General features: G+C 44.6%; 1 protein-coding gene across 1 annotated transcript; it reads right to left on the bottom strand.

Moving 5' to 3' along the window:
• Positions 1–50,913: 50,913 nt before the first annotated feature.
• On the bottom strand, positions 50,914–70,339 carry GDF6 (growth differentiation factor 6). Its single transcript, XM_045454158.1, has 2 exons — positions 68,841–70,339; positions 50,914–54,051 (listed from the first exon to the last, which is right to left on the bottom strand). Exons 1-2 carry the CDS (start codon positions 69,262–69,264, stop codon positions 53,087–53,089), a joined length of 1,389 nt encoding a protein of 462 aa, XP_045310114.1. The 5' UTR covers positions 69,265–70,339; the 3' UTR covers positions 50,914–53,086.
• Between the last annotated feature and the right edge of the window lie 1,750 nt (positions 70,340–72,089).

The following is a 72,089-nucleotide window of genomic DNA, read 5'->3' as shown; positions in this document are numbered from 1 at the left end:
GTCTTTCTATGGCTCTTCTTAAATGAGCTGTACACCAAGGACGTGTTTTTTACTCCTTTGGCAGCTTTCAACTCTGTCTGAACGTAAGAATTACATGTGGAACTTTGAAAAGAAATATGTGCCAAGCCCAGCCCTTGGAATTTCTGATTCAGTATGTCTGGGGTGGAGAGCAGCCATTCAATTTTTTTAAAGCTCCCAGGTGATTCTGTATACACAGAATGTTATCTTCCTCAATGTTAACACAGTCATGTTATCTTCCTCAACTGATGATGGAGTTAAGTCCTGATAAACCCATTATAAATTGAAAATATCATAAGTTGAGAAATGCATTCAATACACCTAATCTACCAAACATCACAGCTTAGCGTAGCCTACCTTAAATGTGCTGAAAACATTTACATTAGCCTACAGCTGGGCAAAACCATCTGTCACAAAACCTATTTTATGATAAAGTGTTGACTCTCTCATATAATTTATTGAATGGTGAGAGTGAAAAATAGAATGGTTGTGAGTGTATCAGTTGTTTACTCTCATGATCGCCTGGCTGACCAGGAGCTGTGGCTGCCACTGCCCAGTATCATGAGAGAGGATGGTACCATATATTGGTAGCTCAGAAAAAGATCCAAATTCAAAGTTCGAAGTACAACTTCTACTGAATGTGCACCACTTTGGTGGTATCGTAAAGTCAAAAAAATCACAAGTCAAACCATTGTGAGTTTGGTACCATCTGTACATCTTAGATGAAAACCACTATTCTGTTCTTTCTCTTCCTGAAAAATCTCATCAATAAATAAATAAATAAATCAGTCAATGAAGGAATGATAGCTTCAAATATTAATATTTAGTATTGATATTTAAATTATTTAATTTAAATTAATTGATATTAATATGCTGATGACATTCCTGTCAGATAAATTACAACTTTTCCCCAGATATAAATTTAGCATTCTAATATGTCCTTCGGTAATTTTCTGGTGCCACAAAGCTGAGCCTCAGCTCCAGCTTTAAGTACATTATTGGTTTCCAATAAATAATTATTGAATGACTAGTGGAGTCATGTTATATCTAGCCTTCACATCTCTCATAACCTCTAGCTTGATGTTTCCAACTGCCTGCTAGACGATGAACATGCATCTCAAACTGAATTGGTCTAAAACTGAATTCATTGTCTTTCATGCAAAAATTGAGTTTCTGGCATTATCATTATCTCAGTCTCTAGGACTTGAAACTCCAGTATCCTCTTTGTCTCTATGTTTATGCAAATAGTCGATCTGAACAATTGCCAAATCCTTCCAACCCTTTTAACAGTGTTTTCATCAAGGATATAGAATACCTAAGTGTCAGATATGCTACATCCAAGTGCTAGATGCAGCAAGTTGTCCTTTATTTTGAAGGGGATATCTTAGCATGTTCTAGAACATTGGACCTCTGAAGGTTTCACTGGTAGGGGTAGGCCCTTGAATTCTCTAGGGTTTACCTCTTACCTTCTGGAACCCATGTATCTTATCAATAATATACTTGCCACTTCTTAATCATCTGGTTTGATTAGCATGTTGTCAGCAGTGGAATATATCAATGTTATGTTCTGAAGGTCTAGATGGCCCAGGTTTCTTTCAATTATATTGTGACAGAAGATAGGATAGTTACCATAGCCCTGGGTAAGACTATGAATGTGTCATGTTGTCCACTCCACGTGAATGACACCTGTTTTCAGTCCTCCTTTCCAATATGAGTGGGGAAAAATTATTTCCCAGATCACTAGATCAGTTGCTTCATACCATGTAACTGTGGAAAAGTCAATCTACTTTAGCAAAGATACCACATGTAGAAAAACAGCCTTGATGGGGACTTCCAATTGTTTGGGCATGTGGGAATCTATCATCTTCCCTGATCATCTGGTTTTTGTAAGGGTTAGACTGATTGAATTAAATGCAGACATAATAGGGACCACCACCCTTACATATGTCAGAACTTGAAAGATGAAAGTACTCTCCTGATTCCCCTGGGAGGCAATATAGTTTCTGATTTACTATCTTGGCTGGAGGGTGTGAGCAGTTTCATGGTCTTCCACTTGGTTTTCTCCACTACAAGAGTTCTTACCCCAGAAGCCAAGGAACTAATGTGTAGGTTGTGCCAAATACTAAGTTTGTCCAGGTGTTTTCATGGTCCCAGTAGACCCATTGTGAACCAGATCTAGGCCAGGACCCCACTTATTACTGAGCCCTTGTGTGTCCTTACTCTAATAGCAGGCTATCATGACACTTTGGGTCCCCACGTACCAAGTCAGTCAGGACTTGAAATGTCTGGCTATTTCCCTTTTCCCAGTATACGGTTACAGCATCCATGACAGAAGGAAAGTTCTTCATGGAAGATTTCCAGCTAATAAAGCACCATTTTGTAGCCTCTTAATGAAAGAATGAATGCAGGCAACAATTTAAAACAATTAATTAGGGGCACCTGGGTGGCTCAGTTGGTTAAGAACCCGACTCTTGATTTCAGCTCAGGTCATGATGAGATCAAGCCCTGTGTCGGGTTCTGCTCTGACAGCATGGAGCCTGCTTGGGATTCTCTCTCTCCTTCTTTCTCAGCCCCTCCCCTGCTTGCGTTTCCTCTCTCTCAAATAAATAGACATTAAAAAAAAAAAATTTTTAATAAAACAATTAATTGGGGCGCCTGGGTGGCGCAGTCGGTTAAGCGTCCGACTTCAGCCAGGTCATGATCTTGCGGTCGGGGAGTTCGAGCCCCGCGTCAGGCTCTGGGCTGATGGCTCAGAGCCTGGAGCCTGTTTCTGATTCTGTGTCTCCCTCTCTCTCTGCCCCTCCCCCGTTCATGCTCTGTCTCTCTCTGTCCCAAAAATAAATAAACGTTGAAAAAAAAAAATTAAAAAAAATAAAAAAAAAATAAAACAATTAATAAAATGGATGATGGTGAATGTTATAATGAATGGATACAGCTGACACAAACCCATTGCCCAATCTTACTACCACTAAAAGAAAACAACTGCACATTATGTGCCTCCTGACAGAATAGGACTACCTTTTGGTCTCGCCTAAATAAAATGAACATGAATCTAATTAATCCTAGACCTAACTACCAGTTTATAGGAAAATAAAAGAAATAAAATAATAAATTAAAGGATACCAAAAGTAAGCAACCAGTCAAATTTAGAATGTGAGACATTCTATAGGCCAAACGACCCAGATCTTTCAACAAATAAACAACATGGGGGGTGAGGGGGGTCGAGAAAAGAGGGTGGACTGGTATAGAAGAAATAAGACATGGGACATAACTAAATGCAAAGTATGGACCTTGTTTGGATCCTTATTGAATGAATCAACTGTAAAATGACATTTCTGAGACAAGGAAATTTTAAAAGAAATTGTGTATTTAGAGAACATTGTTAATTGTGTTAGATATAATGCTGATATTGTGGTTAAGTTAAAAAAAAGAGCATTTTGATAAAATAATATGGGACTTGTTTTAAAATGTATAAGCAAACTACGGCTAATGTATGCTTTTCATTCATCAGCTACGTTGTCCTACATTCCTGTTTCCTCCCTTTATGAAATATCAGCTAATGTGGCAAAATGTAGCACAATGTGACAAAACATAACTAGAAAAAGTTCCATTGACTATAATAGGAAGCATTCTGCTTTGGGAAGAATTATATTACTTTTGGAAGAGACACATGGTGTCACTTTTGGATGAGACGGTCGGTTTAAGCGACAGGTATCCCGGACAAATCCATGGTCCAATTCAGCAAGCTGAGAGCACTCAGAAAGCAAATCACTTCCATGGCAGTGTCAGTGAGCCAGCATGAACTCAAATGTCTCCCAAGATTTGAATGATGCTCATGTGAGCAGATATGCCTGCCTGTCGTTTTGGATTTTTTGAAAACCTAGTGGTTGTGAGTCAGTTTTGCACAGTATGGCAGGTCTCTCCTGAAGAGAGTTTCATGCACATATCTTGCAAACCAACACAGGATATAGAAACCAAAATTCCCAGAAATGGAGAATGTCTTTGGATATCACTCCATCTCAAAATATCTGAATTTCCTCCAAATGATAATGTGAAACTTTCATGTGATATGATCTATTAAAAACCAAGACCTCAAAAGTCAAACTAATGTGCAAGTATTTAAAACAGCCACTAACAAAATGTCTCCGTGCATACCTATATAATTAATCTAAACTTTGTGACCCACAGAGCATCCACAGATTGGAGGCTGTCCCAGGTTAAGCCACTGTACAAAAGGACCTTTTAAAGATCCAAACAAGTATAGACTAAATACAACTATAGGTCAGAATCACCCATTTCATATAAATATATTTCTGTTTACACACCTATTTTATCCCAGTCATATTGTTGTGCTTTATGCATTTGCCTATCAAGTATTTTTTGAATGAATGAATGTTCAGGGTATTGTATTAGTTCAGACTTTCTCAGTATCTGGTGATTTATAAAGAAAAACTCAAACTGGCTCACGAGTTAAGAAAAAAAAAAAGATAGAAGTGGGGATTTATTTCCTTGGGTAACTAAAAAAATTTCAGGGCTAGTCTGGTTTCAGGCCCTGATGAATCAAGTAATACAAACAATGTCATCAGGATGTGGTTTCTTTCCATCTCTGATGGTGGCTTTCCTCTGGAAGTCTCTATTTCCAAGTGTGCTCTGTCCATGGCTACCAGCAGTCCAGAAATACATGCTCCTCCCCATTATCCCAGCAGAACAAAGTAATACACTGAAGTATTGGAGTTCACTCTGACTAAATAGACTTGCAACCTGTTCTCATCTCTCCACCAATCAATCACTAAGAGGAGAGAATTTGGTGCTCTGGTTCACTAGCCCAAGCCAATTATAGAGATGGAAGGCACTTGGTTCTCTGATTGGCCAGCCTGTGTCTTGTGCCTACTCCTGGATTGTAGAGTGCACCCCTACCAGAATCATGTGACAGAGGAGAAGAAGTGTATATCCCCCCAAAGAAACTGGCATGTTGTTACTTAGAGTGAGGAGGAAAAAATACAAAGCATCAAATTTATTTTTTGTTGCATACATAGTTTCATCATTTTGCTATGGAGGAAAAAGCTGCTGTTAATATTAAGTTACTCTGCTTCCCCATCATCTAAGGTGATTGCGTATGACTGAAGAGTTAGGGCACAAGGCAGTGACAGCACACTTAAGGAAGTTGGCCCCTGAAAGCACAGGGCAAATCATTTTCACTGCCTGAGGTACAAAAAAATGTTCTCTGGGTCCTAGTTAGGTGTAAACCCAATCCTGCTGCCTCCCCCTCCTGCTTGGAAGCACAAACCTAAAACATCCTAATACAGAGGAGAAAGCAAACAAGGCACCATAGGAGTCTCACTGAAAGTAACAAACTTTCAGGAACTTAAGACTTTGAATGAGTGGCCTCTTCAAAGCTGTCATAGTGAGTGGCAACCTGACCCCAGCAGACCTGCCATCAGGAACGCCTTTTAAAGTTGCCTTCAGGATCCATTTTCAAATCTTGTGGACCGTAGGGACCTTGTCCATCTCGTTGACTATGGGAGCCCCAGAAATAGGCACAATGCCTGGCGTATATTGAGTGTTCAATACTTCAGAATGAATAAATAAGAAACTTCAAATTTCCTTAGACTGACTTTTTTAAAAAATGTTCATTTATTTATTTTGAGAGAGCAAGCGAGCAGGGGAAGGGCAGAGAAAGAGGCAGACTCCCAAGCAGAGTTCGTGCTGTCAGCACAGAGCTCAATGAGGGGCTTGATCTCAGGAACCACGAGATCATGACCTGAGCCATTATCAAGAGTTGGACATATAACCAACTAAGCCATCCAGGTGCCCCTCCTTAGATTGACTTTTAATTGTGACACCACCCTCACTGCACAAGGACATAGCTTTAAGTAGCTTTTGTCTGTTTGCATCATAGTAACAGGAGAAATGGTCCTGAATTTTAATAAGGGTATCTGACATACTGTACATTGTGTAGTGTTTCTAGTATGCTAACACATATATTCTCATTCAGAATGACTCTCAGCTGAGGACTGGACATTAATGTTATGACATGGAAACAACAGAGGCTTCTGGAAGTTAGGTGCCAAGGACACATGGCTACTTAAGTGGTCCAGCCAAGATCAAGAGCCATTCCTGCTCTGTCACATGCTCTCTGATCCTCACATTACTATAATCTATCTGTGTGACCTACAACAAATCTCTAAAAAGTGGGTCCATCTCTAAAACAGTTGAATCAGTTACAGTGATTTTCAAATATTTTGTAGCAGCAAAATCCATTTTTCAAACAAAATATTAACCAGAACCCCAATTAAAAATAAGCAAATAATGGGGCACCTGGGTGGCTCAGTCAGTTGAGCATCTGACTTCAGCTCAGGTCATAATTCCCCAGTTCATGGGTTCAAGCCCCACGTCGGGCTCTGTGCTGACAGCTCAGAGCCTGGAGCCTGCTTCAGATTCTGTGTGTGTGTGTGTGTGTGTGTGTGTGTGTGTGTGTGTCTGCCCCTCCCCCAGTCACACTCTGTCATTCTTTTTCAAAACTAAATAAACATTAAAAAAAAAAAATTTTAGGGGCCCCTGGGTGGCTCAGTCAGTTGGGTGGCCGACTTCAGCTCAGGTCATGATCTCACGGTCTGTGCGTTCGAGCCCCACATCAGGCTCTGTGTTGACAGCTCAGAGCCTGGAGCCTGCTTCAGATTCTGTGTCTCCCTTTCTCTCTGCCCCTTCCCTGATTGCTCTCTCTCTGTCTCAAAAAATAATAAACAGTAAAATTTTTTTTTAATTTTTTTAAATAAAATAAGCAAATAAATACAAAAAGACACAAATAAGTATGGGTCTTCTGGAGGAGGAGAGAGTGTGCCTGGAGTTCTGAGGCTCCTCTGCTAAGTTCTACAACTACTGAACAAAACTGGATGATCCTTAAGTTTCTTTCCAGCTCCTGGTGGAAAACAAAGAGAAGGAAGAGAGATTTATTATGATGGAAAATATTAATGACCATTAGTAGCCAGTACTAATGACCCTTTCCTCTGGGTTTTTGATAATGTCCCATGGATTCCAAAAACTCTGCAAACTGATAAGTTTATCAAACTTGTCTGCACAACAGAATCACTTGAGTATTTATAAATAGTGATGCCCACTATTGGTCCACTAATGGTCTATATCGGACCCATTAGATGTGAATATGCAGGGGATGGAGCCAGGGTGTTTGTGTGTGTGTGTGTGTGTGTGTGTGTGTGTGTGTGTGTGTTAAGTGCCCCAAGTGATTCTATTCTGCCTCAGGGATTGAGAACCCCTGCCTTAAGCTTGACATGAGAATCCCTCCTACTATCTCTAACTCCTTCTTCTCAGCCTGATTTCTCAACACTCTCTAGGCCATCCAGCTGAGCCAACTGTCTTGTTGATCCTTCAAATGGCTTGTTGAATCATAGTGATGGGTGACTCTCTCCCTATGTGTCTAATAAAATCTGGTGATGCCTCTTGGAGCAGGAAAGTCTTGAATTAAGGGATGAAGGACAGAAGTGAACATAAAGGGGCAGATTTTCCATACATGGAGCTCAGCATGAGTGAAGGTTGAGAATGCCTAGCTAATGCACGAGATCACAAAATAACTGTGGGAAAGGAGACAGACCTAAATGAGAGGAACAATGGAGGCAGATTGTTCTTCAAAGTACTGGATAAAATGATACAATGAGCACTGAAAATCAGGGAAGTAAAAGAAAAAGACTCCAACAGAAAATGAAGTGAAAATAAACCAGTCTTTAAAGTATATTCCTTCCTGTATAGGCACCTGTTTCATCCCAACTACGCACATTAAACCAAACTGTGAACTCCCCCAGTCCTGTGACCCTCAGTCAAATGCCAACCCAGGCCCCCAAAATCCTTACCGGTTTTAAAAGAGAACAAACTCATCTCATTATTTTTGATATGGGTAGAGTCAGTGTGTATATTCAACTTAAATGCAGTCACCCAACAAATACATCCAGAGGGCCTGTATTCAGTGCTGAGTACAATGTTAGGTCTGATGATTCAGAGCTGAGGAGAACATGGCATCTTCCCTAGGGCAGGGTCAGATTAAATGGGAGAGAGTGACTCATAAACAGTGACGATTGCATGAGAAGGGACCTTATAGGGGGTTCCAAGGAAGCTCAAAAGAAGAGGCCCCTAAAGCTGCTGAGTTGCCCTTCAAAGACTTCGAAAGGGAAGACTGAGCAGGAATTTTTTCAGAGATGAAGAACATTCCAGGTTCAAGGAATCACACAGGCAAAGGCATCCAGGCAGGACAAATCAGAGCCTTTATGAGCATCTGAGGGACTGCTGAAGGGCTGGGAGTCAGGGGACAAATTCTGGAGGGCCTCTGTGACTTTTAAAGAGCTGGGACTTTATCCTATAGATAATGACTCAGGAAGTGTGATGTGATTTACCTTTTTCTTTTTTTTTTTTTAACTATAGGAACTAGATTGGAATGAGTAAGAATGGAACCAGGGAAACTAGTTTGGGTATGTTGAGCCATGTAGTAGACACTACTTGAGATCTCCCACACACAATTTCCTTTCCTTCCTACATCCATATGACAGCTACTCAGCCCCCTTGCAAATGAAAACAGAAGACATGCTGTAAGTCACTTTCAAAATGAGGCCTTTAAGAGCTGCCCGCCACCTGAGCATTCTTGCAATGATCTTGGTAGGTCCCAGTTGAGAAGGCGCTGTCACAATATGGAGGAAGCTTAAATCCTGAGGAAAACCCTCCAGTATCTCCCAACCTGCCCTTGCACACAACATTAGCATTTACATGAAGAAAAAATAAACTTTTGTGCTAATATTAAGTAAAAGACTTCATTCTTACCACCAAGAACCTTGTCTATTAGGAAGATGGGAAAGATTCCAATGGGTCAATCAGAGAATAATACAAGCCAATACAGAGCTGAGGATGAAATGAGATGGATAGGTTGTCATGTGAGGAGTAGTCTGGAAGGCTTCATGGAACAGGTAGACTCTGTAAGAGCCTTGAGGAATATCAAGTAGAACTTGAAGAGTTCACAGAGGTCATTGGGCAAGTGGTTGAAAGGAACATCACAAATATGCGTGCTTTAATCGGGAAACGCTTGACTTCTCCTGGTGCAGGAATCTGTAAAAGGATGGTGATAGCTCAAGTTCCATCTGATTGTTTTTCCAAGTGAGGAAGATCGAGCCTGGTTTGTTTTTTTAACAAACCATATTTTTAGTGGAGTCCATTATGAATCTTACATTTTTCAAGCTGTCTCAAAGCTTATTTTATGTTGACATATTTCAAAGCTTGCAAAATTCTTGCTCAGGCCGAGATGGGGAGTTCAAAATGAAAGGAAAGTGCATAGACAAGAGCATTACTTCATAACCCATTTACGAAGAGAAAACTTGAGAGAGAAATGATCACTTGTGAAATCCCTCACGTTATCATCCTGCTATTTTAAAGCACTCCTGTTTATAGTAGGCCCTACTTGGTGAGAATTCATTGCAGACCAGGTGGCCACCTCCTGCTCAGTCCCCTTCTCAGAGTCTACTTCAAAACAAGTCATCCATTCTTACTGCTCCTCGGCAGATCCGGAACCATGATACACAGGGAGTCCTTAGGATTCCTTTATCCCCGTGACCTATGGCCTCACGAACTACAGGCAAAAATACCTACTCCTCAACTTGGCACAAGATGTGGCTCTTTTAATATACTTCACCTTCTAATACCTGATCCCAATTGATTTGTCGGATGATTCATTCAACAAATGTTCAGTGACCGAATACCATATACAAAGCATGCTGCAAAGAGCCAAGGGACAGATAAAGGTGAAGAAAATGTGGCTCTTATCTTCAAAGAACCCAGGCTTCTCTCTTCTCTTGGCTTCGTGGTTAGGCCCAGAGGTTGCTCCACATAGTTTTTCAGATAAATTGGGGTTTTGCTGCTACTATAGGAAATCAAATCCTGCCTCTTGACTAGTTATTTCCTGGGCAAAAACCAGACTAAAGTGTTGGCCACAGCCAAGTCACCACACTCTCTTCCAGCCAGAGTTGGAGTGCCAGTTGTGGGACCTCTCAGAGACCCAGAGGCCTACTCTGAATATCATACCATCTCACTGGGTGTGAAATCCATTTGGTCAGCCTGGATTTTCATACAAAAGTAACTCAAGAGAGGGGTCCCTGGGTGGCTCAGTCAGTTAAGCGTCTGACTTCAGCTCAGGTCATGATCTCACGCTTCGTGAGTTCAAACCCCTCATGTGGCTCTGTGCTGTCAGCATGAAGTCTGCTTCGGATCCTCTGAACCCCCTCTCTCTTTGCCCCATCCCCACTCACTCATGCTCTCTTTCTCTCTCAAAAATAAACATTAAAAAAAAAAAGTAACTCAAGAGAGAAGCTGTTCTCTCATGGCTGGCCTGATGGAGGAGATTTTACCAAACCATCAACCAAGTTCATTAACAAAATTCATAACTAGGCTCGGTGGCCCAGACAGAACTTACACAAAAGGAGTTCTGGGGTATTCAGAGGGAAGAAAAGGTCCTCCCCCAAATCTGATAAGCAATGGTCTTAACTTAATAATCAGGAACAGCAAGAGCAATAACCCATTTCTATCCCTCCATTCAGCTTCCAAATACACCTGACTCTGATATTAACAGGAAGAGAGGGTGAGGTTGAACTCAATAGTAGGAACATGCTACTAGTTAAAAGCATCAGCTAAGCAAATAAAAATATTGACAATCTTATCACATGAAAACATGGGATTTTACTTTAAGTTTTATTTAAATTCCAGTTAACATACAATGTGATATTAGTTTCAGGTGTACAATGTAGTGATTTCAACAATTCCATGCATCACTCAGTGTTCATCACAGCAAGTGCCCTCCTTAGTCCCCATCACTTATTTCCCCCATCCCCTCACCCACCTTCCCTCTGGTGACCATCAGTTCGTTGTCTGTAGTTAAGAGTCTGTTTCTTAGCTTGCCTCTCTCTGTTTTTCCCTTTGCTCATTTGTTTTGTTTCTTAAATTCCACATAGGCATGAAATCGTATGATATTTGTCTTTCTATGACTGACTTATTTCACTTAACATAATACTATCTAGTTCCGTCCATGTTGTTACAAATGGCAGGATTTCGTTCTTTTTTATGGCTGAGTAATATTCCTCTGTGTGTGTGTGTGTGTGTGTGTGTGTGTGTGTGTGTGTGTGTGTAGATATATATGCCACATCTTCTTTACCCACTCATCAGTTGATGAACACTTGAGCTATTGTAGATAATGCTTCTATAAACATTGGGTTGCGTGTATCCCTTTGAATTAGTATTTTCATACTCTTTGGATAAATACCTAGTGGCGCAACTGCAGGATTGTAGGATAGCTCTATTTTTAACTTTTGGAGGAACCTCCCTACTGTTTTCCAGAGTGGCTGCACCAGTTTGCATTATGGGCTTTTATTTTCAGCTATTACTTTTTTGAGTTCCATAAATCCATACATAATTATTAACATGACAGCAAAACACATTAATTCCACACACGCCCAAAAGTTGGCTATTGCAGCTAAGGGACTAAAAGGTTATTAGTGATACCTTTATCCAGAGACTTCTCTCTTGGCTTTTCTAATACATTTTATATTGTGGCTGGTGTGTTTTATGTAGTATCTCTGGCTTATTTGTAGGCATTGTTTTCAAAAGTGGAAAACACTTGTTTTGTTTGTCAACTGCCTTGCAACAACAACACCCTGTTATTCTGGGTCATTTGATTGAACTGGCATCAACCTGTTTTAAAACATCACGGTGTTAAATAAACTTGACCTGTGGCACCAAAGCATGCCTTCCTCTCCGGCTGTGTCATGCTGCTGAAACATATTTGCACCTATGTCATACCCTAACTTCTCCAGAAGAGCAAAAGTAAACCTCTTTATGAAAAGTAATTAGGACCTTCTCCTCACCTACCAAACTCTGAGACTCTTCGCTCTTTTTGAAGGCAAAACTCTTGCTCCAAAATAAAGCATTCTTATTTACTAGTCCCTGGGCAAAGTATTTTCCCTGGAATTAGCCGCCAGAGGTGAGATTCCACCAATTCGACTGGACTCCTCTGATGTACGATGGGGTAGTGTTAAAAACTGAGCCATCTCCAAGAATTCTAAGAATCAGGCAAAGATTTATTTATGCACAAACATGCTTACTGCAACATTCTTCATGATTGGAAAGGGAAAGAAAAGAAAAACAAAATGCCCAATATTTGGAAATGATTGAGTAAATTATGGTATAATCCTGTGATGAAATATTATACATCCTTTAAAATTATGTTAATAGTTCAGCTGGCAGGGGGAAATGAGAATTATATAACAATAAATCAATCAGGATGCAAAGTATGTGTAAAGTAGAGAATAACAACTACTCAAAGAAATAGGTGAGGGGCGTCTGGGTGGCTCAGTTGGTTGGACCTCCGGCTCTTGATTTTGGCTCAGGTCATGATCTCATGGTTTGTAAGATCTAGCCCTGCATAGGGCTCTGTACTGATAGCGTGGGGCTTGCTTGGGATTCATTGTCTCCCTCTGTCTCTGCCCCTCCCCTACTCGCACATTCTCTCTCTCTCTCTCTCTCTCTCTCTCTCTCTCTCTCTCTCCCTCTCTCAAATAAATAAACCTTAAAAAAGGAGAAATAGGTGAAAATGTTATCTATCATTGTGACGGGTTGGCGAGGGGAGTGGAGATTGGAAGTTGAGAGTGATGACCCTATTCTATATTCTGTATATTTTCCAACATTTCCACAATTTTACTAATTACCTCCATGCTTGGTTGTTGCTGTCTCATATATACTAAAACAAAGGAAAAGGGCCAGCCATCCCTGAAACACAAGCTACTTATCACCATGACCGATTTCTAACTGATTTTAAGATGTTTTTATGATCCTGGAATTTCATAGTAACTTATGTGTTAGGAAAGATTGAGTTTGGGGAGGGGGGGATTTAAAGACACAAAGTACTTTAACTTCCATTTTAAAATACATGGAGAGTTGGAGGAGAAAGATCTAAACAGCAAATGGCACCAAGAAGAAATAGGCATCAGAGTTATAAAGGCACCGCAGCATAGCTTTGTGTGAGGTCAGGAGCAAAGAGGCAAGTTCTGAATTCACAACTAACACCTATGTGTCTAAGGGAGGAATACATGAAATGCATAAGCTTCACTTACACCCACCCAGTTGTAAAGACTTTTTTTTTTTTCCTTTTTTGGTTACCCAATTTCAAGATCTCCAAATGTTGGTCCTCCTTACTCAATGCTTAAAGCAATCAAATAAACCTTGGGGGAAGAAAAAGCCCGTACTATAAATAACCCCTCCTGCCTCTCCCCTATTTAGGTGGGCAAATCAACACCATCTAGCAGAGAAAATGAGCCTTGCCAGGCCTCTTTAGCTAAGGCAATGAGAAAGCTGGGAAAAGAATCACACAACTGAGTTCCAACCTTGTTCAAAATACGCCAAGTTATGTGAGAATTACCGAAAAGCAGAAAGAATGAATGAAGAGGAGTAGATAATGATTTAAAGAGAAATGCTGTGTTCTTAAATTTGGGGCATCTCTGGGCTGTTAGGTTATTTTTTCAAGGGTAAAAAAAAAGAAAGAAAAACACAGCAAAGAGCCCCTTGTGGTTACAAAAATCACATAGCTATGTTATGAGGACCAATAAAACTATTAGCTATTGGCCCAAAGCCAAGAATCCATTAATGACAGACTGGTATCTATCCAGGAATGTAAAATGTTTTACTAAATAAACACTAGAGCAGGAAACAGTCAACTTCTGTCATTATGTAAAACTTAAGTGTGATTCTATTCTGAGTGGAACAGCAAACAGGCCAGTTCAAAAGGGATTGTTGGGGGTGGGGGTGGGGGGGGAGAAGAAGAAAAAGAAGCAGCAGCTCTCTGGTACCAGGAAGAAGCAACAAAATTTCAAATAGTCTACAATGTAACTTACAATACCTGCTATATAAAGGGTAATACTGGTTAGAGAATACCAGTAGAGGCATTTAAAAACGAAATGAAAGAAGGAGCTTGTTTAGAAGGAAGTAGAGTTAGCCACCCGGGATAATGGTTAGTAATTAAACTGTAATGACTGATTTTTACAGCTTTTCAAGGCTATACAAACACAAGATTAAGGCTAATTGAAATATGAGATTAAAATAACGATTACTATTTGTCACTTGAGGCTAACTACCACTTTCTCACACATATTTACATATTTCTCCAGTGTAGTGAAATGTTGTGAAAAATTACCAACAAATATAGAACAAATTGCCTGAAAGCATAGAATTTCCAATAATAAATTAAAACAGAATAATGCCTCACCACTCCTAGAACACTTAGGACCTTGTATGCATCCTGGAACATTTAGGATTTTTCATGTGAACTTTATCTGCTTTCTTGTAGACTATAGGGAATAGTTTTCAATCTGATTATGTTTGAATCAGAATTGGCTTTCATCGGGACTTAAAACGTTATCTAACTAAAAGAATCAAGAAAGGAGATCTACACGGTTATACAAAATTAAGTGTCATTCAAACATTTTAAGACACACAAGGGTAGCACCAGACAAGACATTTTGACTAAAACAATCACATTTAACTAAATACCCAGCTTGATATTGCTTCCTAACATACCCTTCCTATCTGCTGACATGAATCTGTTGTGTAACTTCTTACCCTCTGGATGTCTTTCATACTTGGGAAGCCAAAATAAATATTAAAAAAAAAAAAAAAAAAAAAAGACAAGACTCAAATTATATTCCTGAAAGTAACTCAGACAGTCGATGATGAACCAGCTCAGACTTCTCTATTTGCAAGATAAGACCATTTTCAGGATATAGTTTTTCACCCTTCGCTGTCAGATGAAAGCAAGGTCATATGGTAGGGCTCAGGAAAAAAGAAATGTGAATTTAGATACAGCTTTCAAATCTAAGGATATGAAATAGAATCAGAACACAGGGTACCAGCTACTGCTACAACCCGACAGCCAAGTATGAGCCCCATTAAGGACCTAGGAATTTAAGGGGTAGCTCTTCAGTATGCCAGGGTCAAGTTAGTGAAGTTAGACCCTTGATCTTTTAAATATCGTTACCACCTGTTGATAACACAGAGGTAGGAAAATCTCTGTGTCAGGACACCAACAAAAGTTGCCATGGCAACAGCACTCATTCAAACACCTCTGCAACACTGTATTTCTATTATAAAGCCCAGTTTTAATGTTCTTTTTTTCTAAAGAAGACACAAAAGAAATACTGTAGCAAAGCTCACTTTTGAAATACACCTACTAAAAATGCTTTTCTAGTGCAGTAATAGTTCAGACAACTACTTTAATTAACAGGAAAAATAAATTCTGAATTAGTGAAAAGTCTGAAATGATAGAATGTTAAAATAAAATCTGTTTATTTCAAATACATAAACTGCTTGCTATAGTAAATAATCTGTTAGAAATTAGAGAATCTCTGGGCGCCTGGATGGCTCGGTTGGTTAAGCATTCCACTCTTGATTTTGGCTTAGGTCATGATCTCAGGATTGTGAGATTGAATCCCACACCAGTCTCCACACTGAGCGTTGGAGCCTGCTTAAGATTCTCTCTCTCTCCCTCTATTGCTCATGCTCACTTGCTCTTTCAATTTCTCTCGAAATAACAAAAAAACAAAAAAAAAAGGAAATTAGAGAATCTCTACTATCTTAAAGAAAATCTTCTATTTCTCTAGATACTGTTGATGTTTTACTACAACCAACATTTAAAGAATGTATTAACTCACAAAACCATAAATCTGCATCAAAAATATGTTTTAAAACATCCACAGACCCAGAGGTGCCTAGCTAGCTCAGTCAGTGGATCGTGCCACTTATGATCTCCGGGTTGTAAATTTGAGCCCCACGTTGGGTGTAGAGATTACTTAAAAATAAAACCTTTTTAAATAAACAAACAAACAAGCAAATAAAACATAGAACCAATATCTTAATTTTTAACATCTACTGACTTATGCAAACTTGTGACTATTGTCCAGAGTAATATCCCCGAGGAAATACAATACCCATAAATTGAATTCAATTACCACGTTAGCCAAAACAGAAGGGGATATATTTTTACAATGTTTAACAACAACAAAACTTTGTTATGCAAAAAATTAAAGGAACCTATCAAGATTTGACTGTACTATGCTAATGTTCTCAAAAGAGTTTGTTCTCTTCCATCTGGTTTACACAATTATTTGCTTAGCAAACCCCTCATTCCACAGCAAGGGCATATTGTCAGTTCAGGATGAATTATCAGTCAAAATTAGGAAACTCTTAATTAACAGGTTTTTACCATTTTTGTGACTCTCTGCCCACAACCTGTGTTATCATACCTATTGCTGATAACAGTCATACCTGATTTGACCCCAAAGTTTTAAGAAAAACATTTCACCTAGTCCTGTAACATCAGTTTGACAATAATTTTTAAAAAGATACTTCCATAGCTTGAATCAGTGAGGGTGAGCTTTTAAAAAATAAACCCAGGAGTGGAGGAGACTTTTTTGGCAACAATACAACATTGACAGTAATTACTAAAAGAGGAAAGATTAGGCAAAATCTGGAAAACCTCAGAACAAAAGTATCCAAGATCAGGAGTGGAAACAGCTTTACTATTTGAAACAGCAACAAAAATAAAAATAAAAATAAAAATGAAATAAAATAAAATATAAAATAGACTACATGTTATAGATAAAGCTTGGTAACCCAAATGCATAGAATCTTTTACATTCTGTAATATTTGCGATTGAATTATTGGATAAAAAACAAATGTTAAGTAATTAAGCAATTAGTTCGTTATATATACCAAGAAGCCACTAAAAAATAACATTATCTGAAAGGACTACAATACGCAGATTTTTAAAAATTATGCAAACTAAAATATACATGAAACATTTATATTAATGGCAATGTCCTTCTCAGGTCTTGGCATTGCTATGGATATGGGTGTGTGCATGTGTACACATGCACACGTGAGCAGAAGCACATGCACGTGCACACCAACAACTGGCCACAAGTATTCCACAAACAGATAGATGCTTAGGGTAGGAAACATGAAGGTGGAAAAGTGATAAAGTCCTTATGACTCTCTTAAATGAAGTTAAGACCTATTAGGTCAAACCCTGCTGGGTACATAAACTGCTCCCTGGTGTAAATTAGAAACTTTTGGAGATGCATTAACTTTTTTAAGCCCCTAAGGTACTGTTTGGTAAATTACTGTTCCACTGAACTAAATGTTACCCTAGGGGCCTGAAAGAGTTAATGCACCTTCAAAATGAACAATTTACTCTCTTCTCACCAGTAGGATATCACACACCTGCACACCTGTGTGTCTCACGGGCCAAGTGCTTCAATAAAATGTATTTATTCATTCATCCATCCGTTCATTCGTTCATTCATCCACTCACTCAATAACTGTTCATTGAGCTCCTGTGCAAACTTGGCAATGTTCTAGGCTCTAGGTATATAGCAGTGAGAAGACAAAAAAAGGCCAGGCGGACTTTCACGAAGTTGACATTCTGGTAGGGAAAGAGCAACACTAAACAAGTAAAGAAATAGGACACATCAGAAGTGATACCTGCAAGGAAGACAATAAAATAGGGCAGGTGCTAGGAAGAGACTGGAGAGCTGCTCTGTCCTGGGCCTTAGAAGACTTCCTAGGAGTCGATCTGTAAGCCAGAGCCCGAATGTGGAGAGGCAAACAGAAGGGGATATGTATCTCACAGGATATTATTTCAGGCACCACAAGCCTCGAATGCAAAGCCCAGAAGGAGCCCTGTCAAAGCATAAGAAGAAGGGCAGGGCACCTGGAGTGAGAGTGGACAGAAAAGGTGGGGAGCCCACTGTGGACCAGAAACTCTCAACCCCACCAAGTTCACTGTTAGAAAGCAATCTTATAAGACGCCTGGGTGGTTCAGTCAGTTGAGCATCCAGCTCTTGATTTCAGTTCAGGTCATGATCACGTAGTTCATGAAATCAAGCCCTGTGCCTCAGGCTCTGTGCTGACAACATGGAGTCTTCTTGGGATTCTCTCTCTCCCTCTCTCTCTGCCCCTCCCCAGCTCGTGCTCTCTCTCAAAATAAATAAACATTAAAAAAAAAAGTAATCTGATGAGAAAAAGGTAAGTAGGGAAATAGTTGTAATTTTTGAAAATTAGAAGAGAACATGTCTTTGGGATGCTCATTAGCATTTGGACAGAGCTTTCCAGGAGTAAAGAAGTAATAAGCTGCAGGAAATCCTAAAGGAAGAGTTATCTAACTTTTCACTATCAGTTTTAAAGGGATTCTGACCTAAATTAGACACATTATGTATTGGTTAGGGTTCTCCAGAGAAACAGCACCAATAGGATTTGTGTGTGTGTGTGTGTGTGTGTGTGTGTGTGTGTGTGTGTGTGTGTAGTGCGTATGTGTGTATATGCATAACACACACACACACACACACACACACACACATACATATAGGAAGAGAGAGAAAGATTTTAAGGAATTGGCTCATATAATGATGTAGCCTTGGTGAGTCCAAAATCCTCAGGGCAGGCCAACAGGCTGGAGGCCCAGAAAAGAGCAGCAGTTTGAGTCCAAATGCAGTCTGCAGATAGACTTCTGAGAGGAAGGCTTCTGAGAGGAAAGTCAGTCTTTGTTCTCTTAAGGCCTTCAACTGATTAGACACGGTCCACCTATGTCATGGCAGGCAACCGGCTTAACTCAAAGTCTACCAATTTAAATGTTCCTGAAGCTCATCCAAAAAAACACCCTCACAGAAGCATCCAGAATAATGCATGAACAAATATCTGGGCGCTGTAGCTCAGCCAAGTTGACATATATAATTGACCATAACAGGTTCACAAGAGGAAATGAGAGCAGATGATCCATGTTAGGGGGATGAGCCCACCACATCAGCACCTTCCAGGGCCTTCAGTGCCCACTTCCTGTCCTCACAGACCCCACACCAGGTAGAGACTGAAGGTCCTGAGGTAATTCTGCACTGCTCCCAGGTCAGATCTCTAAGAAGTCTAGAGCCCACAGGCTCTGACATTCTGATGTGGATCTGGCTTCAGAGTCAGCCAGACCTGGAGTTGAATTCTAGTTCCATCACAGAATAGCCGTGTGAGCATGAGCAAGTAATGTAATTTCTTTGAGCCCCACTTTTCTCATCTGCAAAAGGAGGTAAGAATAGCCACCACCTCAGGGGACAGTTTTTGGATGGCAATAAAATAAGGTATAAAATGAGATATTACAAACTGTGCCCAATTCATAGTAAGCACCCAATAAATACTATTCTAATTGTTCACTGAAGAGTCTTTCCAATCATGTCTGCTCTCCAAAATCCTTGAATCTTGAATATAAGTATGTACATACACTTGAATACTTGAAGACAAGTAGGAACGCACATGAGTATATGCGTATGCATGTGTGTGTGAATGTGTGTGCCTGTGTGCATACGTACACATAGGTGGCAAGAGGAGGGAAGTGTCCACAGCAAAATTCCCCTGAGTAGGTAAGGAAACCATGATTCCCCCAGTGACCCAACCTATGGGTTTAATATTTTAAACCTTGGTTTAAAACAACCTTGGTTTCAACAACCAAGGTGAGAAGAAAACATTTCCATAGGGGACACATCCTAAGACTCAGAGAGCAAAGTAACTCCTATCACACTCTCCTCCTCTGAATCTTCTCAAAGGCCTCTTTTCTCTAAAGGTTTCAAGAAATTCTAAAGGACCCAAACATTTGTTTTTATATTTAAGAAACTAAAGTGAAGCAAGGCTAAATTGATTTTCTCAACGGTACTAAGGGAATTGGCTGCAGAGTCTTCCTGAGTCATTTGTAGAAAAATTGGGAACGTTTTCTAAATGAGTTTTTAAAAATATTTGCTAAACAATAATTCAGCATTTTTCCTAAGCATCCAGATCAATCAATATTTTAGAAGTAGCACAGTAATAAATCTTAATAATAACATACCTTTAAAAACTACATCTTGCTGCTAAAATATTGCCAATAAACACAATGGGTTAAAACCCCTACTATTACCTGAGATTCGCCTGAATAAGGATGGGGCCCTGGGTCTCTCCCCTCAGGTAACGTGCATATTTTCCAGTAGCCAGAGCCTCAAAAGTGAGAATCTCTTTGAATGAGGAGGGTAAATGCAACATGCAAGTTAGGTCAAGTTGGGTCAGACAGCTCACATTATAGCTGAGGCTCACAGCTGAAAGCCTCTCCACAATTGCAAGGCAAACCCTGGCCGGGTTTTGTCATAATCGCTTTGCTGAACGTAAGGCAGCCTATTTAGAAGCTGCTCCACTTACTGGGACAGCTTTTTAAACAGACCACTCCTGTATAAAAGTGAGAGGAAGTGGCAATTACTCCTGAGAACTGAGTATTTAGCAGTCGCCTGTGGTAGAGCCAAATGACGAAAGCCAATCGGCAGCCAACTCATCACTAAGCAGAAGATAATCTGATAAGATAAAAAAGTATTCTTTTCTAGTCTAGTTCTTAAAAAAAAAATGGTATATAGATCTAGTGGTCACCCTATACTGGTGGTCCTACATCTCACAGGCACTTTGGTACATTGACTGGATAGGGACAAAGCCCTGAGATGCCAAATCGGAAATGATGTTTTAGGCTCCAAGTCTCAGCGAATTAGTTGGGTATTGTGACTTGATTTTATTTTTAATTTTTTAAATGTTTATTTATTTTTGAGAGAGAGAGACAGAGCGGGAGCAGGGCAAGGAGACACAGAATCCGAAGCAGGCTCCAGGCTCTGAGCTGTCAGCACAGAGCCCGATGCAGGGCTTCAACTCATGAACTGTATGATCATGACCTGAGCCAAAGTCAGACACTTAACCGACTGAGCCACCCAGGCGCCCCGGGTTTTGTGACTTTAAGTATCAAGTTTTGTGGAGACACACTATGTGAGTCAAAGATGTCAGACTTATGACATTTCCTATTCATTTTTAAAAATTGATTTATTTATTTTGAGTGAGAGAAAACATGAGCAGGGTAGGAGCAGGTACAGGGGAAGAGAGAGAATCCCAGGCAGGCTCCGCTCTGTCACTGCAGAGCACGATGCTGGGCTCAAACTCAAGAACCGTGAAATCATGACCTGAGCCAAATCAAGAGTCAAATGCTCAACTGATGTAGCCACTCAGGCTCTCCTCCTACTCATTTTTTTTTTTTAATTTTTTTTTCAACGTTTATTTATTTTTGGGACAGAGAGAGACAGAGCATGAACGGGGGAGGGGCAGAGAGAGAGGGAGACATAGAATCAGAAACAGGCTCCAGGCTCCGAGCCATCAGCCCAGAGCCCGACGCGGGGCTCGAACTCACGGACCGCGAGATCGTGACCTGGCTGAAGTCAGACGCTTAACCGACTGCACCACCCAGGCGCCCCCTCCTACTCATTTTTTATTCACACTCTCGGTAAACCCCTAAGACAAAGGTAGGCAAAGGGTGGTGATACTTGGTCAAAGTCTCATGACTGCTAAACAATGGAATGAAACTCAAAGTCCTTATTTTGTGACATCAGTGCTCATTCTACTACACTATGCTGCAAACTATCATATATTTTGAGTGCAAGAATCACATGCCAGCATCCATGTGAAATAGGTGTGTGTGTCTGTTTGTGTATGTATATCCCCATTTCATCACGTCAACAGCAAGCTATTATTGAGTGTTTTGTATTTAAGGCAGGTTTAGGACGTTAATAATAGTGTAAATTACTGTTTTAGAAGAATATTTTATGATATTGGAAAATATACCTTTGTTAAATAAAAAATGACATATACAATAATTCTAATTTGTAAGCAGCAAAAAGAGGCACATATGATTGCATGTGATACATGCGTACTCCTAGAGGGATGAGGAGATCTACACCGGCATGTGGGCAGTGGCCATTTTCAAGTATGAGATTATTATTTTTTTGTATTTTTCTGTATTTTCCAAATTTTCTAAAATGAACATATTTTGCTTTTTTAATCAGAGAAAAATGATATATATTATTTATAAACCAGTGAAATCTCTTCTTCAAGTATAAAATAGTCATTTGATGCTGATCTAATGTTGAATTCTAGCAATGAACTCTTATAGATGACTCATGAGAGTACACATTTCTTTTTTTTTTTATTTTTTTAAGTTTTTTTATTTATTTTGAGAGAGAGAGAGAGCCCAAGCAGGGGAAGGGCAGAGAGAAGGAGAGTGGGGCTCAAACTCACCAACTGTGAGAACATGACCTGAGCTGAGGTCAAGAGTGGGATGCTTAACCAACTGCACCACCCAGGCACCCTGAGAGTACACATTTCTACAAAACTTTCATAAAAGCAGTTTTGCGGGGCACCTGGGTGGCCCAGCAGGTTGGGCGTCTGACTTCAGCTCAGGTCACGATCTCGAAGGTTGAGAGTTCAAGCCCCACATGGGGCTGGCTGCTGTCAGCGCAGAGCCCACTTCAGATGGTCTGTCCCCCTCTGTCTGCCCCTCCTTCTCTTGTGCTCTCTCAAAAATAAACCTTTAAAAAAACGCAGTTTGGCACTATGTATTTTGGGAATTGAAATTGCTCACACCTTTTGACCAATAACCCCACTTCTGGACTTTATTTTAAGTCCCTCACCCCGGATGCTTGTGTCTAATGATATACACATGATTAATTAAAATTGCAAAAAATTGGAAATAACCAAAATGTTTAACAATAAGGAATTGGTTAAAAAATTATGACATCCACTGAGTAAAATATTAAGCCAGTATTAAAAATTATGTTCAGATAGAAGTCTTGAAAATAATGGGGAAAAAAATCAGGATATAAAATAAATCTATAGAATAGTTAACAAGTACAGGTTTTAGTCCACAAACCCAAGGGTGAACAAATACTTTTTATAACAGTTTAATTTCCCCTCTAGTCTAGAGGACTAGAAACTGAACCTCGGAATCCATGTTTCTTCCGTTCTCCGAGCTGCTTTTCAGTATCAACAAAGCACTTGGGCATCTATGGGAAAGCCCATCCCCCAGCCTGGCCATGGTCCTCATTTCCAACCAAAGCCAACTTCCAGTGGGGTCATCTTGCTGCTTCCAAACCACAGTGAGATACAGGACATTCTGTGACACTGATCAGGCTTTGTTGTCTAGACTCACCCACAGCCATTTCTTTTCTTCCCTGCAATTTTACCACTTTCCCAGGTCCCACCTGGAAAATGGGAACAAGTTCCTCTGCTTTCAGATCTGACAATCTGTGCTGAGTTGTTGCCATTTTCCTGGAGGTAAACATGGAGAACAGGGCCTAGGACTCCAATGTTTTGTTCCTTCTCCCAGGGGAAGTGTGTGTGTGTGTGTGTGTGTGTGTGTGTGTGTGTGTGTATCGAGGATGTGGGGAGAAAGAGAAGGTCCTATACTCCTCAAATCCTGTTCTATGGTCTATGGTCTCTATACACCTAAGCATGTTGGCTTTTCTTTTCTTTTTTTTTTTTTTAATTTTTTTTAACGTTTATTTATTTTTGAGACAGAGAGAGACAGAGCATGAACAGGGGAGGGTCAGAGAGAGGGAGACACAGAATCGGAAACAGGCTCCAGGCTCTGAGCTGTCAGCACAGAGCCCGACGCGGGGCTCGAACTCACGGACCGCGAGATCGTGACCTGAGCCAAAGTCGGCCGCTTAACCGACTGAGCCACCCAGGCACCCCGCATGTTGGCTTTTCAAACCCTAAAGCCAGAGAGAGATTCTTATTTTCTCCACTCTCTACTCAGTCACACAGATTTCTCCAGAAGCAATGAACCCAGAATAGTCTGGCTGGTTGGGAAGTGTGAATAACCTAAAGTATTATGCTTATGTAATCATTAATAAGGGGGAAGAAATCCACTGGAAGTAAACATGTTAAAATGTTAGTAGTGGCTATTGATTCTAGAAAGTGATCATATGGGTGATTTGACTTTTTTCTTTTCTTCCCTCTTCTAAGTTTTTCTGAAAATCTGCACCTATAAAGGATGAGATATGGGACTGCCATTAGGGAAAGAAGGAAACAATAAAAAGTACCTGTACTGTGGGAAAAAAATATGATTGAGATGTTATTGAAAGTATTTACAATGTCAATTTAAAAAATCTTTTTGAAGACAGATCAGGCAAGGTATAATATGCAGTGTGTTAAGAGTGCCATTGAAGTGATAATGTAGGAAAAACATTTTTTTTTAAGTTTGTTTATTTAGAGAGAGAGAACATGCACGCATGAGTAGGGAAGGGACAGGGAGAAAGAGGGAGAGAGAGAATCCCAAACAGAGCTGAATCCCATTGCAGAGCTGAAGCCCACAAACAATGAGATCATGACCTGAGCCAAAATCAAAAATGGGACGCTTAGCTGACTGAGCCACCCAGGCACCCCAGGAAAAACTTTTAAAGCACAGCCATGTTATATGTTGCACTGACTGTCCCAAAATACACAATTCACATCTCTTCAGACTTCATTTTACAGATAACATCTGGTTGCAAAACTCTGTTTATTCTACCTGGTGAATAACTTTGAGAAAATGTCTACAACACAGGTGTCCAAAACATTTCCAGGTATTCTGATGGGTCTAGTGATTTTTAAAAGTTTTGACAAAATGAGAAGTTTTTAATAGGGCGGAGTGACGAATGTCTCAGAGGAAGCAGATTGGAAAGTTAAATTTGTAGCAGTGTTAGTGCTGCCGTCTTATTAACTGTGCAACCCCCAAGAAGTCACCGTTAAGTGTTCTTCCCTTTAGCTTCGCTTATTGTATCGTCAGTTTTCTAGTGTCTGTATTGTACTGATTACATGCTGGTCTAGATGAGCTTCAAAGAAAGAAATTTTCTTCTTTACTGAAGGGTTGGTCTGCACCCCCTTAAAATTAGGTGTTTTGTTTCTGACTCCTCAATAGGCAGGTTCCCATGAAAAGTACTTACTTTCAGCCTGTCATTGTCTAGCTTTGTGACTTGAGCATGTCACTTCTTCCTTCTGGGACTCCATTTCTCCTTACCTCCGACATGCCGATGTGCATGCTCCATTTTGGAGATTCTCTGCAGTTACTGTGGGCCCTGAACAGTAGCTTCTGTCTGTCCTTCTCAGTCTCCTGCTCTGGTTCCTCCTTTTCTCTAAACCTAAAAACATTAGGTCCTCCTTGGAGCATGTTAGAGCCTCCTCCCTTCTCTACCTACACTCTGGAGACCTCCTCCAGACCCATGGCTTTCAACCTACACCATTTACATACCGATGGCTTCCCGGTCGACTTCTCCAGCGGGGAGCTTCCCCCTGGACTCCAGACCCATATATCCACAGATGTCCTTGTTGAATGTGTGATCATCATCTCCGACTTAGCATGTCTAAATTAAACACCAGCTCTTCCTCCCCAAACCTGTTCCCCCTGCCGCTCTCCCCATTGCAGTTCACACTAATTCCATTCTTCCAATTGCTCAGGACAAAAGTCTTGAGATCATCCTTGACTCATTTTTTTTTTTCTTTCACAAACAATTTCCAATTCAGCAAGAAACTCAGTGGACTTTACCTTTACGTTTAGAATCCAGCCACTTCTCACCGTTTCTGCTGCTCCCGCCTGGGTCCAAGCCACCATAATTTATTCATTTGAGTTGGTGCAGTAGCTTCCACCTGGTCTCCAGACTTCCTTTGTGCCTTCCGCAGTCCTTTCTCACAGCAGATGGAGTGATCCCATTAAAACATCAGGCAGCTCCTTGCTCTTTTCTATTCAGTCCTCCAGTGACTTCACTCTTACTCAGGATAAAAGCCAGATCCTTACAACGGCTTCCAAGGCCCAGCACAATCTGCTGCCTCTCTCTCCCTTACTCACCTGGCTCAATCCTCGCTGGGCTCCTGTCCCTCAAACATGCCAACCTACCTAAAGCCTTGGTCCTAGCAGCACCCCCTGCCTAGATCCATATGGCTCACTCCCTCACCAATTATAAGCCTTTGCTCCGATGTCACTCTCTCAGGGAGGCTTACCTAAAAACTTCAGTGTTTAAGTTGCAACACCAACTTCATCCACTCCCTGTCACATTGCTTTATTTCCATGTCTCCATGACACTCACCTTATTTTTTTTTTAATTGTGGTAAAATACACATCACGAAGTTTATCATCTTAACCATTTTTTAGTGTACAGTGTAGTCATGTTAAGTACATTCACACTGCTGTGCAATCCATCTCCAGGACACGTGTCATCTGTCCCCATTAAACAACAACTCTCCATCCCCAACCCCTGATCCCACTGCCAGCAACCACCATTCTAATTTCCGTCTCCATAAATTTGACTGCTTACTCCAGGTACCTCATGTAAGAGGAACCGTGCAGTATTTGTGGTTTTTTGTGGCTGCCTTATTTTGCTTAGCATACTGCCCTCAAGTTTCATCCATATTGTGGCATGTGTCAGAATTCCTTTCCTTTTTAAGGCTGAATACTATTTCACGAATATACGCCACTTTGTTTATCCATCAATGGACACTTGGGTAGCTTCCACGTTTTGGCTGCTGTGCATAAGGCTTCTATAAACATGGGTGTATAAATATCTCTTTGGGACACTGCCTGCAATTCTTTGGGGGCATATTATATACTCAGAAGTGGAATTGCTGAATGCTATGTTAATTTTATTTTTACATTTTTAAGGACCTGCCATACTGTTTTCCACAGCAGCTGCACCGTTTTACATTCCCACCGCAGTGCACCAGGGGTCCCAATTGCTCTGTTTCTGGCCAATACTTGTTATTTTCTGTTTGTGTGTTTGTGTGTGTTTTGTAGTAGCCATCTTAATGGATACGAAGTGTCCTCTTGTTGTGGCTTTAATTTGCATTTCTCTAGTGTCTGGTGCTGTTGAGCATCTTTTCTTGTGCTTGTTGGACATTTGTATATCTTTGGAGAAACCTCTGTTCAAGTTCTTCGCCCATCTTTTAATCCGGTCATTTGGTTTTTGTAGTTGTTGAGTTATAAAAGTTCTTTATATATTCTAGATATTAACCCCTTATCAGATACATGATTTGCAAAAATTTGCTCCAATTCCACAGATTGCCTTTTCATTCTGTAGATTGTATCCTTTGATGCACAGAAGTCACTTACTTATTTGTTGTATTTACTCTTTTATTGTCTCCCTCTAGAATGAGGGCACGGCCCCTAAGGGCAAGGTCATGTCTATTTTGCCCACACCTATATTCCCAATCCTTGGAATAGTGCTTGGCACTTAGTGGGATCTCAACAAATATTCACAGAATAAATGAATGAATGAATGGACAGATCAGAGTTGGGGCCCAGGCCTTTTGCAGTTTCTAAAACCTACATGCATTGGGAAAAAATTAAATTAAGTAAAATAAAAATCTGAAGCATAGCTAATACTTATTAAAAAGAAAAATGCTCTAAGACAGTAATTTACAAATAGGTTACCTGAATTAAGCGGTTTTTAAAAAATTCTCCCATATGAAGCTGGTTTCCCAGGCTACCTGTAGAACATGTCTGCCTCCTTCTTTGGAATCCATTAAAGTGACAACTCGGCGTATGTATGAACACAAACATGCGCTTGAGCTCCATTTCCCCCACTCTGGATTATTGGCTGTCCTCGTTCCTTTCCCACCCACCCCTTAATGCCTGGCCTCTCTCCCACATCCTCTTCCCTTTTCTGCACCGCTCCCTGTGGCCCTCTCTCAGATTGCAGGGCCCTGGCTGTGCCCCCATATCTGCTTTATGTCCAAGGTCCCAGCCTGCTCTGTCAGGGATTACTTTGCCTCCATTGTTCCATGGAGGACCACACACAGGGGCAGGGCTCAGGTACCCTTCACTCTAAGGAGGCCTGTGGGAATCTGGAGAAAGGAATGAAAAGGGACAATGATTGAACAGTACTTAGGAGAGGGTTGTTAAATGTCAACCCCGATTAATGATAATGGTAATTTAGAATCTGCTTATGGTTTCCATTGTTAGGCTTTGCCAAGAAGTTTCCAACGTGGTATTTCAAAGGGTTCCAAGTCTGGCTGAGGCTGCAGACCTAGTTTCTGATGCAGGGATGTCAGCCAGTCAGGGTGAGTGTGGTTTAAGAGGAGTGGTGTGCTTGACACAGGGTGTCCTCTCATTCATGCGGGTCCTGTCTGGTCAGGTGCACCTCTTCTTTCATGTTCATCATGAAACCCCATGCACCCCAGTGCAGCCATTTAGAGACGGTAACCTCGATTATTTTCATTACAAAGACAAGTTGTTGAGATTGTCCCTTCTCCTCTATTCCCTCTTCTAGGTTTCCATAATCACCCAGCCATCAAACAAACAAACAAACAAACAAAAAGAGTAACTACACTTCCCAACTGGGAACAATGGACTTTAGTTTGCCAGAGGGGCACAATGAAGTGGTCAGGTGCAGGTGTGCTGGACTCAGGCTGTAGTGGTTCAGATCCTGACCCTGCTGTTTTCCAGCCTTGATTTCAGCAAAAGTCTTAATCTCTCCAGGATTCACTCTTCTCATCCAGAAAAACGGTGATGATTGTAGAACCTACGTAGTGATCAGTTGTGAGAAATAAATGAGATGCCACATATAAAACCCTAAGAACAATGTCTGACATATGGCAAGTGTTTGGCAATGCTAGTTATCACTTGCATTGTATAGTGAGGGGTCCAGGGTCTCCTCCTTTAGGACAGGGTTTCTCAGCCTCGGCACTAATGACAATGTGGACCTGAGGAATCTTGGTTGTCGGAGGCTCTCTGTACTGAGGCATATTTACCTATCCCTGACCTCTACCTACTGGATGCCAGGAACAATCATCCCTCCTTCCCCCATCTCTGCTTCCTCACCCCAATTGTGACAATCAAAAATGCCTCCAGACATTAGTAAATGTCCCTGAAAAGGGGAAGGGGGAGGGCGGGCAAGCTTCCCCTGATTGAGAACCACTGTTTTAGAATAAACAATGAAAATTATATAAATGTGTATCTCAATGGCTACGCCCCACTGGGCAAAAGTGATTTCCCTTAAACTGAAAATTTCAATATTCCAGTGGGGCTTTGAAGAGTTACATATCACAGAAAATAATCCCAACACACTTCTCAGCATTGCAGCCCTGGTCATCCACTTTTAGCACCTCCATCCAGCTTTCATCCCTGCCTTCCAGAGAGTAGCCATTCCTCAGCTCTCCTCTGGCTCAGCTCCCACCAGAGGGGAAGCAAGACTTGCTGCTGCCACCACCACCACCCCCACCCCCCCACCCCCCCACCCCTGCCAGCCACACACACACACACACAGTGTATGGCACACATTAGCTGCTTAATGAAGGTGTGTTGAATGAAAGCAAGAGCTTTCTTAAGTCTGAGCGCCTTAGCTCAGTTTTTTTTTTTTTTTTTTCCATTTTCTATTTGGTTTTGGCTCAGAGAACATCACCTTTTCAAAAACACAACAGATTCCACACAAAACAAAAACTGAATGGCAGACCCGGAAAACAGGAGAAGCAGCCCAGCAATGGAAGAAAAAGAAAAAATGACAAAGGACTGATGGTGGGGTACCCTCTGACCCCCCCATCCTGGGGAAAATGTTACTCTCTTTTTAGCTGAAAATGCATTCCTTTTCCTATTTTATGGATGTAATGAGCAAGGGAAGAGGAGGAGGGGGATTTTCCCCAGGAGCCTAGATATCAAGGCAGTTTCCCCAACTTTCTGGCTGCCCCCAAGAAAGGAGGTAAAATACGGTGACCAATTCAACAGAGTGGAACAGTCTCTTCCAGAGGAAAATGAGGGCTCAGAGCAGAACTCGGAGGAGAACTCAACAACAAGAATAACACCGCCAACATCTGGCTCTGAAGCTGAGGTAGAAGAGAAAGGGAAGGGAAGGTAGGAAAGCCAAGGAAACACCTGGAGGTGGTACATGAGGGAGAAAGTCAGGATTGACCGTGTGGTTCTCCTTGCTAAGAGTCAATAGTCTTAGTCTTCTTTTTCTCTTGGCCATAATCTGGGCTCGGATCAGGCCATCCAAACTATGGGCACTTAGTAGTAGACTCTGAGCAGGGGTGTGGTGGGCGAAGTCCTAGATGGAAATATTCCACTGGATTTAATGGGAGGGTAGGAAGAGATCCTCCTAATTCTGAAGGGGGGTGGGGAATGGGGCCACAGTGAAATCTGGGTAAACTGAGAAGACTAAGGGGTTGGTGTCCTCCTTCAGGCCTCCTTCTTGGCTTCTTCCATGAAATCTCTCTCTGTCTTGTAGCATCCTGACACCACTGATTTCCTGAAACAAGGGTGTTCTTGTTCATCTCATCCTCCAGAAATTCTATTTCATCCACTCCTTTCCCTGTGCTCTAGCAGAGGAAGCTTTCTGACAGGACTTGGCACTGAACTGCTCAGACAAGGAGATTCCCACGAAGAGTTCTTAGATAGCAGATTTTGCCAATGGCTACCTTGAGCCCATGGGATAGAATGTTGTAGACATTGTCTTGATATTTCTGGGGATATATTATTTTTAGGAGCTGCTGCTCTCATTCTTCAGTTGAGGATCTGTTTATGTACTTTCTTCATAGACTTTTGCCCTCAGAAAATGACGGAAATGGTGTTGCAGCATGACATGGGTCACATGCTGCCATTTTGTGTTGACATTCAGGTTTTGCTGGGTAAATTTTAGTTCAGTCAGAGCTCAGTACTACCAGTTGTCTAGGCTTGTAGGTGAGGTAAAACCCAGCATAGAAATGTGAGGTAATAAATAGGGACCAGGCAGACCACCAGCTTATAGAAGTTAGTGTTGAATTGCCCAGGGAAATGAAGACAGGCAGACCAAGATGAGGTGGCTCAGATGTCTTAGTCAGTTTGAGCTGGTCTAATGAAAATACTATAGACTAGGTGGCTTAGGCAATTAATATTTATTTCTAACAGTCTGGAGGCTGATAAGTCCAAGGTCAAAGTGCTGGCCAACTCAATTCCTGCTAAGAGCCCACTTCCTGGTCTGTGGATGGATACCTTCTTGCTGTATCCTCACATGGCAGAGAAGGATTGTGGGTCATGGTGAAGAAAGCAAGCTCTCTCATGCCTCTTCTTATAAGGGCACTAATCCCATCATGAGGACTCCACCTTCATAGCTAAATTACTTTCTAAAGGCCTTATCTCCAAATACCATCCCTTTGGAGACTAGGACTTCAGCGTAGCATATAGATTTAGGGGGTACACAAACGTGCATTCCCTAACACTTGGGCCACTGTCTATTAGAGTGGTTAGCTTGAAGTTTCAGGAGCAAATTATAGAGTGCTCCATTATTAATGGTCTCCACCAACCAGTAGACAAAGAAGATGATACTTGGCCAAGGTGTCTGAAACTCAAGCTAAAGCTTACCAAGAGGTGCTCAGGGGCCTGGTTGTAGACCTTGAAAATGAGAACCATGGCCATGCCAGAGCTCATGTCCCCCACACAGAGTCAGCAGGAAATCCTGAAGCCTGTAACACCTTTATGTGCCCTGGGTATCTTACCATGAGGGAGTCTGAGTGGTTATTCAGATAATCTTAGCTGTCTTATCATGATGGAGACTGTCATCTCTGCTTCCTCCTTTCTGTGGCCCTTGTCTGCTCCAAACTGACTAAAGACAAAGTTGTCTGACCTGAAGATCTAGCCAAAAGGACTTGAGCAAACATATTTCGCAGTCCTTGATTTATAATCATCCTAGATGACATGAGGAGCAAATAGACTACCCGAAGCTCCATTGCAACATCTGGAGATCTGCTCTCACTAGATTGCTGCTCCCTTGCGAGTAGTGGTGGGTGCAGTGCTGTGCTCATCACTGAACACCAGCCAGAACTCAGCACCCACGTGATCGCCATACTGCACAGTTTGGGTAGGCAAGGGTCCCGTCAGGGGTAGCATTTATTTTTATTTTTTACTCACCTCAAAGTAGATGGAGAACAACAGACTCAGAATCATACCTTTTTTTCTGTTTATCACACACTTTAAGAATGGGACCTGGCCTGGGAAGCTGCAGCCACTGAATGTGAGTCCAGAGATCCCCAGACTCTGTAGCTCTTGTACTTCATTTATTTTTCTAATTGTTTTTGCCCTTTTCCGGTTAGAAGCTTCTGAAGGGCAAAAGAGAGCGTCTTCCCCTTCCAATAACTGTCACTTTACCCAGAAAATTGTTCGAGACTGGCCAATGACTTGGCAATCACTGGCTATTTAAAAGAAAAGAAAAATACTTTGCAGACTGTCAGCTTCACAGATATCTCTCCTGGGCTTCATTTCTCAAACATGACCCTTGGGTGGATTGGGCTTGAAAGGAGAAATTTCAGTGGTATGAGGACAGCAATTTTTCAGGGCTCCATTATGTTCCATGGCTCACTTTTCTTGTTGTCAGAACTGAAGAAGCACCAGCTACACATACATCAAGATAAGAGCTGTGTTTCCATTCATGAAACGGGAGGGTTCGCGGGGGGAACCAAGGAGTGTTTTACATTGCAAATGGTAAAAGGGAATTTGCTTGAAGGTCTTGTCTGGCTTTTGATCATCCGGACAGGCTTACTGAAAGAGAAAATTTGTTTATTTTAAGGACAAAAATTGCTTTTTTCATTGCATCAAATATGTGTTGCAGCTGCTTAGACGCACTGTTCTGAGAGGCACAGAGCCTGTTCAACCTAGGTGGACAAAATAGTCGCTATACTGATTTTAAAAAATAACAGCAACTGTACTTACTGCAACCAGTTTGTGAAAGTCAAGAGGACTTTCAAAATCCACATCTGACTGCCTAAATGAACAGCATCCTACAATAACCAGAGGTCAATAACCAGAGTTAATAAGCAAGTGTCCATTTGCATTAAGAGAAATAGAACAGGAAAACAGAGAGAACCATGTTTATCTGGTTCCTCTTTTCCCACCATGGGACCAAGACTCCAAGAGAGAACAAAGCTCACCTAGACTGCCCATGCCAAAACTAGCAGCTTTCGGAGGCATCTGTTAGCTGCACAACTTTTATGAACTTATTATGGCCATGTAGATACCTCTCTCTGGCCCCCCTCCAAGCTCAAACTCCTGGATTTATCCCCAGTCTGCAGAGTACCCAGCACTAGGATGGCATCTGTCTGCTGCCCTGTCTCATTAAAGCACTTCTAGGGAAGAGATCATGTCTTTTCCACCTTCTAATTCTTACAATATAGTGTTTTGCAGATGCTGATAAACTTTTACTGGGAGAATGAATGAATGAGCTTCTATCAGTATTCCAGAGCGTGATTAACATTACCACAAGCTGTTGTCTAAGTGTACATGAGAGGAAAAATTTGAATCCCAAGGGCAGCTTCAAATCCTAGGTCAATGTGTGTATCCTTTATCAGTTGTAGCTCTTTCTATGGCAAATAAGAAAGCCCGATCCAAATGGCTTACCTGAAAAAGAATCTGTCTATTGCTCATAAAGCTGAAAATCTAGTGATGAGGCTAGCTTCAGACATAGGACTCAGAGGATATCATGAAGACCCAGTTTCTCACTCTGTTAATTGTGCACTCCACCATGTTGTCCATATTCTGTGATAGGCTCTCCCCTCAAGGCTGTAAAGTTGTCTCTTGCCACTCCAGCTTGTATCCTTCTAGGTTCAAGTCTAGCATTAAAAACAGGGCCCTGTCCCTCAACAGCTCAATAATGAATCCCAGAGTTGAGCTTCCCTAGGTCTGACTGGAGCTAAGTGTATATGCCTGTACCAGACACAATGCACAGGGGGTGAAATACAACGTTAGGACTGGACCTAGTCTCACATTCCAGTGCTGGGTTCAGTGAAGTCAGCTAAATGCTAAGCACTTGATCTGAACATTGAATAAGGGTGGTTTCCCCAAAAGACACTCAGGGCATTCTTGCTTCAAGAAGTAGGTATGGGGGCGCCTGGGCGGCTCAGTTGGTTGAGCATCCAACTTCAGCTCAGGTCATGACCTTGTGGTTCATGAGTTCAGGCCCCACATCAAGCTCACTGCTGTCAGTGTGGAGCCCGCTTTGGATCTTGTCCCCCTTTCTCTGCCCCTCCCCTGCTTGTGCGTGCTCTCTCTCTCTCTCTCTCAAAAATAAATAAAAATATTTTTAAAATTTTTTTAAAAAGTAGGTATGAATGTCAGGTGGTAAAGACAACAAACACTCACTACCACCTTAAACTTGCTTTCTGGTTTTCTTATCTTTTCTTGTCTCTGCACCCGCATGGCTGCATATTACATTCCCTTTCTTTCTCTTTCCTTCTCTACTGGTATCTCTATTGATATCTCGGTCCCTTTGTCAAACACATATTAGTGCCATTTCATCCCTGGCTGCTCTCTGCCTCTTCAGCCATCTTTCTTCTCCTGCCTCCCCACCAATTTCCGCCTAGATTTGAACTCACAACCATCATCTACAAGAATTAGAGTACCTGCTGGTGGTAAGCCTAGTACTAAAACTGTAACATCAGCTGGAACTATTTGCTTTCTCTAGTGACCACAGAATCTCCCTCATTTTTCATCAGCTTTTACCTTCTGTTTCTATAACCCCATCAAAACCAAATATACCCAGGCTTCCCCTGTCCATCTCAGGAAACAAGATTAACCACTTTCCTTCAGCCTTGGCAGTGTGCCCACCCCCAGCACCCCCTCCTCCCTGTTTCCCCATCACACTGTCACCCCATCTCAGCCCCTCCAGCCTTCCACTCTCTCCCCACCCATCTCTGCTTTCTTTCACCAAACTCGCTTCTCACATCCCTGAAACCCTGTTTCTGGAGCTGCTTCCTTTCACCACCCTCTCAGAGATTTCCTCATAGTCAAAATATTTGCGTCTCCTCTCTCCCTCACCTTCCACATCCAAATTGCCCTGCAGACCTTGCAAACAGACCCTACAGGTGTCCCCTAGTTCCCTCCCTCCCCTCCTCTCTGTTCCTTTCACCCTGCAAGAGTGCTGTCCCCCTCCCCCTCTCCCTTGTTCCAGTCTCACCTTCCTTCAATCTGCCCTTCCATCGTCCACTGCTCAAAGTTCACTTGTGGAACACTCCCCCTCTTTAACAATTTTGCATGGTGAGCTGCGGAACCAAAGTTGTATGCTCTAGCTTTGAACTCCCAATGCTCTTCATGTGCCCTCCTCTGTGGTCTTAATCCCACAGATACCCTGTGTGCCAGGTGCACTGCCCTGCACGTGCTCACCCCATGGATCCACCTGGAATAATGTTCTCATCTTCCCCCCTGCCACTCCCACAACTGGAAAATTCCTCTTCTTTCCTCGAGGCCCCCATCAGCCATCTCCAACAATCTGATACTCATATTGGCCCCTCACCCACAGGACCTTCATCCCACCTTAAAACAAGATGAAGCCCTTCCTACTGTACTCCTCTAACACAATCACTTTGATTTGTAACTGCTTATTTGTGATGGTCTTAGATTCCAGACTATGAACACTGTGAGGGCTGCCTCCACACATCACTCGACTCTGTCCCTGATGCCTCATGTGGCATCTGAACTGTGCCTCTGTTCTTGAAGCTTCATCTTCTGTGCATCTATTTTATTCCCCAGACCATCGCCTCTCTATTTTCTCTTCTGCCCCCATTTCTGATCCATCAGGATCAAGAACCCACCATGCCCTCCACACTTCTTCCTAGATATCTTTTCTCTAGAAAATCACTTTTGCTTCCAAAAGCTCCCGCTGGGGCTCTGATCTTGCCTTCTTCACATCAGGCTCTGCTTCCTCCACCTGTGCATGACTTCATCCACCTCACAAATATGGATTGTTTGCTCAACACTTTCATGTAATAAATATCAGTTGTCCCTGGGGATCTTGCCACCACATGGAGCAATGCATTGCTCCCTCATGGTCCCCCTCATATCCCCTTGTGTCAGGAGATCACCATTTAGGTCACTTTTTACTGTTCCCATCATCCTGCTTTGTCTGTTTGTTTCACAGCAACCTCTCCAAAAGCTATCCCTCCCCCTCCATATGTGATCTATCCCTTGACCATGAATCGTGTGTAAACTAAGGTTGAGGGGACTATATAATTTACCATCTAAGCCAAGACGCTTGGGCAATGAACAAGGGAGCTATGAATAGTTTCAGCAGGTATAAACTGGGACCCTCCCTGGCCAATCAGTACATGTGGCCTCCTTTCTTATTTGACCTGCCCAGCAGGATCCATTGCTTTAAATGCTTCCACTGGGGTCTAAGCATGCCCAGCATCATCTCCCTTCTCTTTATTCCAGCCTCAAGACTCCCAGCACTTCCCCTGCCTTTAGCATCAAATTCATCCTCCTCCTCTCCTCCTCCTGCAGTTTGCTGAGAGTCTACCTGATCCAAACCCTTTGCTCCATCTTATGTCAAGCAGCCACGGGTGACTTTTATTCTTGGTTCATTTTCCTCTCTGTTTCTTCTTCAGGCAGTGCTCACCTATAGGAATCACCTCCCTGTCGCCGTTCCAATTTACTTTTCTCCTCCTAATTGAAACCCAATGTGAAGTTCACCTTCACCTGGAATGATGGTGAGGAATCAGGGGAGAAAATACTGCTATCAAAAGGCAAATATTGACCCCCCCCCCCATTTATTTGCATACTACATTATTTACAGGAGAGAAACACAGAGAAAATAAAGAGGGGAGGTGGAAATTACAGTGTTTATCCACACAATCTCTTTTGCATTTTACCCTATAAGCACCTTGCACTTAGGACTCCTTGTATCTTGATAATATCAGTATCAAGGACGTTAAGGGCTTTCTCAAGTGATTATTCATGAACATTTGGGGGCAGCTTCAGCTTTCTTCAAAATAAAGTTGCCCAAAATGGTACCTAGAGGCTCAGAGCTACAAGAAGAAATGTTGATGATTTTCTGTTCTCAGTGGCATTTTTCAATTTAACAAATGTTTTTAGTCCTAAAGGCATGAGCACATTTAAAGATGGGTGTCCATTCTGACACGTGCCTGCACATTTCTCACCTTCCGGCTGCTGCTGCTCCCTCTTCTGGTCAGCACTGAGGAAAAGTGCAGAGGCAGGGGTGCGGGAGGCGGAGAGTGAGAAAGACAGTTCATCTTACTTTGACAGGACAAACACAAAGATGGGAGATAGGCTCCACTCAATTATCACATTTGGTTTAATCAGCTTTGTGAGGCTTTTCATTCTAATCAGAGAGACCGAAAATGCCCACTATCGTTCTCAGCAACTCCAGAGAGTGAGAACAATCGCTCCCTTTCTCATCAAAGCCGGCAACCCTGCCAGGCACCTATGGCTGGAGTGCACGGCCCACCCCTCTCCCTGTCAGCCTGACACCAGGGAGCCCTGCCAAACTGAAAAGGAAGGGGACGGCAGTTCGGGTCATTACAGAGCGTTGCCAAAAAGTGCTCAGAAAATGGACAATTAATTTCGGCTGTCAAAACAGATACTAGAAGAGCCCAGTTAGATTTCAAGCATTTTTTTCTCTCCCAGCAAATCCAAGGCTTTGTCGGTGATAAGGGATGGAGCAGATTCTGGGGATGTTTGTGAGACGATATTACACAGTGGTTAAGACTGCTGTGGACTGTGAGATCAGATTGCCTGGTATAAGTCCCAGTTGTGCTTTTTTTCCGGCCTTTTTTCCTTTTTCACAGGCACTTTACTTAACCTCTCTGAGCCTCGGTTTTCTTGTCTGTACATTGGGAAGAGTACAAGTAGAGAGGAGGAAAGGGGAGAGGAGCAAGATGTGTGGACAGCACTAAGCTTTGCCAGGTCCCAGTGCAAGCAGTCTATAATGGTTGCTGGTTTTTATTATTATTATTGGTAGCGGTGATATTATCATGCCAAACCTTCTGCTTCTCTTGGAAGTTAATAGATTCAGTTTGTTTGCTCCCTCTTCTGAATGATTACTGGGTTCGCCCAAATTTCAGAAAATTTTCTGAAGATCTCCGGGGCACCCTCGCTGGTAAGCAACGATTTATTGACTCAGTAAAAATGTTCCACGTGAATGTAAAACCTCAAAGAAAAGAGAAATATTTTTTGTTGTTGTTCTCCCCCAGTGAGGCCATAGTGTAGATGACACATACATAAGTAAAATGGAATTTGAAAAGCAAGAGGCAGAGTATTTTGAAAAATTAAAAGTTTCTTATAAATCTTTACGAAAATGCATCTGTGTCAACACAATAAAAATAATATCCCAGCCTACTGGTTTTCATCTTCCAGCCCCGGGCAAGCACTAACACATTAACCCTTCCACCGCCGTCCAGTGCATGGAAAACCGATTGCCACCGCTCTTTAGGGCACATAAATGAACACCCTTGCCCTCATCTCCCATGACAAGAGCTTTCTCCCTCACAAAATCGTCATTTTCCAGATAATTCAAGAAAGCAATATCTTAAATGCACATCAGACAATACCACTTAATGATATTAACGATAAGTCCTCTTCACAATTAAGAAAAATAGGCAACTTTTTCGTTCTTTTTTTTTAATGTTTATTTATTTTCAGGAGACAGAGAAAGCATAAGCTGGGGGAGGGGCAAAGAGAGAGAGAGACACACACACACAGAATCCAAAGCAGGCTCCAGACTCCGAGCTGCCAACACAGAGCCCAATGTGGGACTCAATCCCACAAACTGTGAGATCATGACCTGAGCCAAAGTCAGATGATTAACTGACTGAGTCACCCAGGCGCCCCTGTTTTGTTTTTGTTTTTTTTTTTTTTAATTTGAATGCTCACCCTATGTTGCTGACTCCTCTGCTTCTCTATTCCCATTGCCGTGTCCCATACTACTAGGGAGAATTTATGCAACACTCTTCCTTATTTTATTCTACTTATTATTTTTATTTTTTAATTATTTTAAGTCAAGTGTAGTTATATTAATTTCAGGTGTACAATATAGTAACTCAGCATTCTATACATTGCTGAGTGCTCATCGTGATAAATGTACTTTTGATCCCCTCACCTATTTCATCACTGGCCCCACCCCACCCCCCGCCCCACAGCTTCCCCTCCAGCAACCACCAGTTTGTGCTGTGTAGCTAAGAGTATGCTTTTTAGTTTGTCTCTTTCTTCTTTGCTCATGTATTTTGTTTCTTAAATTCCACATATGAGTGAAATCATATGGAATTTGTCTTTCTCTATTTCACTTAGCATTAAACCCTGTAGATCGGCCCATACAGTTGCAAATGGCAAGATTTCATTCTTTTTTATGGCTGAGTAATAATCCATCGCATAAATACCACATCTTCTTTATCTGTCCATCTATCGATGGGCCCTTGTGTTTTCCATAATTTAGCTATTGTAAATAATGCAGCAATAATATGCAGATGCATGTATCTTGTTGAGCTAATGTTTTCGTATTCTTTGGGTATTCTTTGCTCCACATTCTCGCCAATACTTGCCGTTTCTTGTGTGTTTGATTTTAGATATTCTGACAGGTGTGAGGTGATATCTCATTGTGGTTTTGATTTGCAGTTCCCTGAGGATTAGTGACGTTGAGCACCTTTTTATGTGCCTATTGGCCACCTGAATGTCTGAATTTTGAGAAATGTATGTTCATATCTTCTGCCCATTTTTACTTTGGATTATTTGTGGAGTCTTTGGCGTTAAGTTGTATAAGTTCTTTATGTATGTATGTTATGTATGTTGGATACAAACCCTTTAGCAGATATGTCATTTGCAAACATCTTCTCCCATTCAGTATGTTGCCTTTTAGTTTTGTTGATTATTTCCTTTGCTGTGCAGAAGCTTTTTATTTTGATATAGTCCCAATCATTTATGCGTGCTTTTGTTTCACTTGCCTTAAAAGACATATCTACAAAAATGGTGCTCTAGCTGTTGCCAGAGAAATTACTGCCTTTGCTCTCTGCTAGGATTTTTATGGTTTCAGGTCTCACATTTAGGTCCTTAATCCATTTTGAGTTTGTTTTGTGTATTGTGTAAGAAAGTGGTTCAGTTTCATTCTTCTCCATGCTGCTGTCCAGTTTTCCCAACGCCGTTTGTTGAGAAAACTGTCTTTTTCGCATTGCATATTCTTGCCTCCTTTGTCAAAGATTAATTTGCCATGTAATAATGGGTTTATTTCTGGGTTCACCATTCTGTTCTACTGACCTATGTGTCTATTTTCTGCCAGTATCATACTGTTTTGATTACTACAACTTTGTAGTGTATCTTGAAATCTGGAATTGTGATAGCTGCAGTTTTGTTCTTCTTTTTCAAGATGACTTTGGCTACTCAGGGTCTTTTGGAGTTCCATACAAAATTTTAGGATTGTTTGTTCTAGTTCTGTGAAAAAAGCCTTTGGTATTGTGGTAGGGATTGCATTAAATCTGTAGATTGCTGTGGGTAGTATGGGCATTTTAATAATATTTGTTCTTCTAGTCCATAAGCATGGGATATCTTTCCATTTGTTGGTGTTGTCTTCAGTTTCTCTCATCAATGTTTTATACAAGTCTTTCACCTCCTTGGTTAAGTTTATTCCTAGGTATTTTATTATTTCTGATGTAATTGTAAATGGTATTATTTTCTTAATTTCTCTTTCTGCTACTTCATTATTAGTGTATGGAAATGCAATGGATTTCTATGTGTGGATTTTATATCCTGTGACCCTACTGAATTCATTGATCACTTCTAGTAGTTTTTTGGTCGAATCTTTAGAGTTTTCTATATATAGTATCCTGTCATCTGCAAACAGTGAAAGTTTTACTTCCTCCTTATTAATGCGGGTGTCTTTTATTTCTTTTTCTTGTCTGATGGCTGTGACTAGGACTTCCAGTACTTAACGTTAAGTAAAAGTGGTAAAAGTGGACATCCCTGTCTTATTCCTGACCTTAGGGGGAAAGCTCTCAGCTTTTCACCATTAAGTATTATGTTAACTGTGGGTTTTTCATATGTGGCTTGTATTATGTTATGTCAATACTCCTCTTAAAAACCTTGCAACCTGTCGTGCCTATTATCTCACAGACTGCCAGTATCTTCCCAATATGCCTGTTCTCCCTCCTTCCATGATTACAGAACCTCAGTGTTATTTCCAGCAACAATGTATCCAAGCAAAAGACTACATTCCCACCCTCCCCTGTAGCCATGGTGAGGTCTTGTGACTAAGTTCTAGTCAATGAGATGCAAGCTAAAGTGTTATGTGAAACTTCATAAAGGCTCTATAAAGGTCATCGACACTGCTAGGATGAGAGTACACCCTTCTTGCCTTTCCTTCTATCTCTCTCTTGCCTACTGGAATAGGGATGAGATGCCAGGAGCTCCAACAGCTATCTTGGACTATGTGGCAAACTTGAAGATAAAAAGCACATTTAAATGATGAAAAATTCCTTGATGTCTAAGAAATCGCCATATCAACCCTACAGTATCAAATTCCACATTTATTTTATGGGAGAGAAATAAACTGTTTTGAGCCACTGTTATTTGGGGCTTTCTGTTTTATGCAGATGAACTTGACCCTATTGACACACTTTTCTGTTCCTTTTTTTTTTTTTTTTTTTTTTTTTTTTTTTTTTTTTTGACTCCAGGATGAATTCTCTGCATTGGCTCATCTGAATATCTGTTCTCAGAGTTTGTTCTACCCGAGATAACATAACAAGGTTTATTACACTGCCCACCCTGTAACCTTTAAGTAGCCTAGTAAAATATATAGCCCAGGTGCATTTGCTCAGAGGGGTTAATAAGATGTATGTCAGAACTTTGATTTTCCAAAGGCATATTTCATTTTAGGTAGAGAGAAAAAATAATTTTGTAATCACATGCTGCACACTAAGTTGGCAACCCACCTCACCAATGTGAGAGATTACCAATCAGGGTGAATGGCTCACTAAAACTCAAGGGGATGTCACTTTTGTGTGAAGGGGTGCTGCTTTCTCCTCTTCAGCATGATGTTCAAATCCTAATAATGCTTCCCATATTGTGCTGCAATTATTTTAGCAAGTCTTCTCTTTTACGGAGACTCTCCTATTTAAGTCTGTATTCTGAGTGCCTAGCATAGCACCTGGCAAATGATAGATGCCCCAAAAGTCACCACTCCTTAATGAATCAATGATGTCCCTTATTAGAGGCTTATTGGAACTATCAGAACTCTCATTTCTATCACCAAAGATTAATGTAGCTTTGAAAGATCTATCCAAAAAATATAATAATAATAATTAATAATTACTGAATACTTTCTACATACTACGTCATTTGCTAAGCTTGAAAAAGCTCTGTAAGAGAGCTGTGTGTGTGTGTGTGTGTGTGTGTGTGTGTGTGTGTGTATTTCTATATTTTATCTTTATCTACGGTCCATGCTTTCAGACCACACATAGTCTTAAAAGAAGCCGTGTAATTTGGTACAATGACCACTGACACGGACCACCTCACATTCACAGAGGCTGAACTGGCTTCTGAATGTCTTATTGAGCATACTTTTTGTAAGAAATTTTTGTTCTGTAATCTACCTTTAGGAAGCAAAAGGACCTATGAGGTTATTGGACACTGAAGGTTGGTCCATGATAGGAACTCAACTTTTAACATTCATATAATTGACCATTTTGCCCATCTGTGGAATAAACATCAATGTTAAATCACTAACAACATAGGATGTTTTTGGTGTGAGGTAAAAGGTGGTGTTTGAATGGCAAGACCTCACAAACTCCTGTCCCTCCCCACCCCCCAAAACATCCAAATAGTGAAATATCGCTTTTGGTTTTGATTTTATCACAGAAAATGTCACAAATATCATGACACTATTATTATCAGTGCCAACTGACTCTGAAATAGCATAAGTTTGATCTGCATGGGTCCTCTTATGTGTGGATTTGTTTTTGATAAATGCAATACAGCACTGTAAATGTATTTTCTCTTCCTTATAATTCTCTTAAATAATTTTCTTTTGTCTAGCTTATTTTATTGTAAGAATGCAGTAGATAATACACATAACATACAAAATATATGTTAGTTGACTGTTTACTTATTGGTAAGGTTTCCGGTCAACAAGAGACTATTGGTAGTTAAGTTTTAGGGGAGTCAAAAGTTATACTCAGATTTTCAACTGTGCAAGGCAGACACCCCTAACACTTGAGTTGTTCAAGAGTCAACTGTAATTTCTAGGAGTAACCTGGTCTTTTCATCTATCTCATTAAAGATGTTTGATCTGGAAGGTAAGATCTTCACTGTGGTCCGCCTGATTAGTTCTTCACCTCTATTCACTGATGAAGAGCCCAGATCAGCACTGCATTTCAGTCAGACTGTGGCTTGATGCCTACAACTGACTTAAGTTTTCACTAATTTTCCATCGCTGATAGATGACAATAAAAGTGATATTCCTATGACACATACCATGAGGCTGCCTAGAATAAACTAATTCATTGCCTTTGGGGGTCCAGAGCTCACAGTGAAAGTGGTAATGTTTGTGGAACACACTGGGGCAAACAGAAGAGCCTGCTCTTGGAAAGAGGTGATCTGCTATAGGCTTTGGCCGCCCCAGGCCCGATATCTCAGTACACCTTAATCCTTGAGGGCCTGTTGGCTGCAGAGCTCAGAGTTATAAGACTATGCAGTATATTACATATACATAGGGAATATATAAAGATATAGAATATTTCTATGTGTATATAGTAATTGGATTATTTATACATTTATAAGTATCTATGTCTAGATACACATACAGCCCAACAAAAACACCTGCAGTAGGAAAGCTAAGGTTGAGATGGGATCTTCTACCTTATGGTCTTTCCCTTGTCAGTGCCTTCCCACAGGAGGAGGAGCTTCTAATGTGACTGGTCAAAGCTTTTGCCTTACTGGTCAACATTTCCTTCAATAAGTACTTGTTCTGTTCTTTCAGTTTAACCTTCTTTGTTCCTACAATTAAGTTGCTAAATCAGAGTGTGCCGTATAGATCCAGACATTTTCTGGAGTGAGAGAGCAAAAGGCTTATCTTCCTCAGCTTGGTTCTCCAGTCAAGCTTTTACTGCAGGGCCTGCGCTTCTCTACCATCACTTTAGGGACACTTGCTTTCTGTTCTAGCTAACTGAACTCTCTGTGAGGAGCTCTCAGAGTTAGGACACCTTCAGGGAAGAGGAGATGTAACTGATAAGATTGGGTCCATGCCTTAAAACCCTAGGATTATGAGGCTATGTGTTGCCTAACCAAAGAACAATCATATGCTTTATTGAGTAAGACTACATTTCCTGGTCTCCATGGAAGCCAGGTGTGGGTTTGCTCTGGCCAATGAAAAATAAAGAGAAATGTTGTTTGGGACTTTTGGGAAGGCTGCTTAAAAGGAGCTGGTCCAGCTGGAAGAAGCCCTTTTTTTTTTCCCTTCTGACTTTCCTCTTTCTCTTGGCCTACAGCTGGGATGTGATGGCTGGACTTCAGTTGCCATGTTGGACCATAAGTTAACTTCGAATACGAAAGCTATGCACTAGAATGGTGAAGCAGAAATATAGGAAACTTAGGCTCTGAAAGACATTGCAGAACCCTCATTTATCCCTGGACTGCTTGTCATTGAACTTTTTGTGTGTGAAAGCTAAATTTCTAAAATTTAAGCTAGTCTTAACCTGAGGGCTTCTGTTAAATAAAACTGAACAAAGGCCTAAGTGATCGAACCATCTTTTATTGTCGAAACTTTCTAACTACTAATGGTTAAACGGCTGACACTACAAACACTCACCACCACTATCGTCTATGATATTATATAACTAGTAAACAGTCGAATCTCATCACCAACCACAAAATCCACCAACATTCCAGCAAGACTGAGCAAAATTCCTGTCCTAATCATGTCTCCCTCACATTCTTGAACTTCTAGGGAGCATATGAATTCCTGGCTACTTCCCTGCTAGAGAACAAGGGCGGATCACCCCAGACCCAGGAAACATGATCATAGGATAAGCACCCACAGCCTGGGTCACACCAAGAGATTGGGAGACAGTGATATGAAGGAGTCAGATCTGCTTGTCTGTGTACCCCACTGCTAGACAAATAGCCCAAATTCTGAGATTTGGAGGAATTCTAAGATACAGTGGCGGTTCAGATCATGCCTGAAGTGAATTTTTAACCACTATGCTGTCCCAATGCTCAATCCAGGGTACTCCCACTGACAACTAGGTAACAACAACTACAATGTGCTGGCTAGGAAGTCACTTTCCAATTGATATAAGTAATCTTTAGAAATCAGATCATTGTTTTTTAATGAAACTATTATCTAGTTTTTAATTTTCTTTTTTGTTAATGTTTATTTTATTTTTGAGAGAGAGAGAGAGAGAGCAAGCAGGGGAGGGGCAGAGAGAGAGGGAGACACAGAATCTGAAGCAGGCTCCAGGCTCCAAGCTGTCAGCTGCAGAGCCTGATGCGGGGCTTGAACCCACAAACCCGCAAGATCATGACTTGAGCCAAAGTCAGACGCTCCATCAACTAAGCGACTCAGGCGCCCCTTACCTATTTATTTTGAAGAACCATCTGTTCACTGCAGTGTCAGAGGCTCTTGCTCACTGGCAACCCACTCCCAACAAACTTCAAGTTTTGGCAAAATTGAAATCTGGAAAGAATACATAGTTTTGTTTAAGCCTAAGCCAAACATTCTTATAAGGTAAATGTCCATTTGCTCTGGACGGTAATTTTAAAGTAAGCAACATTAAAAGTTCTTTCTGGTGGGAATAAATTATTAACTGAGCCATCTAACCAAGGGCCTTGGATAAATTTAAATCTTCTACCGTGATTTGAACACTAGTGGTATCCAATAAACATTATCTACTAGTAAGGGAAAAAAATAATAATATAACTCAGAAGCTAATTATCTCCATGGTTTTCTCAACTCATCAGAGATTTTAGGTATAAAACTGGAGATAAGGCAAGTCTCAAAATTCAAACAGAAACTCCAAGACTTTTAAGACAATCTCAACAGAGACAAGTAAATAGTCCCCTGTGGAAATGAGAATATGAATTTCAAAGGAAAGGAGTGAAGACATTTGGCAGTTCAATTATTCCTTTCTTCCAACAAATTGGAACTGTCATTTCTGGAGAACTTACAAAAATTCAGAAAGTAAGGATCTAATCAAGAATTTAAAAAAAGAAAAGTTTAGGGCACACCTGGCTGGTGTAAGTATGTTGGCATTCACAAGTAAATCATCAGGTCTTCTGGGTAAAGACACAAGATTCCCTCTGTTCCAAAGAGGGACAACCAAACATGGAGCTGCAGATGGCCAAATCGCACCATGGATGTAATCCTATTTGGTCATTGCCCTAGGTCAAGACTAAATAATCCTGTTAAACCTGTTTTAAAATTCCCTGGACACATACTATTGGTTTTCTAGCTGTTTCGAGATGAAAAAGTACATTAACTAGTCTCACATTCCTGCTGCTGAACCATTATCATGATTTTATATATATATATATATATATATATATATATATATATACATATGTATGTATATATATATGTATGTATATATATATGTATGTGTATATATACATATATGTATGTATATATATATATACACATATATATGTATGTATGTATGTATATATATATATATATATAGTTTATTTATTTATTTATGGGGGAGAGAAAGAGAGAAAGAGAGACAGAGCGAGTGAGCAAGTGGGGGAGGGGGAGAGAGAGAGAGAAAAGAAATTCCCAAGCAGACTCTGCTATGTCAACAACGCAGAGCCCAACAGGGGCTCCATATCACAAACCCTGAGATCATGACCTGAGCGGAAATCAAGAGTTGGATGCTTAACCAACTGAGCCACCCAGGCCCCCTCATGATCATGATTGAGGATTCCCAGTAGAGGTAAAAGAATAATCACTTGGAAATATGAATTTTTGAAAACAAAATTACATCAAGAGGTTCTAATTTCCACTCAGGTGATCATTCTCAGTTACATCTAGGAAATTCTGCCTCTAGTCACAGATGACACTAATACATAACAAATATTTATTAAATTTCTTCTTTTTAAATCAAACACATTTTACTTCCAATAAGTTTGGACTACTTGGAAGGGTTAGCATTGCATCCTTTGTAATTTTGAATATCTGGATGGTAGAGAACTCCTGGCTGTAAATGTTTCTCCATCCCTCAAACCTGAATCCTATTCCCCCTGCTTCCTCAACAGCTATGGAAAAGGGTAGGTTAAGCTTTCAGGGAATTTGTGAGTTGGCAAGGAAACGAATAAAGTATAAAAATGCAGAATGTAGATAAAGAGAGCAGCCTGCCTTTAGGAGTCTGCAAAATCTCCAAATTCAATTTTGGAACTGCCTGTATCTCCAGTTCAATTTGTAAAGTTTCCTCGAGCCTCAAACAACGCATACCATGCTACGAGAATTTGTGAATCAGCTGCCGAATGAGTGAGCAGATGAGACTGGGCTCTGGATTCTACCAGATTGCATCCTAACTCCTTTCAAGGAAGTGGCTGACCCTGGCTAAGCCACAGTTTTCTCATCTGTAAGGCAGAGTGATAAGAAATAGGGTTTTCATAAAGATTACCTCATAAGATAATAGTAATCATAATAATAATATTCCTATGAACTCCTCAAGCATAGGGATTGTGTTTTTATTAACACGGTTTTAGTACAGTGACCATAGAACTAGACCAAGAACAAGGGATGTGCAGCTTCCATCAGACGCCATTTTAATATCTGTAAGAGTTGTAGCTCTTCCACAAAGAAAGATTATAGGAAAAATAAATAAAGTCAGAAGAGGTTGTGGAAGAATTGTGTAGGGCAGAATAATTCAATAAAATGGCAGTAATTTTAAAACCAAAGGTGAAAACAAAGATATGTCTTGGGGCACCTGGCTAGCTCAGTTGATTGGGCGTCCAACTTCGGCTCAGGTCATGATCTCATGGTTTGACTCATGAGTTCGAGCCCCACGTCGGGCTACTGACAGTTCAGAGCCTGGAGGCTGCTTCGGATTCTGTGTCTCCCTCTCTCTCTGCCCCTCCCCCGCTCGTGCGCATGTGCGCGCACTCTCTCTCAAAAATAAACTTTAAAAAAATTTTTTTTAAAAAGATAAGTCCTAAGATCATTAAATAAATGTGAAATCCAATTAATCAGTGAAGAAAGTTGGCTATAATCTTAATAAGGGGTGTGGAATTCAATTTACCCAACTCAGGAGGAAAAATTAGTTAATGACCTGTCTTGAAACCAAGAGAGATCACCTCATAAAAGACAGGAGTCTGGAGTTCATGTAGTTACAGTGAGTGTTAAAAGGGAGTTGGCATGTGGTCAGTGTCCCAGGGAGAATCCATCTCCTTTCTCAACTGAAACTTTTGGTAGATTTGCAGCCACAGTCGTCTGCTGAAATGGCCGCTCTACCTTGCTTGTGACACTACAATTTTCAGGAGTGGGCTAGTGTTTTTAACCCAAAGAAATTTTGGAATAGAGTACAAAGATTAAGTAAATCGAATCTCAATCATTAACACTGTGTACTATGTTCAAAAATAGGGTTTTTTTTTAAACTTTTTTTTAATGTTTATTTATTTTTGAGAAAGAGAGAGACAGAGCATGAGTGGGAGAGGAGCAGAGAGAGAGAGAGGGAGACACAGAAGCCGAAGCAGGCTCTAAGCTGTCAGCATGGAGTCTGACAAGGGGCTCAAACTCAGGAGCTGTGAGATCATGACCTGAGCCAAAGTCGGACACTTAACCGACTGAGCCACCCAGGTGCCCCAAAAATAGTTTTTTTTTTAATTATTCAGACAATTTGTATATATTTGGTATTTAAAACATTTTCAAGCTTTAAAAAATGTTGTCTATTAAGGTATCTAGCAGGTTAGCCTTCTGAAATCAATTTAAATGGATAATTGGGTAACTAATTTTAGATTCCTGATATTAAGCCAAATGATATAAACAGTATTGAAATGCTTAAGAATCATCTTAAGAAGTTTAATTTATTAGCTTTACTTAAGAGGGGTTTAAATATATAAGAAGTTTTTTTTCTTATTAGAGAAATTTGAAGGGCTCTAAAAGAAAAATGAATATATTAAATTGATAAAAGCAGTGTGCAATATTTAAAGGAAGTCTATTAATTAGGTTTGTAACCAGAATTAAGGGAGGCTGATCTGTTCGAGTGGAAGAGGCATAAATCTAAGTCTCCCTTCAAAGTGCTTACTAAAATTATTATATTAACAAGTAAAATAGGATTTGTAAAATCATTCAGCATATTTATTGAGTGTATGCTATGTGTTGGGCATTATTTTGGATGCTAAGAATATAGCAAGGAGTAAAAAGAAGGGCAACAAATTCTTTATGGGGCCTACACTCATTAACCGTAAGAGCTTTAGAAAAAACTAAGTTATTAAATGTTTTTGCTTTAATGCATTGCATTTAATTTTTAAAACATTAGCTATAAATAACGATGTACCTTAAAGGACATCAAAAAATTCACATTGACAGTTCTTTCCATTCACCCTGTATCTTTAGTGCCTAGCTCATATTCAACCTCAAAATTGTGTGTGGCTGGAGTGTTGAATCTTCTATTTAGTCTTTCACATCACTCCCAAGAAATCTGAGTTACCCAAGGTTCTTTTCTTAAAATGCAAATGTCTCCAAGGTTAAGGAACTAGGAGATATTTACATCTTCACGTAATTCAATCCGATCGTGTTTCTTCTACCATCTGAGTGAAGGAATAAACTTTCTGATGGAAGGAAGAGAGAAAAATAACTTTGGGGCTGGAAATATTTATGCAGAAAAGGGAAATCTCTGGATTGGGGACACACTACAGGGCAGGGCTGGCAGTCTCAGGGGTAGCTGGGGAGCTTGGGGAATTGGGTGAGGCATACAGAAAGAGTGGTGGAGAGCGCAAAGAATTCTCAACTATTTCAAAACCCACCTCCACCCAGGAAAGAGAAGAACAAGAGCCTCTTTTTTTTTTTTTTTTTTTTCTTTCCCAGGTGATTATCTGTCCCCAAAACCCAGAAGTCAAAATTGCTTTATTAAAAAGTTCCATTTGGGTAAATAAAACTTATGCAAAATGACCTGGAAACTCAAACCAACATTATTGTTTCCATAGGAAAATGTTTCTCACCTTTACACAGACCACTTACAACCAGTCTATTGAAACATAACCTATCTATAAATTGACCATTATTGTGAGAACCCACTCACAAAACCACACCCAGGCAGTTCCAAAAAACCGCAGAGACTCTGCAGAAACCCAGCAATGACCTAAACTACGGGGTTTCCCGGGGCAAGCCTAAAGCTAAGAACTCATTGAGCTTTGCAATCTGTACCCACATTTCAGCTTCCCCCTCCCTAGCAGTCACACAATTCACATATTCCAAACCCACACGCAGCACTGGTGGCCCCTGTGACAGCTCACCAACCTCCAGAATTGTGACTAATTGCAAATTCCCCACACTGACATTTAGGCACCAACCAGAGAGCAGGCAGATGAGGTTGGGGGGGAATTGTATAGGGGTTGATGCCTCAGGCTCTACAGTCTTAAAGAACTAGGTTTAAAACCTCAGTGCCACGCCCTGGCTACATGACCACTGACAGGTTGCTTAACCTCTCTGCACCTCAGTTTCCTGGTCTGTAAAATGGGGATAAAAATTATACCTATATCATGGAGTTTCTGAGGGGTTTAAATGAAATAATGCACATACATCATTGTGCCTGACCTACAGTGAGGGCTCAGACTTGCACTTGTGTGTACAGCAAGTACGAGCCTGATTTACAGTAAGTGAACAGAGAACGTCTCATATCTTCTGCTTGCAGTATGCCATACATGAAGACAGTAGTTACTGACATCTTGGTGGGCTTAAATAATTTACAGCCTTTTTCTCAACGTTAAAGAAGCCAAGAAATAATCCCAATTCTTATTTGGGGTCTTGAGATGCTGGAGTGCATTACAGGCTTTATCAACACTGTCTAAGAGTTGATGAGGATTTGGCTTTAATCTGGTAAATGAAAATTTCACGAAGAGTCATGGAAGAGTTATGAAGAAAAAGTGCAATGCTCTAAATGATGCACTTTCAAATAACCAGTGCCTTTCCAGACATTCAGTCCCATACTGGACCAAATTACCACTGACAACAGTTCCGTGAGAAAATGATTTTTCTAAATAGATCCATATAAACCAGGCTGAGTGATTAAGGGGGAAAATGAGTTTAATAATACAGTATTAGACTGCATATCATCCAAGTAAAGTGTACTGTAAAAAATGTTTTGAATATAAAATTGACCTCCGGTAACTTTAGTGTTGTAAATACTTGTATTATAGTGAGGTAGACAGTTTAAAAAAACTCTCCATTAGACAGACTTAAAATTTTGTAATAATATTTAAGAAAATGATAACATTATGAAAGAATGAAATATCTGATTAATGCGTAACTTTGTACAACTCGAATATAAACTTTTAAAATATTAGAAATTATAACATTTGAGTGCATATAAGGTTTGTACATTAAGATGAATTGCATGCTGTCCATTTCCCCTTTGCACTTTCAGCCACCTTAAATAAACAAATATATACAGCCGTAACAGAACAACAGTGCATCCAAAGCAAATGTGCATTTTAAATTATTTCTCCTGGCCAAGTCTTTTTTTTTTTTTTTTTTTTTTTACTTAGCATTTTATATTAGCATTTTTTAAAAATCATTCTCACCCTTTCTTGGACAGTTTGTAGTTCTCTGAACCAAACAAGCAACAGGTTTAGATCGAGAGAGAGCAAAACCACTTAGGAAAAAACAAAAACTTTTTTTTTTTTTTAATGGTTGGTACAAGTTCCCTTGTTTAAACCATTTCATGGTCAAAGCTAGGAAGGAAACTAATGCTGCAAAGGGCCTACATATGGGCAATGTTTGAAAATAATACTGGTGCAGGCTGGGGGAAAGTTCATGTTTCTGACAATCTGGGAATGGTATTGAAATTGTGTTGTGCTCTCTCCTGCTTCCTTTCGGAAGATGAATACCGCCCCTGCCTCCTCCCTCACTGTCCCTTCCCCATCTCCCACTCCAAGCTCAATGTAACACTTAGCTCTTTTCACAGTTTCTCATTACTAAGTTTTAAAAACATTGCCTAACTGGTAATTACAATCTGAAACAATTCTTTTGGGGGAGCCCTGGGCTATTGCTGGTTGGTAATCTTTCAGGAATGTTAGAGAGAGGGGAGAAAACATAGATTTTAAAGAAATCTACGGGCACAGGGACCTGTGTCCCCTTTCATCCTCTCTTCCCTGCTTCTGGCCTGCCCCCTTCTCCCCATCCTTCCTTGGGGCCCATGACCTCCCGTCCTGACTTCATCCTCTGCTTCTTGGCTCATTTCCCCTCCTCTGCACCTCTTACCTTAGTTACATAGCTTCCCGTCCCTACTCACTTTTTGTTTAACTGGAAAATCACCTTCCCCTTAAAAGGGGATGTCTGAATTTTGGCAAATTCTGTTCAAAGAAATCAATTAGAAACAGACACCACAGAAGGGTTTTTCCTGGGTTACCTCCAGCCTGGCTAATACACCTCAGTGTCAGCCCCATCAGAGGCAGGCCTTGTGGTTTCTCATTATCCTTCAGGGGGTTCCATTTGGACTCATTCTTGTCATTCCATCCATACCAGTCCCCCTTTCCCCTACCAGAAAAAGCAACAGAAAGGACCTGAGCCCCCTTGAGTGAGATGCCGGTTGCCAGCTCCCTCTCCTGGGAGAGCCCAGGGCAGCCAGGTATAAAAGCAAGTTCTTCTAAAGCTAGGGCCGTTCCTGGCTGTCCTGTTCCCGGTGCCAATTCCTCTATTTGAACACTCTTCTGCTTGGGAGGTCACAAGGCATAGGCTAGGCCATGGCCAGAAAAAACAAACAAACAAAAAAACCCACCTTCTTTACACGGATAGAAAACAATCAAACCAAGATGTGGTCAAAGGTGATTCTTCCTCCCACACTGTTTCTCTTCTTAAGCTACAAAATTTTCAATCCTTGGAGCGGTTGAGAAACAGGTATGCGTCTCCCCGCCCCCCACCTCCTATCAAAACCTGTGAGACACACAAGGAAATCCAAAGCCACAGTAATAAAGGAAAAAAAAAAAAAAAAAAAAAAAAACTAAAGAAATCCTCCTTGGCTTGTTTTTCCAGGGTGGCCAGGCGAGGTGTGAAAATCCGTATCTCCCTCTGGGCTGGCAGGTGGAAGGTTCTGGGAAGGCTGCGCTCCCTCTTCTCCCACCGGGCTGCATGTCCAGGCTGTTCCCCCACCCTCTGCCTCCTCCAAGGCCAGCTCCTCCTCCGCCTCTCTTCAGTCAAGCCTCCCCTGCGGTCAGGGGCCAAGGCAGCAGGAAAGGCGCCGCTACCTGCAGCCGCAGGACTCCACCACCATGTCCTCGTACTGCTTGTAGACCACGTTATTGCCGGCGTCGATGTACAGGATGCTGATGGGAGTCAATTTGGTGGGCACGCAGCAGCTGGGCGGGGTGGAGCCGGGATCCATGGAGTTCATCAACGTCTGGATGATGGCGTGGTTGGTGGGCTCCAGGTGCGAGCGCAGCGGGAAGTCGCACACGCCTTCGCAGTGGTAGGCCTCGTACTCCAAGGGCGCGATAATCCAGTCGTCCCAGCCCAGCTCCTTGAAGTTCACGTGCAGGGGCTTCTTGCTGCAGCGCAGCCTCGACTTCTTGCCATGCCGCTTGCCGTGGCGGCTGGCGAAGGCCGTGCGCCGCCGCCGGCGGCCGGGTGAGGGCAGCCAAGGCCCGGCGTCCGGGGCGCCCGACGGCGGCGGCCACGACCCCTCGGCGCCGGCGCCCGGGCCCGCGACCTCGGCCGAGCCCAGCTGTTCGCGCATCTCGGCGAACAGGTTCTTGCGCTGGGATCTGGTGAACACGACGAGCAGGGCGCGCTCCTGGGGGGGCCGCACCCTCCGGCCGAAGCCCAGACTCCGCAGGTCCGGGGGCGGTGGCTGCTGCTGCGGCCCCGGCGCGCGTGCCTCGGCCTCCCCAGCTCCCGGCTCGCCCCACGCGGCCCGCAGCTCCAAGCACAGCTGCTTCCAGGGCTGCTGGCGCAGGCCCTGCCACACGTCGAAGACTTCCCAGCCGGCCCGGGGCGCCCCCTGCGGGTCCAGGGTCCGCGCGTCCAGCAGCTGGGGCGACAGGCAGGGGAAGAGCTGCACGTGGAGCGGCCCGGCCGGCGGCCCCCAGGGCGCTGCGGGCGCCTGGCGAAAGAGCCGCAGCTCCGCGCCCACCAGCTCTTCTTTGTCTGAGAGCGTGGACACATCAAACAAATACTTCTGTCTCCGGAGAGGAGTGTGCGAGAGATCGTCTGCGAGATAAAAAATAATTACAGTCAGTTTCACTTAAGGGGGAGATCAGTCCGGTGCTCTGCGGCCGCCCCCGGGAGGAAAAGGGCGGGGAGCGGGGCAGGCCGGCTGGGAGTCCAGCTCGGCCAGCCCGGGGCCTGACCACCCGGGCTCCCCGCCTGGCCGGTGCGCAGCCAGAGGAGGGGGAGCATCGGGGCAGGCCCCCCTCCTCCTGTCAGCCGGGGGCTCCCAGGGCGGAAGTCGTTGGCTGCCGGAGAGGCGGCGGTGGCGGCGGCCTCCCCGGTTTCCCCTCCAAGGAGCCTGCGTAACCACTAATGTGCCCTTTGTGGTCGTGGACCTGGGCCGCGCTTCCCCTAGACCTCCTTTTGGCTGGCTGGCTCGTTCTCATCATTCACGTCTCGGTTCAAATGTCACCTCCTCCGTGAGGCCATCTTCGACCACCCTGATCTAAAGTAGCCTCCCTTGGTCACTATCACAGGACCTGGCTTATTATCTTCCCGGCACTTAGCATTATCTACAAACACTTGCTTATATTTGTCTCTTTAGTGGTCTTTCCCAGCAACATCCTGCCCCCCTCCACTGACCCATAGGAGCTAGGACCATATCATGTCCATCTTGCTCACCGCAGCCGGTACAGCTGTGCCAGCTGGAGTACATGCTGGGCAATAAGTGAGAAACGTAGCTATTCGCATTCTGGGTGCCCATTATAATCATCTAGAGAAGTTAATAATTACCAATGCCAGGGCTTGCTTTAACCAATTGCATGAATATCTGAGGGTAGAGCCTGGGTACTGGATTTTTGTCAGTTTTGTTTGTTTGTTTGTTTGTTTGTTTGTTTTTAAGCTCCAAGATGATTTGAAGATGCAGCCCTAGTTTAGACCCACTGGTCTGGGGGGATGTTGCTGCCCATTAGACAGTTTTGCTGAAGCATTTAGGCCCAACACAAAGCTGACAGATTGAAGATCGACTATACGATCTCTTCCTTCCTTCCTTCCTTCCTTCCTTCCTTTCTCAAATTCACCTACCATTTTAACAACAAACAAAAGAGCAATGAAGCTTTCAGAAGTCTGCTGGGGGCAAAGGAACAAACACACACACCAGGCATCTATCCATTGAGAAGATCCCTCAGTCAAAGAGAAATACACCAGTAAGGAGAATACCTCAAACACACACACACACACACACACACACTCTCTCTCTCTCTCTATCTCTCTCTCTCTCTCCCCTTCACCCACCCACCCAACTTGAAATCTTCTTGCTTCGCAACTCATCTTGCAGATTAAATTTTTGATTACAAATAAGAAAAAGAAATTTGGGGCACATGATGGCAGGGGGTGGGTGGCGGGAATAACAAGCTTTTAAAATCCAAGATGAATTCTTTGGGACCAAGGCACAACTTGACTTCTTTTTTGATGCATTTGTGCATGAAGCCAACCCCACTTCAATGTGCAAGGCGGAAAGCTAACCAGATTTTCCTGGGCTGCCTTCTCATAAAATATTTACAACCCAGCAAATACAAAAATCCCCAAAGCCCCCAGCTTTCCCCAGAAGCTAGTAAAGTTTGGTTCGATTTCAATAGTAAAAGCGTCACTGGGTCCTGGGTCCGACCCTCCCTGCCTATCCAGATGTAGCCCCAGGGCACTGGGTCTGGAGCCTCAGCCACACCCAGTCCCCACTCTAGGCTGACTGCATGGCTGGCTACCTCACTCTAACGCACAAGTCCTGACCTGAGATGGAGCTGTGGGAAGGGTTAGAGAGGTGAAGAGGGAAAAGCTGCTGGAGGCGGTTGATTTATGGAAGCCAAGACCTTCAAACTGGCCAGGGTCACATTAAAATCAGTGGGAACTCAGCACACTTTCTTCTCCTCCTTTAAAGAAACCTGTGTCTGACAACCCTCAGCCACCACCCAGATCTCTGGACCTATTGCCTTAGGCTTCACTTTCTTGCCTCTCATATTTCTCTCTCCCTAAACTAAGGGTGTGATGAGATGGACAAACAGAAGGCATTTGCTGCACCAGCTAAATATTGTGAGGGCTGATGTATTTTTCATCCTTACTTTATCCACAAGCACAGACCAGTTCTGTAAGGTAGATATTCTTATTGTTCCCATTTTACAGGTGGGAAAACCAAGGTTTGGGGAAATTAAGTTAATTACCAAAGTCTGACAGCTAGTAAGTGGTGAAGTTGAGATCCAGACTTAGGTCTGTTGTTTAATTCCAGAGTTGGAGCATTTAGCCCCTAAGCCCCATTGCCTCTCCATTGTAGTCCAGGTACTAGAGTTTAAAAGCAACCAGGAATGGCTGGGGTATAAGGGATGGGGGGATACAGTCCAAACTGTATTTTCAGGGCTTGCTAGGAATAAAACATGGACTCCTTAAGGAAATCATTTCCATCCCTGCTTACATAACTCTTGAGACAATTTGTCACTGGCTGGAGAGCATAGAAAGGTGCAAAGGGTAATGATTTATTTATATCTCTCTCGTGAAACATGGAGAAAGCAGCCTATTTTGTTTCTACTCTTTTTTATTTTTTAAGTGTGGGCTAATAATGGTTAGTCTGCACAGCTGAATTACTTTTCTCTACTTCTCAAGAGGTGTCAGAACAGAGGAAAGCATCTGTAGAGAGAGGGTTCTACTGATTGTGCAGCCTTGGGATTTCTGATGGTCTTTCTAGCAAGATCAGCCAGCTCTTAATCTTTCCAGGGCTCAGGGAAAGAGTGCAAATGGGGGCTTCAGTCTAACCTGCTCCTTTCTCTTTCCATCGCAGCTCCAACAGCCTCACCTGCACCAATGTGGACTCCCTTGCTCACAGGTGCAAGCTTCCAGGCATATATCTGGGGCAGATACACTCTTAGGAGGACAAACCCAATGAAGAAGTTGTCCAGGCCCTTGAAGGGGACTCTGGGCTAGTTGGGCAAGAGCTCTATGGTTCAATGACCACAGTAGAATAGTAGCTTTCAAGGCCACTAAACCTGTAGAGGCCCCTTAAGTCTGCACCATCAGCACCACACAGCGTCAAGCTTGTTAGAAATGCAAATTCTCTCAAGCTCCAGAGGTTTCTTATAGAGCCTAGAAAATGCATCTTTCTGAAGCTCCCAGGCAATGCTGATTCTGCTGCTGGTCTGGGATCTCACTGTAAGAGCCATGAATCTACATGAGCATGTCCCCTTGGCTCCTTAGATTCCTCACCATGTGGGGTGGGGCACCACTGGAGGTGAGGCAAAACAGGGTCCTCCAAAGCACAGGACCCAGGGCAGACTCTAAGGTCGTACTCACTAGAACCAAGTCACTATTCTTCCCAGCTCCTTTTTGCCCCCCACAGCCACCCCCACATTTTTGGTACTCTTTCAGCCACATGTACTCTCACTGGGTCTCCAGAACCTGTAACCCCTGAACAGAGGGTCCGAGAAGGTGGCTTCTCTGTGCAGCTCTCCTACAGACCACATTCCCCACCTGTCTGAACCTGCTCTGGGGCCATGCATCACAGAAATCGCCCAAAGGAGGCATCCAACCTGGGGAGTGCACACACCACCATCCCCTGTGACCCTGAAGACACTTTGACTGCTGACCTGGCATCAGAAAGCCTGGCCTTGCCGTCATGGCCACCTCTGGGTAGGAAGCCAGCCCTTCACACTCCCTTCCCACAAGCCTCCTCTCCCACCAAGTCCTGTATAAATGAGGGCTGATATCACCAATTGACCCTCTCTCCCATCCTCCTCACTAGAAACATGAACCTTCCCTTCTGTTTGTGGTACTTTCTTACATCCTGGGAGGGAATCCTAAGGTTTCCACCTTTAAATTGAAATCAATCAGTAATCATGGGAGCTTTTTATTTTGTTTTAATTTGCACCGACCTGGTTTGTTACAGCTTGGCTCAGACTCCAGTTTACTCGGTGTTTGTTGAGTATTAGACGTACAGACCTTTCCAGTTACAGTTGCTGGATTTGTGCCTATCAACTTTCCCAGGTGGGTGGATGGAGGAAGGAGGGGGAGGAGAGAAGGAGAAGGGACAAACATCTGTATACTTGAAGAGAAGTCTTCATAAATAGGTCAGCCGTTTTTGAGTTAAGAGCAAGTTGGTAAAAGGCTGAGGACACCTCAAACATGTACATCTAGTGTGGAATTTGACAAACAATTTAAAAAGGAAACAGATGAAGGCACAAGAAAAAAAACGAATCACTTGCAAGGTAGGGACTGTAATGCCCATTTTAAATTAGAAAACTGGCCTAGGATGGTAAAGTCATCAATGCGGGGTCGCAGTCTCAGTACGTGGCGGGAGAAAGCTAAGAAACAAACACCAGACGGGAAAGGAAAGGTTGCCCACAGCACCAAAGACCCGACACCCAAGAACCTGAGCCCCAGGAGGGCGGCCTCGTGGAGGGACTCCAGGCGGCAGGAAATGCGCCCCGAGGGTCCCCCAGGGCTACTCACGCTGGGGCCAGCTCCGCTGGGCCACCCAGTGGAGAGTTTCTGAAAACCCGCAGTTTCATTTGGTTTGGGGCGGAAAGCTCACACGCTGCATTTTTTCCAAGACATTCCTGAGATAGGTACACAGCTTGAGGTCCCGCTTGAGAGTCCTTGCGGGGATTTTTTTGTCTCTCGCCCCTCACCCTTCCAGGGTGCCCCCGCGGCTCCAGCTCTTTAGGCTCCTCAGTGCGTGCCGGGCTCTCGTCCTTTGCATTTGAGGTGACCCTAGAGGGCCCCACTCGCCTCCACCCGACACCCCGCCACGTATCCCGCCCCACGTCTTCCAATGGCACAGATCCTGCGACTAGGCAGGGGCTCAGAAAGCCGAGATGATAGTGGAGTTTCCCACCCCCACTTCCCTAGGTGGGGGGGGGGGGGGGAGTAAGAAGGGGCGGGATAGTCACCCATCTTTACAACTAAAACTCCAGACGTCTTTGCAGCTAACCCTTTCCCCCAACCCCCTCATTCTTTGGCCAACAGCCGCACTGAACGCGTATGGGGCGCGCCTTTGTGGCAGGCCAGTGCTTGGGCTTTGATGGCCTCTGTCCCTGAATCCTCACCGCTGGCGGTGAGACCCATTCTACTTTACATTCATTTATGGATGCAGAAACTGGGATTCTATGAGTTATCTTCACTTGCCCAATGCCTTGCCACTAGTAAAGGACAGGATCTGAAGGTCTTAATTCTATCCGGGGCCCTCAGACCTGTGGCCACGCCTCTTCCAGGGCACTCGTCGGGCGGTGGAGCAAAGAGGGAGGAAAGACACGCGACGCGACGCAGATTCATCACCAATGCCATCAATTCAAGGCGAACTGGGTTCCCCAAGGATTTTTTTTTTTTTTCCTTTACTAGAAGGAGGATCTCCAAGCAGGAATTTCACGGTTAGATTGGAAGTCACTTGCTCCCTAGTTACTCAGCTTCAGCACTGCCTGAGGTGCCAAAGTCGACAGGTTAGAAACACAGTCAGATGAACAGGGTGAGTAAAAATGAGCCACCAGCCCTCTCTCCTGGGGCGTGAAGGCCTCTGAGTAATTTGTGCTCCAACGATTACCCTCTCCTGGGACACAGTAATATCTTGAGCATCCTCCTGTATTCTTGTCCTGAGTCCTGCCTCTGTTGAGATTTGTTGCAAACTGCTGATCTCACGAAGCCTCCTCACTGAGGTGCAGATTCAAGAGGCCATCCACGCAATTCACCCTCCATAGGGTGCACTTGCTTGACCATCCAGAATAGAAATCATAATAGCAAACACTATCTATTGTGCATGATCTAAATCCTTATAACAACTCATTTAAGCCTCAAAAGTAACTATGAAAAAGAAAAGGATATCACGAGTATGCTCATGTTATGGACCGGAAAACTTCACATGCAGATTGCTGAATGGTAACTTGCCCAAGATACCAAGAAGTAAACATGGCCATGTGGCTCCGAAATCTGTGCCACCACCCTGGACATCCTAGCCCTTGATCTCTGTGTCTGGTGGAAACTCTGAGAAGCCTCCTGCTCTTTCATGCAGCCCATGCTTGGGGGAAGAGCATCGGTCTCTAGTCTCTAAGAGTAAATCACTTCCTAAACAGCAGAACTGAAGGGATGTCAACAGTTGGACTTTTGAAGGAGAACTTACAGGGAAACAATTCTCTCATCTACCAAATGAGGATAACATCAACTCAGGAGGGGTGGCAAATGAGAAGAGTAGGAAAGACATTTATCTGAAGACGTGTGTGAATGTTAGTTACTACTGACAATGTGGAATTAGCACAAAAGTCTAGACTCTAAGAGACATAGATTTGAATCCTGACCTGTAACTTAGTGGCTGGATGACCTTGGATACTCTAGGTCGTATATAATCTCTCCCAGCCTCATAGGCCTCATCTTGTAAAATGGGAGAACCACCCCCCCCCCCCCACCTTGCAGAGTCATTGTAAAAGTCAGAGTCAAGGCAGCCAGGGCCAGCTGTACATGACACACAGAAGCACCCAATGAACACAGCCAAGATTACTGTAACCACCCAAATCAGGTAGGCAAAAGAGGCACCTGCGCTCCTCTTGGCCTTCTTTGAGAAGATGCAGTCCAATTGTTTCCACAGGATTTCCAGAAGTGAGTGGAGGAGAGGTGCTGGGAGGAGGAGAGAAGCAAGGGCTTCCAGCTTCTATTCATCTGAAGTCCAGTGAGGGGCAAGGCCTATAGGGGTTGTGGCTTCACCCCCATCACACAGACCCCTTTCAGTGCTCCTGTCATTATGTCCCTCCACCACCAAGGTCTCTCTCACAACCTCCAGGTGGGCAACCAACCTCCAGCCAGAATCTCATCAAAGATAGGTCCCTCCTAGCAGGTTCCCTCCTCTGTGGGCTCAGGGCCAGTGCTGGCCCATATGCCAACCCTGGCATTTGGTTCCTGGCTGGGCAGACCCAGCCCAGACAGGCCTGGGGGTTAGTAGCCTTCCCCGCCCCTCGCTTCCCACTTTGGAGCCCTTTTGTGGGGCATGATCTGTCCACAGAGGTAATCGGGGTGGGGATGAGGGTGATCTTCACAGGGCAAAGAGCCAGGCACATTTGGTGGGGAAGATGGGGTGTAGCAATGAATGAGGCCCAGCCACTGAGTCACCTGAGAAGGCCCTATAGGTTGGTGTGTGTGTGTGTGTGTGTGTGTGTGTGTGTGTGTGTGTGTGTGATCACCACACAGTCAACCATCTAGCTTCTCTCTAGATCTCTTGGCTTCCCCAGTGTTTTCTCCAATAGCTGGCCCAGAATTTGTCAGCTTGTTTTCCTCCTTTCAAAGCCAGAGAGGCCTCAGGCGGGTCCTCCACGGAATCTTCAGAGGCTTTTCCAGCCTCTCTCCCAAGCCTGGCCGACTGGCACCCTCCTCCCTGCAAAGAGTCTGGGCCTTGTAAACCCCATACGATTCAGCAGGTCTGGTGGCCAGCGGGGATCCCACAGAGAAATCCCAGTGTTCGAGCACCACGCTTGGGTCCAACGTGAGGAGGGGAGGGAAGGCGAACCCTGAATGCCACCCGACTGAACTTTGAACTTCCAGCACACCCGGAGCCTCAGCACAGCCTTCAATGGCAGTAAGGCGAGGTTCTGGCTGGAGAAGGCGGCCAGCCCTCCCCCGGAGCACTGGGCACTGCGCATCCCCAGCAGGACTCGGAAGGCAAAGAAGCTTCAAGGAGACTCCTTTCGTTTCTCTAAGATGAAATGGATTCATTTGTAAAGTGGTGTCCAAGGACTTAGTGCAAACGTTCTTGGCTACGAGTTCTTGAGAGGGGTTCAAGAGCCAGAGATTCAAAGCCGAGATCAAAAACATTTCACAGGCGTCTCTTTTCACTGCAGTCTCACCCTGGTCTCCCAAAATCTTAATTTGACATCACTGCAGATGAAATCCAGACGGAAACTTGGTACCATTCCCTCATGCTGTAGCTTTTGTCCCCAACTTTCCGCGGAGTTCTGCTGTCCTCCGCAGGTCACTGCCCTTCCCTTGGAGTTGAGCACGCAGGGCCCGGACCGGGTTGATCTGCCAGGGGCCGCCCTCGCTGCCCTGTTGACCAGCAGGGTCTCTGGGAGCCCACTGGAGTGACACAGACCCAGGATTGGCCAGGAGGATGAATTGCCGACGTGAACCAGCCTTCCCGGTTGGAACACGATCGGGCCTTTTGACTAGAGAGTTTTGAGATCAAAAGTAGAAGAAAAGGTTCCATTTTATTTGGTTTCTCCTCCCTGACCAGTTCTCAGGTTGCAGGTGTGGAGAGGGGTTCCAACTGGCGTGTTGTGTGGACAGGATAGGACCTTCGGCGTCCAGGGGTCCTGCGTAGGAGAAACCTCAATGGTGTGTCTTCTTTAAAGGGTTGGGATCGTGGAAACTCTGCTCCAATGAGTTCACCTTGAGCTGACTTCCAAAATAACGTCGCACCAAAATGAGATTCGCTGTGGCAGCTATGGACCATAGGCCAACATCATTCAATTTCCCTCCCCACGGGGCTTAGGAGCAACAGTTCTGGGAAGTGGGATGAGGGCTGGACCATCTTGCAAAGCCAGATTGGCAAAGCGGGCGCAAGGATTCTCTTTGGTTCTCACGTTATTTAGGGAGAATACGGGGTAGGGGGCCGTATAAACCACCCGGGATCCCAAAACCAACCCTCCGCGCAGCTCCTGCCCCCACTTTCTGCTCGGCTCACTCAGCTCCACCGGCGTCCGCCTGGGCCACAAGCCCGCCCCTCTCCTCTCCAGCACGCCCACTACCCGGTCCCTAAGCCGAGCTCCGCCCCCAGACACCCCGGCCACTGGCTGCGCCGCGCGCGCTTCTCCGGGAACGCTGGCCAGCGCGGCCCGCCGCCCGCCGCCCGCCGCCAGTCCCTCCTAGCTCCCGCAGCTTCTCACCCCACGCCGACCCAACCCTCTGCCCCCAGCAGCGCTAGTGGACGGTCCTGGAAGGCAGGGGACAGCAACCCTGGAACTCGTTAGGCCTACGAGGCCCGATTTCATTCCTGTAAACAGAGGGCACCACTTAACTGCCATTGAGCTTAAAGCCAGGGCTTTGAAGGGAGACGGGGGTAGGGTGGGGTGCTTGAGGCCCCCAGCCACGAAGCGACGCGGAGATCCACAGTCCCGCTTGCCATACGTCGCGGCCTCCGCTGGGATACTGTCCCCGGATCTAGAGAGCATCCTTCGACCAGGGTTATTCTGTACCCGAGGACTTATTGAATTAGTGCCCTTCCCTTCCCTTAAAAGCCCCCCAGGGGTTATTGTTGATTTGCTCTGCGTCGTTTAAAGCACGCAGCAGTCCCGGCAGAAAGCAAACGTTTTCGTTCTGCCCTCTCTCTTTCGTACTTTTTCCCGCCCCTCCGTCCCGTTCTCTTCTCCTTCTCCCTACACCGCCCCAGAAAGACGACACCAATTGCTAGGAGGTGTGCCGCCAGAACCCAGAGAACTGAGACTGGGAGAAAAAACCGGTTGCGTTAGGACCTCCATCTATGCAATGCCCGCGTTCCCCGCGGGTCCAGGCGACGCGCAAACGCTCGGGTCGCAAGGGGGGAGGTTTCGTGTCTTCTTTCAGCTTGCGGAAGGGATTCTCAAGGCCTGTCGTGGGCTGTGGCTTAGGTAACTTGTTTTTTGGTTTTTGTTTTGTTTTGTTTTGTTTTGTTTGTTTGGTTGGTTGGTTGGTTTTCTTTTAGTGTGGAGGAAAGGCAAGGATGTTTGGGCACGTTTTTCGATCCCCTCCCCCACCAGCAACTCTATCGCGCAAACTCGCAGAGCCCAAGAGCCTCCCGCGCCGGGGGAAAACGTTCAGTGTCCCTGTCAAATTAGCCTCCCCTGCAGAGGAAGCTCGCCCAGAATTCTGGCCACACTCGCACTCTCGCTGCAGAAGACACTAGGTGTTCTTAGCTTACTTGCTAAGGCGGCCCTTGTAAGAGTCTTCAAAGGCCTTAGGGCCTTAGGGAAGGGGGTGACAGCAACTGATATTTAACAGCAAGCCAATGGCTTAGGTGTTTGTGGTTTGTGGCCTTGAAAATGTTTTAATCCTTCCCGCCAGAAGAGAAGAACAAACTTCTGCTTTAAAGCTTCCTTCCCTCACCCTCGGCCTTTTCCCAGGACCTTCCAGTCCACCGGTCTGGTAGAAGATCATGAACCTGGACGGCAAAGCAAACCCCACGCGGACGCTCACTCGGGCGCGCCCTCACGCGCACACTCTGAACGCTCAGCAATCCTTTTCCAAGGCTGTTCCCTCTTTCCGGGGAAATAAAGCCTAGATTGGAACCTTCTGCCGGCTTCCTCACTTGGCCGTCTGGTCTGCATTAGTGTTTTTATAAGGGACTCAAACAAATCGAATACAAGGTCACCAAATAATTAACAGTTGTGAATTCCCTCCGTCCCCATTAAAATACTTCCCTGCTTATATTTCATTTTCCGTTTGCCAACGACAACAGGGTCGGGGCAAAAGCGCTGCTGCGTTGATTACGCCACTCTGCGGCCCAGGTCCACCCAGAAACTCGCTGTTTTGCATAAACATGCTGTACGGGACAAACTTCAATCGAGAGGGAACTCTGCAGCTCTGAGAATGCCCTCCTCGCGGCCTGGCTATCCCCACAATTGTCCTGCCCTGCCCTCTGATAATGGAGACCCACAAGGTAAACCAAGAAGGCAACAGTCAACGGCAGACTTTCCAGCGATTCATTTCTAGGGTGTCAAGTTCCTCAAGGATGTTCCGATCTCATTTTTGGTTTTTAATCTGTCCCCTACCGCCGCCTTTCTGAGAAGGCTATTGTAACAACCACCACCACCACCACCAGGGGAAAAAGAAATTTTTTTTTTAAAGAGTCTTATTTCCAAATCATCTGGAAACCAAACTTACAGCAGTATTCCTAGACTCATTTTGGTTTCTTCCAAAACCAAGGGGGAGGTTTTTTCCCCCTTGTTTATGTGGCACTTCTAACTACAAAGCTGAGAGTTCCAGATTTGTTTCTCTCTTTCTCTCATCCTCTATCTCTCAGCCATGTTGAGTTCATAGAAGTTCTAATTGTCTGCCTTTCCCAGGCCCCAGGACTCCAGTACTAGTGGCCTTTGAATGGTTATATCATGTGCTAATTGCAATTTCTCTGTATCCAAACTGATCTATTCTGATCTTACGACTGCACCAGCACAAACGTGCAGTTTCCATCTTTGTGGATCCAAAGTCAAAGCACAATATGCAAGAATTTGTAAAGATCAGGGATAATGTGGTTTGTGCCTTTACAGAGACTACAAAGCACAGCACAGATTCAGACCCTCAAATCCAAAGATCTGCTCCAACTCCAAACTGGTTCTTAGAAATCATAGAATATTAGACCGGGTGGCAAATCTGTCCCCCTTTTTTTTGTTCCCGCTTCCTGCCACCATCCTTTAGAAACTTTCTCACCCCTTATCCTATCCATATAGTGTCATCGTTAAGTACACAAGATCTAGAATTGGATGTGTGCTTCACCCCTCACTCTGTGTGACCTTAAGCAACTTGCTTAACCTCTCTGTCTTCCTTAATTCACCTGTAAAACACTGTTTATAGCACTTTCCCCAGGGGTTGTTGTTAGATGAAATAATTCAGGTAATAGATTTTAGGACAGTACTTGGTATACAGTAAATGCTCAATATATGTTGGCTATTATTATCACCCCTAGATGCTGGAAGAGCAACCCGAAAGGAGGGACCTTTTTTTAAAAGTCGCAATCAGGTCTCCTCATTAGGTGTGTGTATGGGGTGGGGAGAAGGTGGCAAGGATGAGGTAACAGAGAACGTGCTATCTTTATAGACCCAAAGCGCTCTTCATTCACTTCCGACCGAATTTATCCCTACTCGCCCACTCTTAATCGCAAGCTTGAGGGGTGACTTTTGAGGTTCCGGGGTTCCCGGGTGAGGAAGGCTTTTTACAAATACTGTAGGTAAGTAAGGAGTTCCTGCCTCCCGGACCGGCTTCAAGACTCCTTGCATTTTCTTTGCCCCTCCCCCTGAGGGACCCTGCAGCTCCAAACCAAGCCTGCCGCATTCGACGGCGATTTAAACATCCCCGAGGCAAGGCGCCAAGTTAGCGCGGCCGCCCCAGCTCTCGGCTGGCCGCTGCTCTCTCCTACTTGCCCTGCCATCCACGGGTTGGGGGAGGGGATGTAGCAGGGTTTGGCGCGGTTCAGAGTCCCCACGTGAGAGGGGCGGAAGTCCTCGCCAGGAGCCGGGGATGCGCGGCTGGCGGGTCCCTTCCATCACGGGAGACTAGACACCGTTTGATGTGTTATGACATGAACCCTCAATTAGATCGCTGAGTTGAAACACTCCAATCAGGGGCCCGATGCTAAGCAAGCCCCGGAAGGTCCAGCCCGAGGTCACCGCCGGTGACACATCAAATCAAAATCAGTGAGAGGGAAAGTGAGGCTTTCCCTTTATCAAGCTGGCGCTGTAGCCCGCAACGCAACCCCTCCTCTGCGCGCCCCCTCCGGCCTCGAGCTCCGCACGCCTTCGCCCCCGAGCGGCGTGCGACGAGTCGCACAGCCTTCCCAGTCAACTAACTGCCTTTCTTCGCGTTTTCTGGGAACCTGAGAGAGTGGAGGAGACCGCGCCTTCGAAGCTGAGGTCCAAGTGGTCACTCCGCGTCTCCTCCGGCTGGGGACCGCGTTCCAGAGTTGAAGCCGACGTCTGGGTCTTGGTCCCGCTAGCCTGGAGACCTGGCTGGGGAACAGAGGCCCCCAGGCCTGGGCGCGCAGCCAGTCCCTGTCCCTACCTCCGGCGCCCGGGGCGCCCAGTTTGGTGCCCGGGGGAAGACTGCAGCGCCAGCAGTGGAGAAGGGAAGCCGCGTCGGCGCGGGAGCTGAACCCTCCAGAGACCTCCCACTCCTGCCTGCACGCCACAGGCTTCGGTAGACACCTCCCAACAGCCTGCAGGGTCCCTTGGTCCCGGGCCAAACTCGGAGGGCGCAGCTTTCGAGTTAGGGGGTGCCTGCTTGGGGGAGGGGCGGAGACTCTTGCCACTTCCTTTGGGGAAAAGAAAACAGGCGCCCAGCCTCCCGCCAGCCTGGGCCTCCGGGATTTCTTCCCCTAGGGAAAGGCCTCTTAAGCAATTTTCTCTGAGCTTCTTTAGTGTCTCCACCAGGGAAGTGTAGGGTAGTCTTTGACTAGGGTAGCAGAGAAGGCGGACGGTAAACAGGATTTAGAGGGAGGGAGACAACAGAGGCAGGGAGAAGACCGGGTGGGGGGAGGGGGCGAGCTGCGCTGCCGGCACCGAGGTTGGGGATCCAGTTGCAGCGCTACGAAGAAGCCACGTGTGTCTGCAAAGGTGACTTTAGTAGCCCTAAAATCACCATAAAATAGCCGGCGTTAATTTGCTGCCTGGACCTTTCAGCAGCTCATGAACCTCGCTGACCTCGGCTGCAGCAGCGAATCCAGCGTGGGCAGGAACCCTGGTCTGCAAGGAAGGTGGCTGCAAGGGTGGAGGCTGGGGTCTGAAGCCCGGGAAGAGCCCGGGACGCGGGGGCCGTTAGCCTCCTCCGAAAAGGTCCGAGGACCTGCGTGTATTCAAGGCAGGCCGAGCGGAGCAGCCCTCAGGGGTTCCTGAGCGACCCCACTTTCACTGACCTGGGAGTAGGAGGAGGGGAACCGGTCAAAGCCGCGGAGCTAAGTCTGGGCAGGATGGTGGAATGGATAGCTGCCCCCAAATCTCGCTCTCTTTTACTTCCTCCTCCCTTTCTTCTCGACTCCTTCCTCGCCTTTCCCTTTTCTTTCCCTTTTCTCCCCTCCTTTCCTGCCTCCTTCCATGTTATTGTCTCTTTAGGAGCTGAGTTCCTGGTGTCTGTGGATCTCTCCTCAGTTTCTGGGGGCCATGGGGAGAGCGGGGTTCTCTTGAAGGCACTCACCACGTGGGCCATCCCGGGTGGCAAGGAGCTGGTGCACGAGTTTCCGCAGGCACCCACTCATGACCCACGCCCTCGGAGGGGACCACGAATAGGGCCCCTGGGAGAAGCTCAAAGAGAGGAGCGATGCCTGGCTGGGAAAGGTGGATGAACACATCCATGCACCCATATGGATTAAGTACCAACAAACCCCAAACTTAGTTGCCCTGCCCCTGCCCCGCCCTGCCAGTTGCTCGCGGCTGCCTTAGCAGAAACGACTAGGTTGACGCCTCGGAGCCGCAGAGAGCACGCTGCAGGAGCAAAAACGCCCGAGGGCGCCGGGCTCCCTCCAGGCTGTTAATACCCCCCACATCCAGCGCTGGGGTGAGCTGAGAACCCTTGCTGCGGCTGGGTCGGGGCAATGCCAGACGCCGCTCGAGGACTCACTCCTCCGACCGCGGGACTTGCTTCTGCCGGCTTTTCCCGGAGCGAACGGGAGCTCGGGGCTTTACAACTGCTCACTCGTGCCCCAGGGCCCTCCCGGTCGGCTACCGCAGCTCAGGCCTTGTACCGCGCACCACGCACAACCCGAGACCCCGTGGCAAGGGTGCCGTCAGTCCCCGCCGCGTCCCCTCTCCAGACCCAGTGATTTGCCTGCCACCTCCCGTCCTCCACGCTTCCTCCACCAGCCACCAGACGAGCGGCCACCACGCTGCTTTCTGCAAAAGACAAGAGAAAGAAAGACGAGAGAGAAGGAAGGAAGGGAAAGAAGGAAGCGAGGAAGGGAGGGTTGAAAACTGGAGTCAAATCTGCAGCTGCATTCATAAACTTATTCGGGCTTGAGAAAAACAATTTAAGAAAAGAAAGGGGGAGGCGTCCAGAGCGGGATGGTAATTCACAAACGCAGCCTCCTGCCAGAGCCGAAGCAGCGCCCTGGCTGCGGAGTTCCAGGGAGAGAGGAGTGGGGCGTCTTCTTTGCCACTTACCTAGTCCCCTGTCTACAAAGCTAGTGATCGTATTAGCCGACTTGGAAGACTGGAAAAAGCTGGCGTTGATGCCCAGCTTCTCGGCGATGGAGTAAGTCCTGTAGATTGACAGCATGTACTCGTGGGGCACCACGCGTGGGCCCCTGCCGGGGGGCTCCTGCGCTTCGGGCTGCTGCGGCGGCCGCCGCCGGGGCTCATCCTGTGGCCGCGGTTGTGGCTCGTGGCGCTGCTGGGGCTCCCCGGCCGTGGCACTGTCTCGTGGCGCCCGCGGTATCTTCCCTTCCTTGCGGCTTCGCATTCCCTTGGCGGAGCCCAGCTCCGCGGACGACGACGAGGATGAGATGGAAGCCTGCTGGAAACCGGGCAAATCCCACAGGAAACTGATGAGGAAGACGGCCGACAGCAGGACTCTAGGGGTATCCATGGCGAGCGAGTGGCAGCGTCTCCCAGAGAGGCGGCGGCGCAGGGCGTGAGGGGCACGGAGCGGCTGGACAGCGGCCGGGGCCCGGCTCCTCGCGCGGACTCAGAGTGCAAGGAGCCGGGTCCCAGCCACACAAACCCCGGCCCTGCCACGCCCCCTCCCGCCCCTCGTCGGGAGGGGAGGGGTGGGGGGAGGAGGGGAGCGGAGGGTGGGAGGAGAGGCCGGTGGTGTGGCCAGGAGGTGTGGGGGAGAGGGGCCGCGGTGTGCCGGTGTGGCTGGGAGACGCAGCGCCCCCGCGGGACGCGCGCGGGGTTGCCGGGCGGCGTGCGCAGAGCGGGCCGGGAGCGCTGGGCCAGGGAAGGCGGGCGCGGTCGCCCGGCGGCGAGGAGGCCGGGAGCATCCGCAGCGCCAGAGTCCCCCTAGCACCGTCGGAAGCTCGCCCCCGCCCCCTCACCTCCCCCGCAGCGCAGCGCGGGCGCTAAGTCCTCTCCCGCTGCCTCCACTGTTCGGGGAGCAAGCGGCCCCGGTGGAGGGAAGCGGCGGCGGCGCCCCCCAGAGACTGCTCCCGGCAGGCGCGTCTGCAGCGGACTGCGCTCTGGCTCTGGCTGGTGATACCTTCCTTCCTCGGCCCCGACCTCCAGGCCGGCCGTTCGTTGCCTTCAGGGGCCCGCCCGGGGCCAGCGAAGCCTCACCGAGCTCCAGGCGCAGGGCCCAACCCCGAACAGCCCCATTCTCTCGGTGGGGTACCGCTCTCCACAAAGACAGGGCGTCTGTTCCCGACCCTCGAGGTCAAGCAAAGGCCACGAGTCTTTAGAGTCCGGATGGATGCTGAAAGCTGCCGCGCTCTACTGCAGGCCCCAGCCTCTCTTCTCGAAGTCCCCAGACTCTTCTGGCGCTGGCTTTAGCCGCTTCTTTTCTCCTCCGTCTCTTCCCGGGGTCCTCTTTCCTCGCGCGGCCTGGTCCCCCGCTCCACTGCATCCCCATTTTCCCACTCGTCTTTCCCTCCCGCCTTCAATACTTTCTCCTTCCCTAAGTTCCTTCTGCATTCCAGTCCTTCTTTCCCCAGCCTGCTTTTCTTCTCACACTGCCCTCCCATCTCTGCCTTCCCACCCTCTCCCTCCGCGGCCTCCCCCTCCTCTTTCAGCGGACCCCTCCCTTTGCAGCTCTTCCCCAATCTGTTTCTCTTCAGCCCAGCCTCGCCCCATCACGAGTTTCCTTTATCTGTCCCCAGATTCCCCGTGCGTGTCTTCCCCGCCCACTGCCTCGCTCATTCCTGGGCCTGAACGCTGGAAGTCAAGGCGGAGGACTGCTTCTCTCCCACAGTGCTCTGTGCCCTGGAATGCTATGGTCTTAGAATCTCCTTGTGCATTTTTTGGATGTTCAGCCACCAACCGTAACATGCTCTCCTTTAGTCATCCCAACAGCTCTGTGCAGTTGGCCTCACCATTTTCACTTTCACAGATTTAAAAAAAATGAGACAGGGGATAAATGACTTTTCCAAGGACACTCAGACAAGAGGACATGCACCCAGGGAGAGAACCGAGGGCACAGACCCCAAATCCAGTGTTCCCATTCCAACATAGAAGAATGCATCGCGGACCCTGAACCTCTATCGCATTTGTGCCTTTTTCTTCTTTATGGTTTTATTTGATCTCAGATGATTTCCCCCCACACTTGTTTTGTGTGTGTGTGTTGCCAGTCTTCTACTCCCCTTCCTCTCACTTTTGCTTCTCCCTGCCTTTTTCTGTCCCTGCAGAGGTCCACTGGCTTGACTGCAGGGGGAAGTTGCTCTTCCCCTCTCCCTTCATGCCTTAACTTCCTCAAGGTTTGGGCTCTGCTTTGGCTTCTTCGGCACTGGCCTCCCCCAGATAATAGCAAACACCTAAGAGAACTTGTGAACTGGCAGGATTGTAAGCCCTTTACACATATTATTTTATTTAATCTTCAAAATCGTCTTATAAGTGCTGTTATTATCCCTATTTTACAGGTAGGGAAACTGAGACCTCAGGTCACACTGCTCCAGGGTCTGTGCTGGCTGTTCTCCTCCTCATCTCCCCCACAGATGCCCCTGTGGCCCTATAGCAATCCCATGTACATCCCCTAGTTTTGACTTTGTGATTGGCAGGTTCTGACCTTTAGACTCAAGGGATGCTTTACCATGACCTTCTTTCCTGTCTGTGCATTAAAATTGTTTACTATTTACTAAATTAGCAACATAAAAGGGAATGACACTGAATGGGGAAAAGTTGTTTCTCAGATTTTTAGCTGCTCCAACAAATCACCAAATTAAAATGTTTTTACCTTTATGAATTCCCTTCCATTCCTTCTTTACTTTTTTGTGCACATCGTTTCCATATTACTGCAATCCAGGGATAGATGCCGTGCTGTATCCCGCCCTTGTCACTTAACATTATGCCCAAAGCACATCTGCTGGTCCTTCTTTTCATTCTTTTGTTTGCTTTTTGTATCAAGGCCAAGCCCATTTCCCCCCACGTCTCTCCCCTGTGCCCTCCTGCCCCTCTCTGCAGGTCTTCACCCCCTTTCTCCAGGCCTGCACATGCCACCTCTGCAAAACCACAGACTCAAAACTCACTTCTCACCTGCAGAAGCAGCATTTCCCCCCTTCTACCTACCTGTCACCCCTGGGATGCACGCCGTCTCTCCTGGCCTGGCCCCGCTTCTGGCTCTGTACATCCGTCTCCTGAGTGTCATCCAGAAGAGGCTTCCTCCTTGTGGTCTCTCTCCATCCTTTCCCTCGGGGAAATGAACACTTGTGGTTTGTGTTATCAGTGTTTTAATTTCTATCAGTATGGAGTCTGGTTAATGAT

The sequence above is a fragment of the Leopardus geoffroyi genome, chromosome C3 (genome assembly GCF_018350155.1).
Source record: "Leopardus geoffroyi isolate Oge1 chromosome C3, O.geoffroyi_Oge1_pat1.0, whole genome shotgun sequence".
Classification (NCBI taxonomy): domain Eukaryota; kingdom Metazoa; phylum Chordata; class Mammalia; order Carnivora; family Felidae; genus Leopardus; species Leopardus geoffroyi.
The sequence above is the reverse complement of the archived record's forward strand: the minus strand, read 5'-3'. Positions and strand labels throughout refer to the sequence as shown.

Excerpts from the sequence above, each read along its gene's own strand:
- GDF6 (XM_045454158.1), bottom strand. The coding sequence starts at position 69,264 with ATGGATACCCCTAGAGTCCTGCTGTCGGCCGTCTTCCTCATCAGTTTC. Across the intron at positions 54,052-68,840 it reads CTTTGTAGACAGGGGACTAG|ACGATCTCTCGCACACTCCT; the intron begins GTAAGTGGCAAA and ends TTTATCTCGCAG.